The sequence below is a fragment of the Cervus elaphus genome, chromosome 33 (genome assembly GCF_910594005.1).
Source record: "Cervus elaphus chromosome 33, mCerEla1.1, whole genome shotgun sequence".
Lineage (NCBI taxonomy): Eukaryota > Metazoa > Chordata > Mammalia > Artiodactyla > Cervidae > Cervus > Cervus elaphus.
The window spans coordinates 71,231,884-71,303,517 of record NC_057847.1 but is presented as its reverse complement, the minus strand read 5'-3'; the positions used below and the strand labels follow the sequence as shown (position 1 = coordinate 71,303,517).

Sequence of the window (71,634 nt, the reverse complement as noted above, 5' to 3'; positions counted from 1 at the left end):
GTACATGAGATTAAGGTTCCTGCATGATCAGTCACTCAGTTGTGTCTGACTCTTTGTGACACCATGGACTATAGCCTGCCAGGCTCTTCTGTCTGTGGGATTTTCCCAGCAAGAATACTGGAGCCGGTTGCCAGTTCCTTTTTCAGGGGATCTTCCCAACCCAGGGATCAAACCGCACCTCCAGCATTGCAGGTGGATTCTTTACGGCTGAGCCATCCGGAAAGCACAGGTTCCTGAATTCCTTTATAGTAAACACAGCTGGGTGATCTCACAACCACATGTTCCTCTTTTCCTGTGAACAAAATGAGGTGGTCTTATGCTTCAGGGGAGAATGGGCCTGTCATCTGCTTCTGGGGAAGGAGTTAGTCCAGCAAATCAACATTGATTCCTTTCCCTCTTGAGAGTTTGGTGGACATCTGACACAGTTCTGGCCAAGGTGGCTTGAAGGAGACTCCAAACTCCACTGGGGGAAGGAGGAGAGTTTATAGAAAGGTTATTTGTTATTCAGTCGCTCAGTCATGTCTGACTCTTTGCAACCCCATGGACTGCAGCACGCCAGGCTTCCCTGTCCCTCATCATCTCCCAGAGTTTGCTCAAACTCATGTCCATCGAGTCAGTGATGCCATCCAACCACCTCATCCTCTGTAGTCCCATTCTCCTCCTACTTTCAATCTTCCCCAGCATCAAGGTCTTTTCCAATGAGTCAGTTCTTTGCATCAGGTGGCCAAAGTATTGGCACTTCGGCTTCAGCATCAGTCCTTCCAATGAATATTCAGGATTGACTTCTGTTAGGATTGACTGGTTTGATCTCCTTTCAGTTCAAGGGACTCTCAAGAGTCTTCTCCAACACCATAGTTCCTAAAAAGAATAGGCACCATTCCTAAAGGAACACAATTCCTAAAAAGAACAGGCAATAATCTATCAACATATCCCTCTGACTCTGTATATTTTTGTGTGAGAGTGTGATATCTAGAGCTGCTGACACTATGTAGCCCCACTGACAGGAGAAGTTAAAGTGCTGAGGGTGGCAGGTGGAAAAATACCTGGGTCCCTGAGGATATCACTGAATCTCAGAATTGCCCAAATTTGCACTACTCTATTTGCATACCTTGTGTTTCAGGAGATAATAAACGTACTTGTGATGAGCCATTTTCCAATGGATTTTCTTTTTCCTGAAGCTGAAAGTGTCTTAACTCTATAAGGATAAGTTAAATTATGCATAACAAACAACACCCACGTCACATCTTGATACAAGTTAACTTCTCACTCAGGCCATCTGCCCCTTGGGGTTGGCAGGGAAATCTGCTCATCATAGTCCCTTAGGGTCATAGCTATTGGAGGTTGGGAAACTAAAAGTTTCTGCCCTGAGGTGACGTCTATCACTTTCCCTCACATTAAAAGCAGATTATGTGAATATGATTTCCTTCAAACACTGTTGGGAAGTACAGTCCTGTCCTCTGCCCAGAAGGTGGAAGTGTGAAACTATTTGGGGACAGCACTAACATTGTTCAGTCGCTAAGCTGTGTCCAACTATTTGTGACCCCGTGGACTGCAGCATGCCAGGCTCCTCTGTCCTCCACTGTCTCCTGAAGTTTGCTCAAATTCATGTCCATTGAGTGAATGATGCTACCTAAACTATCTCATCCTCTGCTGCCCCCTTCTCCTTTTGCCCCCCATCTTTTCCAGCACCTCAGTTCCACCACATTCACTGATATAAACTCTAGGAACATCCAGTTGTATGACCTCGGATCAACAAGGTAACTTCTTTAAACCTTGGTTTCCTCATTTGTAAATTTAATTTTTTGAATGTTTTCTCCCTTTCCTTCTATTGAAAGGATACAATGAGTAATAAAGATGAAGTTATTTTTAAAAGCATAACAAAGCCTATTTGTGTGGGTCGTTGAGGATTATTCATGCTTTCTCAGCAAAGATCACAAGCTAGTTCCTGCAACTGCTTTATGTATGTAACTTACTCATCTCCACCGTGTGTCCGCAACCAGAACACCCTGAAGACATTGACTGTTTACTGTTTTCAGGATAAAATAGAGAAACAATGTTTGTTTTAGAGGTAGCCATGGAAGATGGTGGAGGAAACAGGATGAGTATGGGAGTAATTTTCCTTATGGCCCTTCTGGAAGGCTGTCTTATTAATGATAAGTGCAGGCTGCCATCACAAAGGGCTTCCCAGGTGGTGCTAGTGGTAAAGAACCTGCCTGCCAATGCAGAAGATGTAAGAGGTACAGGTTTGATCCCTGGGTTGGGAAGATCCCCTGTAGGAGGGCATGACAACCCACTTCAGTATTCTTGCCTGGAGAATCCCAAGGACAGAGGAGATTGGTGGGCTATGGTCCATAGGGTCGCAAAGAGTTGGACACAACTGAGTCAACTTAACACTCATGCCATAACAAAACTGCCACAGGCTGACTGGCATAAACAGTAGAAATTTATTTCCTCACAGTTCTGGAGGTTGAAAGTCCAAGATCAAGGTGTCATCAGGGCTGGTTTCTTTCAGGGTCTCTCTCCTCGGCTTATAGATGGCCATCTCCCCCTGTGTCTGCATGTGGTTGTCTCTCCGTATGTGTCAGGGTCCTTATTTCCTTTTCTTTTAAGGACAAGGATTTAGGGCCCACCCTACCAGTCTCATTTTAACTTAATTATCTCTTTAAAGACTCTTTATCCAAACACAGTCACACAGTTTTAGGGCTTCCACATATGAATTTTGAGGGGACAAAATTTGGCCCATAACAGAGGCCTTTATTTTCTTCCCAGTGTTTAGGGGAAAACCCCAGGAGAATCACATGCTAATTTCTTCTGCACGTGAGAGGGAAAGGAGAAGACAAAGGCGTAAGCTGGAGAAAGAAAAGGAAAAAGAAGAGGGACAGAGAGAACCTGAAAACCTCTCAAGCAAAGGCTGAAAAAGCTCTGGGAAGAGAGGGATGCAGGTGCAGAGATGTCTGCAGAGGGTCGGTGTGCAGACAGTACTCAGCTCTGAGCATCTACCCCCTGAGCAAGAGACAGAAGGAGCAGGGAGAGCCAGCTCAAGCCACTTCTAGCCAGTGAACTGTTGCCAACTTGCTGTGTGCAGAGGGATGGGTGGTCTAAATGAAGCCCAGCACTGCGGAGTTTACTCACAGACATAGTTGTATAACATATTCATAATTAATTGTGTAGGTTTAAATGCTTATGAGAGTTTATTTATCATCTTAACTGGAGTCTCTGCATTAAGTTCATTTTAAACAGAACCCTGATTGAGGGAACTCAGCAAGACATGAGTCATGGCTAACATATTGAAATCTGGGTGAATTCTGCTCTTCACCTGGACTCTTAACAACCAGGACCTAGTGGGCAAAGAAAAGAGGATATAGGAAAGGAATCATGCAAATATAAAACATGAATGTATTGATAGCATTTGCTCTGTAGTCTCTGTTATGGACTCAATTCCAAGACCTAAAAGAGAAGACAGTGGGCAGCAAAGAAATAGGAACAGTGTAGTGGGAGTGGCCAGCATTCCACATGACACTCAGGCCACTCCTGAAGGACCCCGTAAGAAGACAAAGAACAGGCTTAGGCAAAAACAAAGTAAATAAAAAAATTCTTTTGAAAGCATTTGATTTTCAATCTTTTTCCCCCACAAGTAATTCAAGTAGCCATGAAGGAGAAAGGAGGTTCACTGAACCTTCTTGCAGTTATTAAGTTTGGGGGCAGTGGTGGCTGAATCATCAGTAAAGCTTCCAAGAACAGCTCTCCTTCTAAATGAGACAGGTGAGTCGATACATAACTCGTGACGTGAAGAATCGGATGGGATGATTCAGTCAAAGTCAGGCCTCAAATATTCAATTGTGCAAATCATCCGAATGATATAGGTATAAATATTTCCTACCTGGCCCCAGCATTTCACTCTCTCTGAGTCACAAAGGGCAGCTTCAACCTGGCATTGTCTCACACAGTACTTTGTCCAACTGCAGACACAAAGTGAGGATGAAGCGATTTTTATTGTTATTGTCATCATTAATCCTTTAATTAAGGTCTCCTTTATTCATGTCAATATCCTGCCCCATCCCCCCTCCCTCTCTTCTAAACCTCATTCGTTGGGCTGGTTTCTCCAAGCTCTCCCAGCTCAAATTTTAATTAAAGTGAGTTACAAGCCTTGAATCTCTAATGAGCCCCTCTTCCAGATTCCACTAGAAATCAAAGTTGCCGCACTCTCTGTGGTCTTGCTCATTAGCACGGTATTATTTTTTGAATATAGAGAGCCCCTATACTGAGACTGCTTGCTTTATGTTGATATTCAGAAATATTTCTCACATTTTGCATCGGCATCAGCAGCATATGTCATTGAAGGTAAAATGAAATAAACAAATGATGTATCAGTGGAGACTACCTCATTCTCCACTTATCCTGCATCACTGGAGACTAGAGGCGTGGGAGGTTCCATACCGGGGGGCTTTTCAGATGACTGAAACCTCTTCTGGATATCAAAACTTTTCTGCTTTAGCCTATTAATGTAAGTTTTCTAAAATGCAGTCTCTGTGGCTCAGCAGGTGAAGAATCCACCAGCAATGTGGGAGACCTGGGTTTGATCCCTGGGTTTGATCCCTGGGTTGGGAAGAAACCCTGGAGAAGGGAAAGGCTTCTTCCAGGCCAGAATACTGGAGAAGTCCAGAGGCTGTATAGTTCATGGGGTCGCAAAGAGTCGGACACGACTGAGCGACTTTCACTTTCACTCTTAAACGGAGGTCATGCTTTCTTGATGCTTCAACCCATCATTATGATGAGCGGTCAGCCAAGGTTTGGTATAGAGCAGGCCGCAATCACACACAGGATACAGTCCTGCTCTGGAAAGTTGAAGTTTCTACAGGCTGGGCTTCTAAGAAAGTCTGAAAAGTGAAAGGGTCAGTTGCTCAGTCATGTCCGACTCTTTGTGACCCCATTAACTGTAGCCTGCCAAGCTCCTCTGCCCATGGGATTCTCCAGGCAAGAATACTGGAGTGGGTTGCTGTGCCCTCCTCCAGGGAATCTTCTCCACGCAGGGATCGAAACCGGGTCTCCTGTACTGCAGGCAGATTCGTTAGCATCTGGGCCACTGGGGAAGCCCAAGAAAGTCTGAAGGGGGAAGTATTAGCCAGGAGAGGGTGGGTTGCTGCATTTGCTAACTTGTCCTTTTTGGAATGTGAGAGCTAGAAATTCAGCAGTCATCTAGTCCAATGCCATAAGCTTACAGGTTAGCAAAGGCAAGAGGATGTTTGCCCAAGGTCACAATGCAGTGGTCAAGGTGAACACTGGCCTGGTTCTGACCCGGAGCCTGGGCTTTTCTCACCCAGAGCAGCTAGGACACTGCACCGCATCTGTCCACTGTGCGCAGCCTCCTCGCCAGTCCTTTTTTTTTTTTTTTTTGAAAAGGTGCCAGGAAATGGGTGATCATCTGGGGTCCACAACAAAGAGACAGGTGACTGGACCAGATGATCACGGTCCCTACAGGAGAGTCACATTCTTGTGACTTGTCTAAACTAGTTCTCTTGTCTAAATACATTTCCTCATCTCCAACTCCTCTCTACACACTCATCTCTAGGATTATTAGTTAATGTTTACATATTTGTTGTTCACAGAGCCCTTTAATCCAAGTTCATTTAAATTATTTTTAGCTTTTTATATTATAGATGATCAAGCTTGGAAATGAACAAAATGGCGTAATGAATTCCCTTGCACCAACACTCATGCTTTTTTTATGGCTAACCTTCTTCCATATACTTCCTGACCCATTTCCCGGCCCAGACATCCCATGACTTCATCTGAAAGTATTTCAGTAAGTATATCTAAAATTCTACTGTTGCCACTTTTGTTTTACTTGCTGACAATAATTTCTTTTTTAAGATAAATACAGTAATCTTTTCATCTGCTTTCCTTTGGTTTAGTTTTTCTCTTTTCTAGTTTTGTGAGTTGGTCTTCAATTTATTTTCATGGTTTCATTTTTATCAGTGGAGATAGGTACTGGCATAAATTTCCTTCTGATAACTGCTTTACCTGGTTCTATACAATCTGATATGTATATGGCATTTTCATTATCATTATTTTAAAGAAATTCTACAATTTTATATTTCTTCTTTGACTCAACAATTATTTAAGGACAAGTTGTTTTTCTTTTCTGATTTCCAAGTGTAAAGGCCTTTATGTGCTATCAGTTTCTAGTTTTATTGAATTATGATCAAAGAATATTGGTTTTATATAGTTTTCATTTACTGGAATATATTGAGGTTTTCTTTGAGTCCCAATACATGGTCAATTATTGTGAAGGTTAGATGTGTAGTTTCTATTACCAGGTTTCAGAGTTTGATATCGATCTTTAGATTCATCTCATTGGTTATGTTGTATAATTCTTCTATATCCTTACCAATCTTTTGTACACTTGATCTTTCTCATACTGAAAGTGATATATTAAAGTCCTTATGGTATTACATAATGTACATCTATACTTTTCCTTTTATCTCCAGGGGCTTCTGCTTTGTAAACATGGCTGAGGTATAATTGGGTACCAGCATTATGAACTTTGCGTTCCCTGGTGGTTCAGTGGTGAAGAATCCGCCTGCAATGCTGGAGTCTCAGATTCAATTCCTGGGTTGGGAAAGTCCCATGGAGAAGGAAACGGCAACACACTCAGGTATTCTTGCCTGGGAAACCCTGTGGACAGAGGAGCCTGGCGGGCTATAGTCCATGGTCACAAGAGTCATACAGGTACCTGATTAACAAAAACAACAATTATGAACTCTAACATAATAGAGTCCTCTGTTTCTTTTTAAAAATTTATTTATTTTTTAATTGATTTTGGATTTAATTGATTGATTTGTTGGATTTTTTTTCCTATAAAGTTCAGTCATTTTATTAGACTATGTTCCAGTGTGACATTCTGGGTCAGTTTTCCTAGGTATGTGATGTGTCCTTTCAACATGTTTCAAACTTTTGGTTTTTCTTTAAATTCAAGAATGTTCTTTATTTTATATAATAGATTACAATATTTGTTCTGTTCCATTGCTTTGGTCTCCTTTGTGAATGCCTCTTATACATAGATTGGATCTTCTTTCCATATCTTCTATAGCTATAATTTTTTCCCTGAATACTCTTTAAAAAATATTTCCTTGTTTCTCCTTTACATGTAAAATGTCTAAGTTCCATCTTCTATTTGTCTCAAGGCACTGTCCATTGTCATTGATCACGTCTGTGTTCATTTTGGTTCAGTTTTCATTTATAATGCTTTCCATTTTAGTTCTAATTATTTTCTGAATTTAATCTCTCTTTTCAAAACTTCCTTTTCTTTAGCAACCTCATTTCTGAGCTTTCTCAATTCATTTTTATGTGTTCCTTTATCACTTTAAAAATGACTTTAGGTCACTTGGAATACTAGGGTATAATTTCACACCGTTTATGAGCACGCCTTTTTGGCCTGCTTTTATCATTTGTGTAGGGACATTATTCTGTTCCTTTTTCCCCTCTTCTTATGTTGACTTTGTTTATTTTCTTTGGCAATTCAATTTTCTGTTGTTCACTTTTAGGGGAGGTAATATTTCTTGTACTTTCAGGAGTGTGAGTGGGCCAGCTTTCCACAATGTGAGCTTCCTTAAGAATGTAAGATGTTTTTGTGAAGCAGTCACAAATGTAGTTTCTACCATGTGACATCTGCCTCCTGCACTTCCTTCCCCTTGGATCTTTTCTTTCCCAGGCCTCCAGGGTCCCTGTCTCGCTCAGTTTCAACTCCACCCTCAGCAATTTCTTCTCAGGGTAGCGGTCTCTCCTGCAAGCCATTCTGCATTTACTTTTCATAAGCTCACAGGACCCACACTACGCCAGTACTTTCAGGCCTCATGACGTCTCTGTGCTTTTCCACATAATGGATTCTGCAGAACCCCTTCCAGTTAACGCTGCCATTCGCAGACTGGTCTGCTGTGTTTTCCAGTGAGCACCTGCGGTCCTTAGGGCATCTGTCCTTAGGGCCATCAGAGGCCCCTTTTCTTCATTTTGCATAGACGCTGATATCAGACAGATCTTATAGCTGTTGGTGACTTATCTCCCTCCCACTCGTATTTCCAAGCTTGTAAGCGTATCTTTTCACTCAGTTTTGTTACAGATATTGTTCACAGGTTTTTAATTTTGCTATCCTGGTGGCCATATATACCATAGTGAGGGACTTACATAAATTTTAAAACTATGCTTTTACAATTATCTTGCCAGAATCCATCCCAAGTCATTTTGATCATGGCTATGTGGCTGTTTTTTAATTTAGTTTTTAATTAGAGTATAGTTGATTTTCAGTGCTGTTTCAGCTGTACAACAACGCCAATCAGCTCTAAGTAAACATGTAACCAGGCTTTCCTGACGACTCAGCAGTAAAGAATCCTCCTGCCAACGCAGTAGACATGGGTTTGACCCCTGGGTCAGGAAGATCCCCTAGAGGAGGAAATGGCAACCCACTCCAGGATTCTTGCCTGAGAAACCAATGAACAGAGGAGCCTGGTGGGCTACAGTCCATGTGGTCACAAAAGAGTTGGACACAACTTAGCTACTAAACAACAACAGCAATACATACAAACCCTCCCTCTTGAGTCTCCCTCCCACTTCCTCCATCCCACCAGCCCTCGAGGTCATCACAGAGCTCCTAGCTGAGCTCCTGTGCTAAATAGCAGTTCTGTTCACTATCTATTTTACACATGAAAGTGAAAGTCGCTCAGCTGTGCCCGACTCTTTGGAACCCCATGGACTATATAGTCCATGGAATTCTCCAGGCCAGAATACTGGAGTGGGTAGCCTTCATCTTCTCCAGTGGCTCTTCCCATCTCAGGGTCGAACCCAGGTCTCCCATGTTGCAGGCAGATTCTTTACCAGCTGAGCCATGGTAGTGTATATATGTCAATGCTGTGGCTGATTTTTAAGCGTCGATTCCTTGAAGACAAAGAGACTGATAATCTGTGTCCTAGAGCAAGGACACAGAGCTCCGTATGTAGATAGGTTTACAGTTTTGTTAACAGATTATAACAGCAATACACACATTGCACATATTTGGAAACTACATAATAGCATGTAACAAGAAATGAATATTGCCAGTTATACCATCACCATAGAAATACCCACTGTTAACAGCCTGGGGTTTTCTCTTCTGGCCTTTAACGCAACTAAATTTTAAAAATATGTGTTTCAACTGAAGGGGCTTCCCTGGTAGCTCGGTGGTAAAGAATTCACCTGCCAATGCAGGAAACACAGGTTTGATCCTTAGTCCAGGAAGGTCCCACATGCCACGGAGCAACTATGCCTGCCTGCCACAACGATTGAGCCTGTGCCCTAGAGCCCACGAGCCGCAACTACTGAGCACATGTGCTGCAACTACTGACGCCTGCATGCCCACAACAAGCACGTGCTCCGCAACAAGAGAAGCCACTGCAGTGAGAAGCTCATGCACTGCCACTGGAGAGAAGCCCCTGCTGGCCACACCTAGACAAAAGCCCACACACAACGAAGACTCAGCACAGCCAAATAAATGCATTTTAAAAATATGTGTCTTAATTGAGATCACAGTATACATGAAATCTCTGTGTTAGAACTATCAGAGACTCACTCAGTTTACCCTAGGGAAGACGGAGATTATTGCTAAGTTATTTACAGAGTGAAAATAGAAACTTGGAGTGCTACCAGCAACTGTGGCGGCTGGGGAACGGGCAATTCCCCTAGTCTCCCTCCTGGGTCACATGCTCTTCTCAATGTCTCACATGTTTGCTTTACTATAGTTCAGATTGTGGTAGATCTTGAATTCTTTCTACATTACAGTTTTTCAGCCTTAGCACCTACTGATAATGAACTCATGTAAATTGATACGGCCACTGTCAAGAACACTATGGAGATTTCTTTAAAAACTAGGAATAAAACTACCATAAGACCCAGATATCCCACTATTGGGTATATACTCTGAGAAAATCACAATTCTAAAAGACATATGTACCCCAAAGTTCACTGCAGTAGTACTTATAATAGCAAGGACATGGAAGCAACCTAGATGTACATTCATAGGTGAATGGATAAAGAAGCTGCAGTGCATATATACAATGGAATATTACTCAGCCATAACAAGGAATGAATTTGAGTCAATTCTAGTGATGTGGGTGAACCTAGAGCCTGTTATACAGAGTGAAGTAAGTCAGAAAAAGAAAAACAAATATCATACATTAACACATGTATACGGACTATTTATCTAGATAAATGAACTGAAAGAGTGGCATTGAAATACATGTATTACCATATGTAAAAGAGATAGCCAGTGGGAATTTGATATATGATGCAGGGAGCTCAAATTGATGCTCTGACAACCTAGAGGGGAGAGATGGGGTGGGGGGTGGGAGGAAGGTTCAAGAGGGAAGGGACAAGTGTATACCTATGAGCTTATTCAGCTCAACATTGTAAAGCAATTATCCTCCAACTAAAAATAAACACATTTAAAAAAGAAAAGAACAAATCAAAAATTTGCATTTGAAAAAAGAAAAAACACAAAATAGTAATGGTTCCCCTATAAAAAAAAGCAATAGACAAAAATCAGTGAAACCGAGTTTGTTCTTTGAAAAGATTAACAAAATTGAGAAACTTTTAGCTAGACTAGCTAAGAAAAAGAGAGAAAATTGATCTCAATTGATGCAGAAAAAACATTTCACAATATTCAACACCTTTCCATGATAAGAAAAAAAAATGTTCAACAAACTAAGAATGGAAGAAAGTATCTCAGCATAATAATGACCATATACAAAAAGTCCACAACTCACATCAGACTCAGTGGCAAATGATTGAAAACTTTTCCTCTAAACATCAGCATTAAGACAAGAATGCCTGCTTCTGTCACTTCTATTTAACATAGGAATGAAAGTTCTAGCCAGAGCTATTAGACAAGGAGGAAAAAAAAAAGAAATAAAATACATCCAAATAGAAGAAGAAAAACTATCCCTGGTGGCAGATGATATGACTTTATATGAAGAAAATACTTAAAATTCCACACACAAAAAATCTGTTAGAACTAATAAATGAATTCAGCAAAGTTATAGAATACAAAATTAACATGCAGAAATCAGTTGCATTTCTGTACACTGACAATGGACAATCTTAAAAGGAAATAAAATAACTTCATTTACAATAGCATCAAGAAACAGAAAAATACTTAGGAGTAAACTTAATCATGGAGGTGAAAGATATATACACTGAACACTAAAAAATACTCATCAAAGAAACTGAAGAAGACACAAATAAACAGAAAGACTTTCTGTGTTCATGGATTTGAAGACTTAATATCATTAAAATGTCCAAAGTACTCAAAGCAATTCATTGAATCAATGCAATCCTTAAAAAAAAACCTAATGGCATTTTTGGCAGAAATACAAAAATTCATTCTAAAATTCATCTAGACTCTTAAAGGACCTCAAGTGGCTAAAACAACCTTGAAAACAAAAAGTAAATTTGGAGGTGTCATACTCCCTAATTTAAAAACTCTTTATAAAACTACAATAATCAAAACAGTATTATACCAGCAGAAAGAAGGGCATATAGACAATAGAATAGATGAGAGAGCCCAGAAATAAATTCTCACATATATGGTCAAATGATTTTCAACAAGGTGCCATGACTATTCAATAGGGAAAGGAGAGTCTTTTTAATAATTGGATCTGGGAATACTACATTCACATGCAGAAGAATGAAGCTGAACTTTTAGCTTATACTACATATTAATACAATAATTAACTCAAAATGGATCAAAGACCTAAGTAAGAGCTAAAGCTACAACATTCTGAGAAAAAAAACAGAGGAAAGACTTCATGACATTGAATTTAACAATGATTTCTTGGATATTACACCAAAAGTACAGGCAAATGGATGGGGATAAAATGGAAACAGTGGCAGACTTTATTTTCTTGGGCTCCAAAATCACTTTGGACGGTGACAGCAGCCATAAAATTAAAAGATGTCTGCTTCTTGGAAGAAAAGCTATGACAAACCTAGACAGCATATTAAAAAGCAGAGCCATCACTTTGCCAACAAAGGTCCATGTAGTCAAAGCTATGGTTTTTCCAGTAGTCATGTATGGATGTGAGAACTGGACCATAAAGAAGGTTGAGCACCAAAGAATTGATGCTTTTGAACTGTGGTGTTGGAGAAGACTCTTGAGAGTCCCTTGGACTGCAATGAGATCCAACCAGTCCATCCTAAAGGAGATCAGTCCTGGGTGTTCATTGGAAGGACTGATGCTGAAGCTGAAGCTCCAATCCTTTGGCCACCTGATGCGAAGAGCTGACTCACGGGAAAAGGCCCTGAAGCTGGGAAAGACTGAAGGCAGGAAGTGAAAGGGACGACAGAAGATGAGATGGGGATGGCATCACCGACTTGACGGACATGAGTTTGCGTAAACCCTGCGAGCTGGTGAAGGACAGGGAGGCCTGGCGGGCTGCCGTCCATGGGGCTGCACAGACTCGGACACGGCTGAGCGACTGGACAACAACAACATGACAACGTAAAGCTGCGCATTAAAGGACGCAACTACCCGAATGAAAAGGCAGCGTATAAGCTGGAAGAAAACATCTGCAAATAATACAGCTGGTAAGGATTTAATATCCAGAATACATAAAGAACAAAAACAAAAATAAACGAACAGCCTGATTTAAAAATGGGCAAACGGACTTGAACAGACATTTCTCCAGAGAAGCCATACAAATGGCCAACAAGCATCTGAAAAAATGTTGGCCATCACGAATCATTAGGAGAATGTAAATGAAAACCACGATGAGACACTATCTCACCCACATTAGGTTGGTTACTATCGGCACTGTGAATCAATGTTGTTAAGAAACATGTTTGAGTAGATCCAGATTTCTCAGCCTTGGCACTACTAACACTTTGGATCAGGTCATTCTTTGTTAGGGGGCTGTCCTGTGCATTTCGGGATATTTAGCAGCATCCTTGTCCTCTGCCCACTAAATTCCAGTACTATTCTCCGTCCCTAGTCATGACAATAAAAAATGTCTCCAGACATTGTTACACGTCCTTTGGGAAGCCAAGGTGCCCTGAGATGAAAACCACTGGATTCAGTCACACAAATAAATGAAGAGCCTGCTTACTGCATAAAGTTGATGAGAGATCTGACCTTAATAAAGGCATCCTTAAAATATGGTGGTTTAAAGAACTGTTTTACAGTTTACCAACAGCTAAAGGCAAACTTTGACTTCAGAATTCCCTTACCCTCCCCTTCAGTATCCCATTATATTTTTCTCCTATACATGACTGCCACCCCTCACTTCTACTCACAGGAATACAGTAGCTTGTCTTCCTATTGCCATCCAAACATAATTTCAAGAAAAGAACTAGTAGGGAATTTAAAAGATGGTACAGAAGCAGGCTATATTAGATAGATGAAATTTGTTGGACTAATTTATAGGGAACGGGCTTCCCAGGTGGCTCAGTGGTAAAGAATCCTCCTGCCAATGAAGGAGACACAGGAGATGTAGGTTTGATCCCTGGGTCAGGAAGATCCCTTGGAGAAGGAAATGGCAACCCACTCCAGTATTCTTGCCTGCGAAATCCCATGGACAGAGGAGCCTGGCGGGCTTCAGTCCATGGGGTCGCAAAGAGTCAGACATGACTTAGCGACTAAACAGGAGCAATATGATGCAAGGAACTGAACTGGAACCCAAGCAACCTGGGAGCTGGTCTTGGCTTTGTTACAACCAATTGTGGAGCCCTAAGAAAGTCAGTTAATCATCTGGACCTATATCATCTCCTCCACAAAGCTGAGGATTGGGTCAGATGATTTTTCTGCACTCATTCTCACTAATGGGTAAATAACAAAGTTTTGTTGGTTGCATATTTGTTGCAATAATGTGCAATAGGGCAACAGTGTACAACGAAGTGGCCACACCTTTATTGGAAATGATGCTTTCACTAGGCAAAGAAACATCTAGCCTTGAATGCCAGATTCTACATCTATGTAAGATAAGAAAGCATAGAAGATTCTGTAGCATGCGTTCAGTCATGGAATGTAAGACCCTCACAGCTGCATGGTATAGAAAACACCTTGTTCTACACTCTCAAGGAAATCCTGAAGCCTAGAGAGGCGGAGGGTAACTTCTCCACCTCTTAATGAAAAGTGGCATAATCAACATGGTGTTTTAAATACAGGGGACTTGAAAGCATAGGAAGAATTGATTTTTGGAGGTGCTACGCCTTATTCAGTTCTAGGCACTGTTAGTGTCCCTTATCTGAAACCACTCGGCACACTCACTCATGGTTCCTGTCCTTGGTGGAGTGAAATAATTCATTTCCTGTATTTTTACAAACAAGTCCACTGATAATCAGGACAAAGACACAAAAAATATCAAGAGCAGATAGATGCTGAAAGACAAAAAAACCATCACTGGCATAGACAGGAGACCCAAACTACACAGTATATTAAAAAGGGAATTCGTCAAGTAAAGAATTATTGACTAGTAACTGGGGGATGTAGTAACTGGCATCGACTACTAAGAGGAGAGCTATAAAGAATCCGGGACTGGCTGATACAGACAGGAAGCAGGTACTGCCCTAGGGCTGAGGCAGAGCACCCCAGAAAAAACTAACTAACCCCTAACACACTAGTCTGAGACTCAGATCTTGCTGGAGAGGGTGGGCGCTTGGCCTACTGGATGGTGAAGTTTGCCGAGGTGACAGGCAAGCAGGAAACTGTCCCCTGAGAGACAATAAAGCTTTGCAGAAGGGGCCTGGAAGGAAAGGGGTTGAATTGTTTGGAAAACCGACTGTGGCACTAGAGGGACTTGCCAGAAAGCTTCCGGGAAGCCACCCCACCACCCCAACGAAGTGCCCTTGAAGTCACTGGAAGTCGGATGAGTTGCCTGCAGAACTCACCAGAAAGTCATGCTCAGGAGGGTGAAGGAGGCTCCAGGGGCGCCCCGCACACCTACACCGCAGGAGCGAGAAACAAGCCCCGCGCCAGCGACCAGGAAGCCCTTCGCCCGGCAGCGCTCCTCCCGCGCCCTCTACTGGCGAAGCGCAGCATCGTGCCTGCTGGCGAAGGAGGGGCATTTGCAAGATTCGGTTCCAGCGTCACATTCTGGCCGAACCGATAAGCCAAACACTTTCACAATCAGCAGCACGATCACGGTTGTTATATACACACACGACACACACGTATCAAAGTAACACAGGTAAGAGCTGTCCAGGTAAGAGCTATCAAAACAAGACTCCTTTCCTTTAGCTCAGTCTCTCCTGCATGCGCCCAGTTTCTACCTGCCTGCTCTCACTGAGGAAGGCAACCTGTCCCACCTTGGCTGCAGGCAGAATCCCAAGGCCTGGGATTTCTGACCCACTTTCTTCCCTCAGCTTTCCCATTGGGGCTGCACTGTGTACTGAATGATCGCACAAATGTCATGAAAGCTTTAAAAACAAGAGTTCTGCTTGGACTCAGAAGCTCAGGGCATTAGAGAGGAAAGTAATTTAGCTACAGTGACCTCATGTCAGATTAGTGTCTGTGGTCCCAGCTACTGTCCATCTGCTGTCCGTTTTCACTCTCCAAAGTGTCCTGCTTTAGGCAGTGAATTACATGGTCCCCCACATGTAGTATGAAGGTTGTTAATCAGTCATGTCCGATTCTTTGTGACCAGCAGTCAATCCGCTTCCCTGGGTTACAGGTGAGGAACTCCCGCATGTTGATGGTAAACAAGAGACCCTTCTTGGGTGGTGGGGAGGATGGGACTCAGGTCAGCGATGTGACGTTGCCTGGTTACCGAGTCTCTCTCTAAAGGCCCCCAGCTTGGGGCGCTGAGATGATAAAAGGAGATAATGTGTGCAGGGTATCAGGCATGAGTTCCGGCAGCCCCATCAAGTAGCTCCTCCATCTGCACACCTCCCCATTTCCCATCACGTGTTCTCAGTCTTTAAGGATGCATTTTTCTAATGGTGGAGCGCAATAACCCTTCAGGATCATCACTGCTAACAGGGAGGCTGAATCTCAGTTTGTTTGAGAAGGATCAGGGCTGTAAGTGTCCTATACTTGCTAAGCAAGCAGTACATATTGAATCCTTTCTCCAATCCGTGCCTCCCTCCTCTAAATTCCTGCTTCCTGAAGGCTATAGGCACTTAGGGCAGTGGAACAAAAGCCACCCTCTGGGAAGACTGGTCCACCCAGGTACAAGTCCTCCTTGGGAAGTTCAGTTCAGTCGCTCAGTCGTGTCTGGCTCTTTGTGACCCCGTGGACTGCAGCACGCCAGGCTTCCCTGTCCTTCACCAGCTCCCAGAGCTTACTCAAACTCGTGTCCATTGAGTCAGTGACGCCATCCAACCATCTCATCCTCTGTCATCCCCTTCTCTTCCTGTCTTCAATCTTTCCCAGCACCGTCTTTTCAAATGAGTCAACTCTGCATCAGGTGGCCAAAGGATTGGAGTTTCCATTTCAGCGTCAGCATCGGTTCTTCCAATGAATATTCAGGACTGATTTCCTTTAGGATGGACTGGTTGGATCTCCTTGCAGTCCAAGGGGCTCTCAAGAGTCTTCTCCAACACCACAGTTCAAAAGCATTAATTCTTCGGTGCTCAGCTTTCTTTATAGTCCAACTCTCACATCCATACATGACTACTGGAAAAACCATAGCTTTGACTAGATGGACCTTTATTGGCAAAGTAATGTCTCTGTTTTTTAATATGTTGTTCAGGTTGATCATAACTTTTCTTCCAAGGAGCAAGCATCTTTTAATTTCATGGCTGCAGTCACCATCCACAGTGATTTTGGAGCCCCCCAAAATAAAGTCTTTTACTGGTTCCATTGTTTCCCCATCTATTTGTTAAGAAGTGATGGGACCAGATGCCATGATATTAGATTTCTGAATGTTAAGTTTTAAGCCAACTTTTTCACTCTCTTCTTTCATTTTCATCAAGAGGCTCTTTAGTCCTTCTCTTTCTGCCATAAGAGTGGTGTCATCTGCACATCTGAGGTTATTGATATTTCTCCTAGCAATCTTGATTCCAGCTTATGCTTCATTCTGTCCAGCATTTCTCATGATGTACTCTGTATGTAAATTAAATAAGCAAGGTGATAACATAAAGCCTTGACATACTCCTTTCCCAATTTGGAACCATTCTGTTGTTCCATGTCCAGTTCTAACTGTTGCTTCTTGACCTGCATACAGATTTCTCAGGAGGCAGGTCAGGTGGTCTGATATTCCCATCTCTTTCAGAATTTTCCACAGTTTGTTGTGATCCACACAGTCAAAGGCTTTAGCATAGTCAATAAAGCACAAGTAGATGTTTTTCTGGAACTCTCTTGCTGTTTCAATGATCCAACAGATTTTGGCCATTTGATCTCTGGTTCCTCTGACTTTTCTAAATCCAGCTTGAACATCTGGAATTCTCGGCTCACATTCTGTTGAAGCCTGGCTTGGAGAATTTTGAGCGTGGCTTTGCTAGTGTGTGAGATGAGTATAATTGCGTGGTAGTTTGAGCATTCTTTGGCATTGCCTTTCTTTGGGATTGGAATGAAAACTGATCTTTTCCGGTCCTGTGGCCATTATTGAGTTTCCTAAATTTGCTGTCATATTGAGTGCAGCACTTTCACATCATCATCTTTTAGGATTTGAAATAGCTTAACTGGAATTCCATCACCTCCACTAGCTTTGTTCATAGTGATGCTTCCTGAGGCCCACTTGACTTTGCATTCCAGCATGACTGATCACACCATCATGGTTATCTGGGTCATGAAGATTTTTTTTGTATAGTTCTTCTGTATATTCTTGCCACTTCTTCTTAATATCTACTGCTTCTGTTAGGTCCATACTGTTTCTGTCCTTTATCAAACTCATCTTTGCATGAAATGTTCCCTTGGTATCTCTAATTTTCTTGAAGACATCTCTAGTCTTTCCCATTCTATTGTTTTCCTCTATTTCTTTGCACTGGTCACTGAAGAAGGCTTTCTTATCTCTCCTTGCTATTCTTTGGAACTCTGCATTCAAATGGGAATATCTTTCCTTTTCTCCTTTGCCTTTCACTTCTCTTCTTTTCTCAGCTATTTGTAAGGCCTCCTCAGACAACATTTTGCCTTTTTGCATTTCTTTTTCTTGGGGATGGTCTTGACCACTGTTTCCTGTACAATGTCATGGACCTCCATCTATAGTTCTTCAGGCACTCTGTCTATCAGATCTAATTCTTTGAACCTATTTGTCACTTACACTGCGTAATTGTAAGGAATTTGATTTAGGTCATACCTGAATGGACTAGTGGTTTTCTCTACTTTCTTCAATTTCAGTCTGTATTTGGCAATAAGGAGTTCACGATCTGAGCCACCGTCAGCTCTGTCTTGTTTTTGCTGACTGTGTAAAGCTTCTCCATCTTTGGCTGCCAAGAATATAATCAGCCTGATTTCGGTGTTGACCATCTGATGATGTCCGTGTGTAGAGTCTTCTCTTGTGTTGTTGGAAGAGGGTGCTTGCTATGACCAGTGCATTTTCTTGGCAAAACTCTATTAGCCTTTGCCCTGCTTCATTCTGTACTCCAAGGCCAAATTTGCCTGTTACTCCAGGTATCTCTTGACTCCCTACTTTTGCATTCCAGCCCCCTATGATGAAAAGGACATCTTTTTTGGGTGTTAGTTCTAGAAGGTCTTGTAGGTCTTCACAGAACCCTTCAACTTCAGCTTCTTCAGCATTACTGGTTGGGGCATAGACTTGGATTACCATGATATTGAATGGTTTGCCTTGGAAACGAACAGAGATCATTCTGTTGTTTTTGAGATTGCATCCAAGTACTGCATTTTGGACTCTTTTGTTGACTATGATGTCTACTCCATTTCTGCTAAGGGATTCTTGCTCACAGTAGTAGATATAATGGTCATCTGAATTAAATTTACCCATTCCAGTCCATTTTAGTTCGCAGATTCCTAAAATGTCAATGTTCACTCTTGCCATCTCCTGTTTGACCACTTCCAATTTCCCTTGATTCGTGGACGTAACATTCCAGGTTCCTATGCACTATTGCTCTTTACAGCATCAGACTTAACTTCCATAACCAGTCACATCCACAACTGGGTATTGTTTTTGTTGTTTTGCTCTGTTTCTTCATTCTTTCTGGAATTATTTCTCTACTGATCTCCAGTAGCATATTGGACACCTACCAATCTGGGGAGTTCATCTTTCAGTGTCCTATCCTTTTGCCTTTTCATACTGTTCATGGAGTTCTCAAGGCAAGAATACTGAAGTGGTTTGCTATTCCCTTCTCCAGTGGACCACATTTTTTCAGAACTCTCCACCATGACCTGTCCATCTTGGGTGGCCCTACATGGCATGGCTCAGAGTTTCATTGAATTTTAGACAAGACTGTGGTCCATGTGATCAGTTTGGTTAGTTTTCTGTGATTGTGGTTTTCATTCTGTCTGCCCTCTGATGGAGAAGGATAAGAGGCTTATGGAAGCTTCCTGATGGCAGAGACTGACTGAGGGGGAAACTGGGTCTTGTTCTGATGGGTGGGGCCATGCTCAGTAAATCTTTAATACAATTTCCTGTTGATGGGCGGGGCTGTGTTCCCTCCCTGTTGTTTGACCTGAGACCAAACTATGGTGGAGGTGATGAAGATAATGAAGATAATATGTGCCACATTGTCATCTGTGCCACAACTAAGACCCAGCATAGTCAAATAAACAAATAACTAAAAAAACAAACAAAAAAACAGTCATTGTGTCCTGCTGGTCTTTGGAGACTCAACTCGTGGTTCTGTGGCTGCATGGTGCTGGAGCATCTTTGAGGAGATACCCCACATCCAAGGGCAAAGCAAAAGCCCCAGCAAGACAGTAGGAGGAGTGAAATCACATTTAGAATCAAACCCCATACCCGCCAGAGATGCTCAGAGGGCTCAAATAAACTTTGTGTGCACCAGGACCCAGAGACCCCACAGAGACTGAGACAGAACTGTGTTTGGGTGTCTCCTGAGGATGTACGGGTCAGCAGTGGCCTGCCGCAGGGGCAGGGTCCCTGGGTGCAGTCGACCTGGGCATGGCAGAAGCCCTCTTGGAGGAGGTCACCATTAACCCACCATAGAGCCGCCAGAACGTACACAGGACTGGTGAAGCAGACTCTGGGAGGGCACAGACAGAACCTTGTGAGCGCCAGCACCCAGAGGAAGAAGCAGTGACCCCACAAGAGACTGGCCCAGACTTGCCCGTGAGTGTCCAGGAGTCTCCGGCAGAGGTGTGGGTTGGCGGTGGCCTGCTGCTGGGATGGGGTCACTGCGTATAGCAGGGCGTGCATGGGGCCTTTTGAAGGAGATCGCCCTTGTCTTCATTATCTCCTTGGGAAAGATCATCCCAAGATCTCCATCTGGTGGCCACACTGTAGAACACACTCCTTGGACAATTTGATGACCAAACAGGTGGGCAGTTACCCTGAGGCCGTTTATGAGACAAAAACCTCAGGATGGGACCCCTCATGCAGGACCCCTGATGATCTTGCTGACAGAGGCTGCTTGGGGGCACTTTTCTGGGGGTGCGTTCCTCAGGCCACACTTAGACACATATTCAGAGACTTCTCTGCCAGGCTTGCTGCCCTGGATCCAGGACAAGTTACTCCAGTTTTTCAGCCTCGGCATTCTTGATGTTTGGAGCCAGATAAGTTTGTCATGAGAGACTGGGACTGTCCCGCACATTGTAGGCAGTCTAGCAGCATCCTTGGCCTCTACACACTGGATGCCCTAGGAACGCCTCCCAGTTCCCAGTTACAACAATCTTGGCCGTCTCTAAGAAGTTGCCGAATGTCCTCTGGGGAGTGCTGGGGAGGGGTTTCCCCTGGCTGAAAACTAGTGGTTGAAAACCTGGTTCAACAAATGAGCTGTTCAGTTAAACATTTCAGTTCTTAGCAAAGTGGCGAGGAGGGCAGGACTCCAGTTGGGTCAGCAGCAGGTCCTGGGACCCACAGTGTGTGGGGTCCAGGAAGCAGGGATTAAACCAGCCCTGGGCCCTGGTCATCCACAAGCTTCACCCATGGGGTCTCTCATTGCCCATATACATGTAGGGGTTTTTGAGACTGATCTCTTTTATATTTCAGTGGAAAACAAAGCCTGTTTCAGACAGGCCTGGATGATTTCATCTCAGAATCCTGAGATTCAGGAGGGCCTATAATTAAAAGAACAGCTATGGTTGTTTTTCTTTTCTTTTTTTTCAAGAAATAAGAACCAAGCCCCATGCTGCTGTTTTTCTGCCTTTGTTCCTCCTCACTCAGCACTGCAAGGTGGGTGTCATTTTGCTGATGAGAAATGGAGTTGCAGTGGTCAAGTAACTTGTCCAAGGCCTTGCAGCTGGGACTTGGTAGAACTGAGTTTTGAACTTGGGTTTCACACACTCTTCTGCCAGTCCCCACTGTCCCCAGTGAGCAGACTTCTCAGATGCCCTTTAGAATTTCTCATTTGTGTAGCTGCTGATGAAGTTCTCCTTTTCCTCTGCCCTGGGTATGCTAATTTTGTTCTCCTTGAACAAGCTGGAGACACCTCAAGGAAAAGCATCATGCCTCCTGCTTCTCTTGTGCCGCTTTCAGAGCCAGTACGGAGATTGGCACAGAGGTCTGAAAAGCAGCTAACAGATTCACCAAGGCAGCCTCCTTTCATTAGAGTCGAGTCTCTCAAAATTACGTTTGCCCTGCCTGGAAGCCTCCAGAATCCCATAGACCTTGCTGGCCCCTCTTTCCTTAGAACCATACCTAATGAAGAGATCCATTTCATCTCCACCTACATCTCCCTCCGGTGGCAATCTAATTAGGTTCTTCCTGCAATTAACTATTAGTAATTAAAGTGGAACAAAGCCCGTGTGTCATTCTTAAACTTCATCCATTAAACAACAATGTCCAATTTTGAAATCCCTCTTCAGACAAGGAGGCACGGTACATGTGTGGGATAAGAATTCTCCAGATATGCTAACCTAAATTTAATTATGCAAGGAGAACAGAGGTTTAACAGAGGTTTAACTTCATTCCCGGAACTGCTGTAATTAAAGCTCAATCAGGGGCCGTGCTGGCCAACATCACTATCCAAGTGTCACACTCTTGGAGGGACAAACAGCCCAGCACCGTTCAGTGGCTGCTGGCCTGAAGACTTTGTGAGGAAAGGGGCACTTTGGCCCATCCTCTGTCTTTCAATAGTCTTCTTCCCTTTACCTCTTCTTTAGATGCTTTCTCTTCATTTATAACTTTTGAAAATTGTTCTGTCCAGGTCAATGGAGGAAATGACCATTTCGACATCTTGTAATAATCTGTCAAGTGCTTATGACAGGCTGGGTGCTTCACATGCAGTGTCTTATTTAATCTCTACTTCAACTGTCGGAAGTAGATATCATCCTTTAAAGATGAGGGAATCACGGTTCAGAGAAGTTGCAGAACCTGCCAGTCACACCATTATGAAATGGTGGGACGAGGGTTTAACCAACCCAGCCCATCTCCAGAGTCTGTGCTCATCATATTACACTGGTGTTTTGCAATCGCTTCCCATATGTCGGATATTTGAATTAGAAACATTCTTACTCTGTGTTTGATTGTAGAACAGGATTCTGGACTCTTCCTCTGAGTCTCCCAGGTGTTTCAGTGGTAAAAGAAAAAATTGTCTGCCAATGCCAGAGATGCAGGAGACACAGGTTCAACCCCTGGGTTGGGAAGATCCCCTGGAGGAGGAAATGGCAACCCACTCTAGTATTTTCGCTTGGAGGATCTTACGGACAGAGGAGCCTGGCAGGCTACAGTACATATGGTTGCAGAGTTGGACATGACTGAGCATGCACACATGCATATGCATGAACTCTTCCTGCATGCATTGTGTTAGCAAGTAGGACAATGAACTGAGAGATTCCATGTTGGCCCTGTGCTGGGTTTGGAGAGCGACTGGTTCACTGAGTCATTCATTCATTCATTCATGTGAGCAGCAAGAGGCTCATCTGACTGGAGAAGGTACTATTTCTGGGAAACGCGCTCTTTCCAAATCTGGGCCACAGTGCTATGAAGTCACAAGGCCAGAGCCACTACAGTTATCAGAATTTCCAGAAACTCAGGGTTCACAAAGGGTTTTGGCAAATGTAAATTTATGGGACTTCCCTGGTGGTAAAATGGATAAGAATCTTCCTGCCAATGTAGAGGACATGGATGGATCCCTGGTCCAGGAAGATCCCACATGCCTCAAAGCAACTAAACCTGTGCACCATAACTACTGGGCCTGCACTCTGGAGCTCAAGAGCTGCAATAACGGAGCCCATACTGGCCACAGTGGGGTAGATCATGCATCGCTGTCAGAGAAACACATCCCCACCCCAGTCTATGTCTTTGGTGGGGCTGTCCACGTCAGTGGACAATCCTTGTGACTCTGTCTTGGGAGTGCTACCAAAAGTGCACATGTCAGTCAGGCCATGTCCCGCCCGGGGCCACCACTTCCAGTGGGAAAGTTGTGCCTTTCCCCGGGAGGAACCCCTGCAGGGGATGAGTTGCCCCAAGACCCATCTTACACTCTGGTGGTGGTTTAGTCACTCAGTCATGTCTGACTCTTGCAATCCCATGGACTGTAGCCCACCCGTCTCCTCTGTTCATGGGACTCTCCAGGGAAGAATACTGGAGTGGGTTGCCATTTTCTTCTCTGGGTGATCTTCCCGACACAGAGATTGAACCTGGGTCTACTGTATTGCAGGCCGTCTCCTGCATTGCAGGTGTATTTTACTCCAACCAAAGAAAAGATACCTTTCTAATTGGCCCAAAGGCACTGATGGGATAGCGGTGGTGTAGTCCTGCCGGTTTCAGAGTCTAGGCCCCCAGTGCACTGGATATGCTACCCCTGGATCTGCCCATACAGAAAACAGAGTGAATTCAAAATCTCTGGAGGCAAGCCTCTGGATCCACTCCAAAACAAGAGGCAGAAGCCATGAGGACCTGGAGGAAAGACCTCTCCTTTGTCTGGTGATTGAGGCCCTCTCCACTCATACTTTCTCTGTCTAATTATTTTGTTCTACCACACTCTACCCACTTCTCCACAGACAATGTGATTATGTAAAACAGAGTTCTCAAGGAATGGAGGTTTCAGGATGAGGACAGCAGGAGCTTGGTGTTGAGACAATCACTTCTTCCAGTAACAGAGAATCATGGTAAAGAGCTTCAAAAGTCTCCAGATACAGGAGAGGGAACCCTCCTGCATTGTTGCTGGGAATGTAAATTGGTGCAGCCACCACAGTTTGGAGACTCCTTTAAAAACTAAAACTAGAGCTACCACATGGTCTAGTAATCCCATTCCTGGGCGTATATCCAGAAAAGATGAAAACTCTAATTTGAAAAGAAACGTGCACCCCAGTGGTTATAGCTGACTATTTATAACAGTCAAGACACAGAAGCAACCTAAATGTCCAGCAACCTAAATGTACCAGATGTGGTACATATACATTAGGTGGGTGCAAACATAATTGCAGTTTCAGATGGTGAATTTTAAATCATTATAACTAGGCTCAAACACACCTTTATTAATCAAGATAGGAACCATTACAATCAACACATTTTTGCCAGGAGAAATAAGTTTGTTTATTCCTGTAGCATAAAAATCTGTGCTTTGGGATTCAATGAACTCTTGGAAAGTATTTTCTGCCTCCTGCTGGTTGTGGACATATTTTCCTTGTAAAAAGTTGTCGAGATGCTTGAAAAAGTGGTAGCCAATTGACAAGAGGTCAGGTGAATACGGCAGATGAAGCAAACCTTTGTAGCCCAAATTAGCTCAACTTTTGAAGTGCTGGTTGTGAAACTTGCAGTCAGGCATTGTTGTGGAGAAGAATTGGGCTCTTTCCGTTGACCAATATAGGCTGCAGGCAGTTTTGGGTACATCTTTTCAGTTTGCTGAGCATACTTCTCAGATGTAGTGGTTTTGCTGGTATTCAGAAAGCTGTAGTGGATCAGACTGGCAGCAGACCCCCAAACAGGGACCATGACCTTTTTTTTTTGGTGTAAGTTTGACTTTGGGAAGTGCTTGGAAGCTTCTTCTTGGTCCAGCCACTGAACTGGTCATTGCCAGTTGTCACATAAAACCACTTTTCACCACATATCACAATCTCATTGAGAAATGGTTTGTTGCTCTTGTGTAGAATAAGAGAAGATGACTTCTGAATGATGATTTTTTTAGTCAGTTCATGCAGCATCCACTTACTGAGGTTTTTCACCTTTCCAATTTGCTTCAAATGCCGAACCATCATAGAATAGTTGAGGTTGAGTTCCTTGGCAACTTCTCATGTAGTTTTAAGAAGATCAGCTTTGATGATGACTCTCAGTTGGTTGTTGTCAACTTCTGATGGTCAGACACTGCGCTTGTCATCTTCAAGGCTCTTGTCTCCGTTGCAAAATTTCTTGAACTACCACTGCACTGTACATTCTTTAGCAGTTCCTGGGCCAGATGCGTTGTGGATATTGTGAATTGTCTCCACTGCTTTACAACCCATTTTGAACTCAAATAAGATTGCTCAAATTTGCTTTTTGTCTAAGATATTTCCCTAGTCTAAAATAAATATAAAATAAACAGCAAATAATGTCATTAGCAAAAAAGTAAATAATAATAAAGTGAGAAATGTGCATTAAAATGATGTATAACATAACCACATTTATTTTATCTTTTTTAACCAGTAACAAATGGCAAAGTTCAACAATGCAAAACTACAGTTATTTTTGCACCAACCTAATACAATGGAAAAATTACTCAACCATAAAAAAGATTGAAATAATGCCCATTTGTAACAACATGGATGGACCTAGAGATGATCATATTAAGTGAAGTAAGTCAGAGAAAGACAATACCATATAATGTCATTTATATGTAGAATCTTAAAAAAACAAACAACTAATACCAGTGAATTTATTTACAAAACAGGAACAGATTCACAAACCCAGAAAACAAACTTATGGTTACCAAAGAGGAAAGTGTAAGGGGAGTTAAATTAAGAGTTTTGGAATTAGCAGATACAAACTACTATATATAAAATGGATAATCAATAAGGATTTACTGTATAGCACAGGGAACCATATTCAGTATCTTATAATGAATCTTATAATAATCTTATAACCTATAATGGAAAAGAATCTGAAAAAGAATATGTAGTTCAAAAACAAAAGTCTCCAGATACAGCTGCTGCTGCTGCTAAGTCGCTTCAGTCGTGTCCGACTCTGTGCGACCCCACAGACGGCAGCCCACCAGGCTCCCCCGTCCCTGGGATTCTCCAGGCAAGAGCACTGGAGTGGGTTGCCATTTCCTTCTCCAATGCATGAAAGTGAAAAGTGAAAGTGAAGTCGCTCAGTCGTGTCCGACTCTCCGCGACCCCATGGACTGCAGCCTGCCAGGCTCCTCCGTCCATGGGATTTTCCAGGCAAGAGTACTGGAGTGGAGTGCCATTGCCTTCTCTGCCAGATATAGCTGAGCTATCAAGAAAGGAGAAACACAAGGAGGTGTTAAGGGGAATCCTCAAGCTAATAGAGAAGCTGTGATTCAGATCATGAAGGGGGAAGAGGGTTTGAAAGCAGGATGGACCATGCAGCAGGAACCCATCCCAGAAAAGGGGGAGTCTCTCCTTCCTCCCCACCCCCCCAACCTTCCCTTCTCTCAGCCTCTCCCCAGTCCTTGCCTCCTGGCTCCTTGCCCTCAGAGAAAGCCGGTGGAGTCTCTCCTCCAGGCTCCGGCAGTTGTTTCTCTACAGAAAAGAGAGAAGGACAGTAGACAGTGGTCCAGCCCCACTGTGAGGGGAGGGCAGGTGGACTGCCCTTGAGCAGCAGCCCAGGACAGAAATGACTCAGACTTTGGAGCCAAGCTGGCTGGGAAGACCTTCAGAAAGGCTCCTGACCTCCATGTGCCTGAAGTTATCATCTGTAAATAGGGATACAAATTGCCCCTTCACGTGGTGTCATGAAGTCTGGACTAGACAGGGTCTGATACTCAGCAGGGCTCTGCATACAGTCAGTACTGCATTAAAGCGCCCACAGCTACAGCTGACCTCTGTCTGGACTGTCATCTGATGGGTTCAGCGAGCGCCACTTGCTTTCATTCATTCAGCTGTAAGCCGTGCTGCCCTTGAAGGCCAGGTTCTCTGCTCAGACACAGTGGGGATCAAAGGGACACGGTTCTGTCCTTCTGGGGCCCACTGGCACCTCTGCAGCCCCTGCTTCCTTCCTGGGACCCTCAGGAGAGACCACGGTCCTCCGCCTGCGCTTCTCAGCCTGCTTGATGTGCTACGGAGCAGGGTGGCTCAAGAGCGTCTACAGGTACCTGTGAGTTCTGGCTGAGGGCACCTCTGATGAAGGTGCCAGAGATAATCATGGTGATTCTGACAGCAGGGTGTTCACAGCTTCCCTGGCATCCTCCGGGGCCCTGCCTGGGGCTCAGAGCCACAGTACACCCTGTAAGCCTGTGGGCTGGGAAAGCGGGCACTGTGCTAGGGGCTCCTGCATGGGGGGCTCATCTGCTGGCGAGGATCTGCCCTGAGACGGAGCCGATGCAGCCGGTCACAGGCCATCAGAAGCTGCTGGCGATGGTGTCTGAAGACCAGCCGTTCCAGGAGAACTCTGTGGGGAGGAGACAGGTAAGGGGGTGGGGGTAGGTACAGGCCTCCAGTCCCAATACACCTCCACCCCTTCTGAATCTCCACAACAATATCAACTATGATTCTTTTTTTAATATTTATATATTTATTTAATACTTCGGGAAGGCAATGGCACCCCACTCCAGTACTCTTGCCTGGAAAATCCCATGGAGGGAGGAGCCTGGTAGGCTGCAGTCCATGGGGTCCCTAAGAGTTGGACATGACTGAGTGATTTCACTTTCACTTTTCACTTTCATGCATTGGAGAAGGAAATGGCAACCCACTCCAGTGTTCTTGCCTGGAGAATCCCAGGGACGGGGGAGCCTGGTGGGCTGCCGTCTATGGGGTCGCACAGAGTCGGACATGACTGAAGTGACTTAGCAGCAGCAGCAGCAGCATTTAATACTTATTAATTTATTTAGTTGCAGCTCGTAGAATCTTTAGCTGTGGCATGTGGGATCTAGTTCCCTGACAGGGATTGAACCTGGACCCCTCAGCATTGGGAGCATGGAGCCTTAGCCACTGGGCCACCGGGGTAGTCCCTCAACTATAATTCTTGTAATAAGGCCCACCAACCATTATCCAGGTGCATTCAGAAATTCAGAATTTGAGGGATTTTAGGAAAGTAATATGGCGTAAAGACTGTATGGTATCTGGCAGCCCTGCGGGGTCTGGGGCAGCACCCCATAATCAAGCACGCAAAACAGAGGAGAATTCACACCTAGCCAGGGACAGAAAGACTATAAATTGTTTCACATTCATTTAGGAAGGAGTTGACCACCAAACAAGTTGTGCAAAATTATGGTTTACTGAACCCTTTGGATTTATGATCACAAAGAAGGGCTCGTCAAAATGTGCTAGTTACAATAATAGTTAAAACAATAATAACACCCTCTCATATTTGCTGAATGGCTCAGGGAACTCAAACGAGGGCTCTGAAACAACCTAGAGGGGTGGGACGGGGTGGGAGCTGGGAGGGAGGTTTGAGAGGGAGGGGACACAGGAGCACCAATGGCTGACTCATGTTGGTGTACGGCAGAAACAAACACAGTATTGTAAAGCAATTATCCTTCAATTAAAAATAATTTTTTTCCAAAAAAAAGAAAAAAATAATATCCTCTCGTATCCATAATTGCTTTCTCGATCTTACTCAAGTGGGAAGGAAACACCTCTAGAAAACTGCATTTATATAACAGGCAGCTTAGGTGAAAAACAGTTGAGGTGCTAGGTCAAGGCCCAGCCCCCCCCAACTCTATTCCCCCCAGGTATAGACATTCTGGAGCTGCCCCTGCAAGAGTGACTGCCCAGGAGAAGGCCTGTGTGAGGAGGCACCTGGAAGGACTTTTTTTTTTAATTTTTGTTGGCCGTCCTGGGTCTTCGTTACTGTGGCAGGCTTTCTCTAGTTTCTGCGAGGTGGGGCTACTCTAGGTGTGATGCTCGAACTTCTTATTGCAGCAACTTCTCTTGTTTGGGAGCGTGGGCTCTAGGGAGCGGGCTCAGGAGTTGCGGCTCATGGACTCCAGAGCGCTGGATCAGGAGTCGTGGTGCATGGGTTTAGTTGCTCTGCGACATGTGGAATCTGCTCGGACCAGGAATTGAAACTGTGTCCTCTGCATTGGTGGGCAGATTCTTATCCACTGCGCCACCAGGGAAGTCTCTGGAAGGACTTCTTAGAGTTCCTGCCGCTGAGGTGGGCAAGGACCTTCCCCAGCCCAGTGGGGATGCTGCAGAGGTTGACGGCCAGCCTAACATTTCTGCTTAAAATAGAGAAAGAAGAAGTCTCTTCCTTCCTCCCCTAGAGTGTGAGAGATTAAGCTCTATGGCTTAAGGTGTTACCAGGTGTGTGTGCGTGAGATGGGTGGGGACATGGCCTCGGCCTTGATGGGGGCCTCTTGGCTCCAGGGGTAGGACCCATGGAGCAGATGACTGAACGGGCAAATTGCATGTTGCTCTGTCCGCATCAAGTCCTTTCCTTTATTCTTGATCTTGAATGAGGGAATCCAGGGGAGACGCAGAGTCCAAGCTCTCGCCAGCAGACAGTGCCCTGGAGGCCTCAACACTGGCCACCTGCCAAGGGGGACACCAGGAAAGGTGAGACTGTTACAGGTGTGTTTTCGTTGCCTGGGGACGAGTCCCAGAGAATGAATTTTTCATTGCGTTACCTGAGAGCATTTGCACATTGAAGTTTAGGGACTTGTGACAGAAGAGAAGGGGCATCTCTGAGACAGAGGGAGCTGAGAATGGCAGGTTCAGCCTCCTCTGCTCAGCATGGAGCCGAAAGACTGGAGCTTCCTTGGTGAGAACTGAGACTTAACGAACATACATACTTTGCTCACATGATTACTATATTGTGTCATTCAAACAACTCTTTGAATAAGATGCTATTGCTTCCATTACATATTTGCACTCAGGGTGGAGTGAGCCAGGGGTGGAGCTGGTGTCTGAGTCTGCAGGCTGGCTGTCCCTGTGGCCATCTATAATATAGTAACCACAGGAGCGCTCCACAGTGCTTGCAGAGAGTCTCCACAGTACTTGCTCTGTAGCAGAAAGAACAGAGTTTATGATACAAGAACCCTAAGAACCTGATCCTCCTTTGGCTTTCATCTCCTGTTTTTCAAAGTTAATCTAAGGACTGTTAACCCAAGAAACACTGCCAAGCATTTATAGATGGATTTCAATGAACAAAACCCTTCACCACATTGCATCTCATCTTGATACTCTCAATGAAAAGGTAATGCTTGTAGAGGAGGACTTTATGTCTCTATTTTATGAGTTTGGGGATGGAGGCTCACTGAGATGTGTGCCTTCCACAGCCAGCAGGCAGATGGCAAGGACTTGAACACCAGCTTCTTTTATGATAGGTGTGCTACCCCATCAACTCCCCTCATTCTACTCCAAACTTTATTTCCAATCTTCCTGACCCACTTTAGGCTGGCTTTACTACTTTGGGTTCCTAGAACCTAAAGGTTTATAGTCATAAATAATTGCCCTCTAAGAGTTAATGTCAGCAAATTGACTTGAAAGGGACCATCTAGCACAACAGTAATGTTTCCTGACTCCAGGTACAAGGAAACACTCGCTGAGGAATTGTGCCTTCATCGAATCAATCTCACCTCCATTATCTTAAAATTTAAAAAGAATCTTAGTAGGGAAAAACTAGGTTATGAGAAATCCAGAATTCAGGTGCTTTTCCATATGTTTTTATCTGCTTACTAGCTGATGAGTTTGAGGACTCAACTGTTAACCATTTTTTTCAGTTGAACCTCCCTGCTCCAAACTGTCAAGGAGCACAAATGCTGATTTAAATATATGCATGGAGATAGCTTCTCACTCGTCAAATGGAGGCAAGCTACAGTGGAGGACAGGGTACATTCACACACTATCAGTTCGTTCAGTTCAGTCAATCAGTCATGTCCAACTCTTTGTGACCCCACGAACTGCAGCACGCCAGGCCTCCCTGTCCATCACCAACTCCCGGAGTTTACTCAAACTCATGTCACACACTGTGGCAGTCTTTTATTCATATATGATCTACAACAGAAGTTTCATGAAACAACTCCTACCCTTATTTATAAATGCACTCCTGAGTTTTGTATTTTATGTTTTCTTTGTTTTCAATGCTGGAGATGTCCCACTGTATTGATTTCATAGTTCACTAATGGGGATTAAGATCTGCAGTTTCAAAAATACTGGCCTATGAGTTCTTACCCACTCTCTTGTGTCCAGTCATCACTTATATGTGAGTTGAGTTTTCAGTTTTAATCTCTCTCTTGAGCTACAGACTCTAATCCCCAACTATGGATTAGAGCTTCTCTATGGAGCTTCTCTGCTAAGAGGAACTCAAAGTGAATGTAACCCAAGCAGAACACAACACCTCTCCCCTCTTTCCTCCCAGTTGCCCTCCCTAGAGTTCCCCATCTTCTGAGGGGGTCACTCTTGGTCCAGGTGGTCATGCCAGACCCTTGTTTGGTGCCCTCTTCTTCCCCTCCTCACTTCCCATACCCAATCAATCATCGAGTCCTGTCCAATAGCCCTTCTAAATATCTCCTGGATTCATCTACTTCTTTCCAACAGACCATTATCATCTCTGAACTACTTCAACAGTCTCTAACTGGTCTACTTACTTTTATGATGCCTTTCAATCCACCCCACACACAATGGAGAGAAGACCTTCTAGGATGCAAAGGCTGATCACTTCACTCTTTAGCATAAAAGCTTTCGGTAATCTCCTGGAATTTGTAGTAACATGGCTTCTTTGGCTTGGAACCCTCTTCTATCTGCTCACCAACCCCACATCTATCTCTGCCTAGCCCTACTCATTCTTCACGTCTCTACTGAGATGTCACTCACTATGGGAGCTCTGACCCGACCTAGACAGCAAATTCAGGTCAAACTGGCCTAAGCATCCTTGTGTGTGGGCCTTTAGCCCCTTGCCATCACCTGTCCCAGCACTTACTGCCTTGCACTGTCTGAATAGTTCTCCATCATAGCCCATTGTCTGCAACAGATACTTGCTGAATGAAAAAATGAATTCTGGTATGTAACCTAGTCTTTTCCTTCAATACATCATAAAACAGTTTTCTACTACATAATTTTAAAGGAGGGCATCTTGTATAGTATTGCATGAGTGTACAGCAATTTATTTAACTATTTGTCAAGCATTTAGGTGGTTATAAGGTTCCTCCGACTATACATATTATTACAGTGAGCACCTTTGCACACAGTTCTCAACACGCAATTTTAATTATTTTCTTGGGCTAAAATTCCTAAAATTTGAATTGTGAGGCCAAAATGTATGCACGTTTTAACAAGTTTTGATTTATATTGCCAGGTTGCCCTGCAGGAAGTCTGGGCTAATTTGCACTATTACAAGCAGTATAAAAGAGTGCTCATTTTCCCTCATTCTTAGCAACACTGGGTTTCATTAAAAAAAAAAATTATCCAATTTGAAAGGTAGAAAATAATAATTCCTTGTTGATTCATAAGGGATATTAGCATTAATAATTGCATAAAATATTTTCATGTATTAATCATCAAATGAGGGTTTACAGACATATGCAAGATAGTAAGAATAGCTATTATTTAGAGGGTGTCTACTTGTAGGCAATGTTATATAGAGAAGATTGTGAGAACTTATTGCATGCAGAAACTGCTGAAAGTTCTATTTACAATATTTGTCACCAAATCCTCACAAAAACCTTACAAAATATGTAGTATTACATCTATTTTACAGAAAATTTAACTGAAATAATGATAAATTATAAATGATTATAAATTTGAAAATAATTATTGTTCAATTATTAGTTATTAATGCTTAGGGCTTTCAAAGTCCTAGTTAATTCTCACAACAACCCCATTGTATGGATGTGAATTTTTGACGAAGGTGCTAATGTTCTTCAGTGGAGAAAAGACAGACTTTTCAATAAAGCTGCTGGACCACCTGGAATTTCATATGAAAGAATATTCCTTGACCCTTATCTGATACTATACACCAGCTATAACCCATAGTCAATCATAGACCTAAATGTAATAGCTAAAACTACAAAAATTGTAGAAGAAAATATAAGGATAAACTTGGTCTTGGATTATGTAAGAATTTCTTAGGTAAAACCCCAAAATACATAAACTATAAAAGAAAAAGATAAGTAAAATGGACTTGACCAAAATAAAAAATCTACACTCTTCAAAAGACATTGTTAAGAAAATGAAAAGACAAATAACAGTCTGGGAAAACAGCATTCCCAAAATCTGATAAAAGACTTGTATATCTTGAATATATAGAGAATTCTTACAACTTAATGAGACTACAACTCAACTTTTAAAAGAGTAAAAGATTTGAACAGTCCTTAATCAAAGAATATATTCAAGCGGCCAATAGGTACAAAGCAAAATAAATAAAACCAAATGAGACACAATTACACATTTTTACAATTGACTACAATTAAAATACTGGCAATACTCAGAAATATTATATGATATCACTTATATGTGGAATCTAAAAGAAAATGATACAAATGAACTTATTTATGAAACAGACTCATAGAACTTAAGGTTACCAGGAAGGGTGGAGGGGAAGAGTTAGCGAGTTTGGGATAGACATGTGCGCCCTGCTATATTTAGAATGGATAACCAACACGGACCTACTGTATATTGCAGGGAACTCTGCTCAATATTCTGCAGCAACCTAGCTGAGACAGGAATTTGAAAAAGAATAGATACCTGTATATGTATAACTGAATCACTTTGTGGTGTACCCGAACACAACATTTATTAACACAACATTGTCAATAAACTATACTCCAGTATAAAGAAAATTTTAAAGAAAGACTACTAATATCAAGTATAGGTGAAGATATGGAGAAACTTAAACTCTCATACAATGCTGGTGGGAAAACAAAATGGTACAACCACTTTGGAAAGCAGTTTGGCATTTCCTTTAAGGAATTACCTATTTTAATGTTTTTTAAAATTTTTTATTGGAGGATAATTGCTTTACAATGTTGGTTTCTGCCATGCAACAATGTCAATCAGCCATCAGTATGTATATATGTCTCCTCCCTCTTGAACCCCCCTCCCACTTTCCAGCCCATCACACCCCTCTAGGTTGCCACAGAGCACCAGGCTGAGCTACCTGTGTTATATAGCAACTTCCCACTAGCTCTCTATTTTATAAAGTTGAATATATACTTACTCTGTAACTGAATAATCCTGCTTCTTGGTATTTATCCAAAAGAAATGAAAACACACTTCTATGCAAAGAACTATAGCAAACAATCATAGCAGCTTTACTAATAAGATCTTCCAAATTAAAAAAAAATCCCAAAAGTCCATTAATAAATAGGAAAATAAAATGCAGTATATCACAATGAAATATATATATATCACTCTACAATAAAAAGGATTGAGGGAGGTGGGAGGGGGGGTCAGGATGGGGAATACATGTAAATCTATGGCTGATTCATGTCAATGTATGACAAAAACCACTACAATATTGTAATTAGCCTCCAACTAATAAAAATAAATGGAAAAAAAAAAAGGATTGAATTGTGACATATGCAGTAACACAGATGAAACTCAAAATAATTATGCTGAGTGAAAGAGAGGAAGTACAAAGGACTATAGAAACTACAACTTAATTTTTATGAAATTCTAGAAAAGGTAAAACTATAAGGACAGAAATCAAGTGAGTGGTTGCCAGGGGCTGGGGATGGGGAAAAGTGATTGCAGAGGTACAGAAGACAGTTGGCTAACAAGACTATCTCCTGTCTTGATGATTGTGGTAGTTATACAACCATACGCATTTGTCATTATGCTGTACAATTAAAATTGGTGGATTTGATTATATGTAAATTATACACTGTAAATTTTATTGTAAAGATGATTTTGGAAAGAAAGAAGGAAGGAGGCGAAGGAGGTAGGAAGGAGAGAAGAAAAAAAGAAAAGTACTGTCAGGCCAGATAAAAGCTGGTTAATGTCCTACCAATATGACAATAAATATGGCAATAAAAGCATAATCATTAGGGCTACATTCTTTTGCCAGACATAAGTCTACAGCTAAACATGTGAAAGAAGGAAGGAAGAAAGAAAGAAAGAAAATTCAAGACCTATCATAATTCAGAAACTGGACTATTAAACTCCTAGGTTTATACCCGCTTAAAGGTGCACACAGGTGTACTAAAAGGCAAGTTCAGTGATGTTCACAGCAGTTTTATTTGCAATAGCTCCAAGCTGAAAACAACCAAAATGTCTACCAGTAGTAAAATGACTTGCAACAAATCAGACAATGGGTTTTTATACAGTAGTTGAAAAAAGCAAACGATGGTGACATGTGATATCCTGATGAATTTCAATGTTGAGCTCAAGAAGTCATACGCAAAAAATACATGTGATAGAATTCCATCCATAGGGATTTCAGAAACAGGGAAGACTAATCCGTGGTGATTGAAGTCAGAGTAGCAGCCTCCTGGGGGAAGACATGGCTGGGGCGGGGGTCTTGCACAGGGGACCCCTGGGGTCAGGAAATGTTGAATAGCCAGATCTGGGTAGTGGCTGCACGGGGTATACTTGAGTAAAAATTTAGTAAGCTGGACACTCCAGGTTTGTAACTTACTGAATTTAAGTTATGCCTCAGTGGAGAGACAATTATTTTAAAGACATACCAGAAGATCAAACCAGTTAATCTTAAAAGAAATCAACCCTGAATATTCATTTCAAGGACTGTTGAAGCTGAAGCTCCAATACTTTGGCTACCTGAGGCAAAGAGCTGACTCATTGGAAAAGACTCTAATGCTGAGAAAGACTGAGGGTAGAAGGAGAAGGGGGTGACAGAGGATGAGATAGTTGGATAACATCATCGACTCAATGGACATGAGTTTGAGGAAACTCCAGAAGATAGAGAAAGACAGGGAAGGCTGGTGTGCTGCAGTCCATGGGGTTGCAAAGAGTTGGACTCGACTTAACTACTGAAAAATAACAAAAACAACAAAAATACTCAGTGCCTATTCATTTCAGTTCCTTGATTTTAGACTTGGCAGATGTACAGACCATCTAGGTTGGGTTTTTATCTGTTTTTTATGAAAACAAGGAACTTGGTAGTATGAAGCGTGGGCATTCTGAGCCGCCCTGTGAGTGAAGGTTTGTCTGAGAACTCTCTTGATGGTTTGGAAAACTACTATAGAGGCAATCACATGTGTTCGCATAGACTATGTTAATTATAACTTTCCTATCTGTTCATGGGATCAGATTTCTCAACCACTCTCTCTGGGGCACCTGGAGCCTTGAGAAGACCTAATTGCCATCTCCCTGTCTGAGGACCTATTAAAAAGTGCTTTAAGCAAACAGCTTGAGCTGCAGGAGGAGTGGCAGTTGTTCATTTTACAACTCTCAGAGGGTCAGGGCCCCTTTCTGCTTCTATCGACTGAGTTCCCAGTTGGGTGAGCGAGCTTAGTATAGTCAGGAGCCCTCTTTGCTGTTTTTCTATTGAAGAAAATTTTTATTGAAGGTGGGTGAGCTCCCCTTCACCTGGGCAGAGGGGAAACTCAGAGCTCACAGGCTAACCTCAGCCTCACTGTACAGTCCCAGGGGCTGATCACTTAACCTTTTTAAACCTCATCCCAAAGATGTTAGGAGACATATTGTATGTTCAGAGACAGGAAGGTGCAACATTCTGAACATGTCAGTTCTCCCCACACCAGTCTATGGATTCAATGCAATCTCAGTAAGTTCCCAGAACTAATACCGTTTGTTTGTTTTTTCATAAAACTGGGGTTGCAAACAGTCAGACACGACTGGGCACACACACACACACACACAGAAAACCTGACAAGATAATTTTAAAGCATATATGACTGTCCAAAAGGCTAAAAATAGTCAAGACATTCCTGAAAAAGACTAGGTTGGGGGTAATTTGGTATCAGGAATTATCATGAAATTATGTGGCAAATGAAACAAACTAGACACCAGCTTTAGATGTCCTATGTGGACATGACGTGACATGGTGACGTTGCAGACAGCAGGGGAGGAAGGGCTGGACTGGGGCCACTGGCAATCCAAACAGAAAGAAATAAAATTGAATTCTCTCCTCCTCCATATATTCTGGACTTTGTGTAAATTCCAGAGGTACTGAGGACTTACAGGTGAAAGGCAAGAGGATTTCTTCAACAAGAGAGAAAAGAAAGTACTAACTATAAAAAGGAAAGATTAATAAACCTGGCTACATTAAAATTAAGAACTCTGTTCATCAAAAGATATTGATGAAAAGTGAAAAGACAAGCCATATCTTGGGAGAAGATATTTGGAACATTAATAACAAATAAAAGACTAATATCTGAAGTATATGTTAGTCTCTCAGCTGTGTCTGACTCTTTGGGACCCCATGGACTGTAGCCCACCAGGTTCCTCTGTCCATGGGATTTTCCAGGCAAGAATACTGGAGTGGGAAGCCATTCCCCTTTCCAGGGGATCTTCCCAACCCAGGAATCAAACCTGGGTCTCCCGCATTGCAGGCAGATTCTTTAACATCTAAGGCACCAGAGAAGCCCAGAATATATAAAGAGCTCCTGCTAACGCTTAAAAGAAAGACAACACAGCAGGGACTGAGCAAAAACCACGAACAGGCCTTTCTCCGAAGAGGGAGAAATTACAAGCCCGCTATAATCAGGGAAACGCAGCACAAGAACCCAGCAAAAAACCATTTTAGAAAAAAATCCTAAGTTCTGGGCAAGACATGAATCAAAAGCAGCTTCTATGTTAATACATTCCTTTCTTTTTTTTTTTTTTAACTTGATGCAGTCTCTTGGGAAAACCATTTGATGGTTTCCAAAATGGAGCGTTTGGATGTTTGTGGCCCAGAAATTCCGCTTCTAAGTACACAAGTTAGAGCAGGGTTGGCAAACCATGGCTCACAGGCCACTTTTTGTTTATTTGTTTTGTTCTTGCTAAATAAAATTTTATTGGAAATCAGCCATCTCGTCTGTGTGGCCTGTGCCTGCTTTTACCCTAAGACAGCCGAGCTGAGTGGCTGTCATAGAGACCATAAGGCCCAAAACCTAAAATATTTACTAACTAGCCTTTTACAAAGTTTGCCAACCCTTACCTAGAGACATTTTTACAGCCTCGTCTTGCTTTCGCCTATCACATTTTTTTTTTCTGCACTGGGTCTTTGTTGCTGCCCATGAGCTTTCTCTAGTTGTGGTGCATAAGCTTCTCATTGCAGCGGCTTCTCTTGCTGGGGAGCATGGGCTCTGGGGCACAGGCTCAATAGCTGTGGCACACGCGCTTAGCTGCTCCGAGGCATGTGGGATCTTCCCGGACTGGTACCTCTTGCATTCAAGCAGATTCTTCCCACCAGGGAAACCCCAACATTTTTTATAGACTTTATTTTTCAAAACAGTTTAAAACTTACAGGGAAGTTGAGAAAGTAGTACAGAGAGCTCTCACATGCTCCTGACCTTGTTTCCCCCCATTATCATCTTACATTAGTGTGCAGCTACATGTTCATACATGGACACGAACTGAAAGTTGCTCAGTCGTGTCCGACTCTTTCAACCCCATGGACTATACAGTCCATGGAATTTCTCCAGGCCAGAATACTGGAGTGGGTAGCCTTTCCCTTCTCCAGGGGATCTTCCCAACCCAGGGATCGCACCCAGATCTCCTGCATTGCAGGCGGATTCTTCACCAGCTGAGCCACAAGGGAAGCCCCCAAACGAACTAAGGTGTGTACTTTATTCACAGTTCCTTAGCTTTTATTCATTGTCTTTTTCTCTTCCAGGGTCCCTCTCAAGATGCCTCATTACATTAACTTGTCATGTCTCCTTAGGCTCCTCTTGGCTGTGATAGTTTCTCAGACTTTTCTAGTTTTTTTCTTTTTTCTTTTTTAAGCTTTTTATTTTGTATCGGAGTGTAGCCAATTAACAATGTTGTGACATTTTCAGGTAGACATCAAAGGGACTCGGTCATACATACATATGTATCCATTTTTCCCCAAACTCCCCTCCCATCCAGGCTGCCACATAACATTGAGCAGAGTTCCCTGGGCTATACAGTAGGTCCTTGTTGGTTACTGACTTCAAATATAGCAGTGTGTACTTGTCTATTCCAAATTCCCTGACTACCCCTTCTCCCCATCTTCTCCCCCACTCTGGCAACCATAAATTCATTCTCTAAGTCTGTGAGTCTCTCATACTCTCCTTGCTTTTGATCACTGTGACAGTTCTGAGGAATACTGCTCAAATATTTTGGAGGATGTCCCTGGGAATTTATTTGATGTATTTCTTATGACTCGATAAGGATTATGGGCTTTGGGGAGGAAGATCAGAGAGGTAAAGTATCGTTTTACCAGAAGTACCAGCTAACAAGAATTATTTCTGCTGATAATGACCTTGATCACCTGCCTAAGGAAGTGTTTGTCAGATTTTGCCTGTCAGGGATTCTTCCCCTCACCTTCTGCCTTTGCATACTGGACTCTCCGGAAGGTAGTCACTATGGGCTTCCCAGATGGCTCAGAATCTGCCTGCCAAGGCAGGAGATGCAGGAGACGCAGGTTTGATTCCTGGGTTGGGAAGATCCCATGGAGAAGGAAATGGCAACCCATTCCAGTGTTCTTGCCTGGAAAATACCATGGACAGAGGAGCCTGGAAGGCTGCAGTCCGCGAGGTCGCAAACAGCTGGACATGACTGAGCACCTAAACAACAGCCCTGTGCCCAGGCTACACTTCTGGGGGCGGGGGGGGATGCACTGTCTTAGTCCTTGGGGTGAAAGGTGTTATTTGGAAATTTTCTTCAAGGGAAATCTGCCCCTTCTCTCCCATTCATTTATATATTCAATCATTGATATCAGTATGGACCCATGAATACATATTCATTTTAAACTTTGAGTCAAATGTTACAATACTACTTTATTTTGCAGTTTGGTGTTCCAGTTTTATCATTGGGAATTCTTTCAGTTGACTCCTGTATGCCTCTATCAATGGAGGTTTTTAAAGTTGTGAGCACTTTCTTACATTCTAGCAGCACAAAATGCTCCAGGTTTACCATGTGCATTTCCTTTTCTGGTTCTAGAATTAGCCATTTCTCCAAGGACTCTTGGTTTCTTATTGGAGGATGGTATTAGAAACCAAGATCTGGGTGCTAAGATGCTTATTGCTATTGGGGTCTCATTGCTTCTAGGCCCTCTTAGCCTATAGGACAGGAACTATGTATGTGTATATTAACCTGTATATAATATATATATATGTATATACAAATACTTCTATATGTAATCATCTGTATAAGCTACACATGGGTTTATATTAATGTCTCGCACTGTAATCCATTACCACATGGGTCATTCCAGCTTCCTCTCCTTGACTATTTGTAAATTCCCACTCTAACTATAAGAAATTGGTTTCCCATCATCTGTCAACCATTTACTTGATTGTCCAATTCCTGTGTACATGCTTAATAATATCAGAATAATTATTGCATGCCCCCATGGGAAACAATTTTATTAACCAGAGCACAGTGCTTATGTGCACTTTTCCATGCCTCCATTCTCTCTTATTTCCAAAGTTGCTTAGATCAGCATCTTTCTCCACCCCTTTCAAATGCAAATGTTTCGTTCATTTGCAATACAGTTAGATTCTCTTGGAACAGTCTGCATTCCTCTATAGGGTCCCCTGGTCTCCTAGATGAATTTTTAAATTCGTGTATATTAAAAGTCTGCTTGTTATTTGTGTGCCCGACTCACGTCCGACTCTTTGTGACCCCATGGACTGTAGCCCACCAGGCTTCTCTGTCCATGGGATTCTCCAAGCAAGAATACTGGACTGGGTTGCCATGCCCTTCTCCAGAGGATCTTCCCAACCTAGGGATTGAACTCACGTCTCGCTCATTGTGGGCAGATTCTTTACCTTTTTGTGTTCATACCTAATTTGTGTGATGCTTGTCAGCATTAAATGAGATAGCATATGTTAAGTACTTAGTCTTCACCGATGACAACAATTGTGTTTGTATTATCGCCCCCTCAGAAATCATGGTCAGTTATCTCTGCTCTGTGTTAAGTCAGCTCCCTGAACTTCACATTAAGCTCTTTCTTACAGGTGACCACCTGTGAGGGGTCGAGTCCACTCTGCCAAAGAGGATTTGGGGAGCCAGAGGTGAGGTTAGAGGTCATCAGCTATATGACCTTTTTGCACATGAGGAAAAAGGGGCACAGAGAAGTAGAAAGACTTCCCTAAGACCACTCAACTTTTTGCAAGGTTTCCAGGTTGGAATATCTGTCTTCTAGAGAGAGGTTTCAGAGAAGGCAATGGCAGCCCACTCCAGTACTCTTGCCTGGAAAATCCCGTGGATGGAGGAGCCTTGTAGGCTGCAGTCCATGGGGTCGCAAAGAGTCGGACACGACTGAGCGACTTAACTTTCACTTTTCACTTTCATGCATTGGAGAAGGAAATGGCAATCCACTCCAGTGTTCTTGCCTGGAGAATCCCAGGGATGAGGGAGCCTGGTGGGCTGCCGTCTATGGGGCTGCACAGAGTCGGACACGACTGAGGCAACTTAGCAGCAGCAGCAGAGAGAGGTTTCTAGAATTGTTCTCTTGGGTAAAGAAAACCTCGAAGTGGGTTAATGTGGTTGACCCAATACTGCAGATGTAGCAGAGCTGAAAGGAGGCTGAGAGGATAACAGGACACATTCAGGGGGGGAAACATTCTTCTGCAAGTGTAGGATTTCTGATCTATTAGCCCAGCCAGTCTGGTAACTACAGCGAGCAGTGGGTAACACCAGGACTGGGAAATGGGGACTGCTCACAGCCTGTGGTTGGTGTAGTACTAAGAAATGACCACACGATGTCACCAGAAGCCATTACTTGGAAACAAGTCAATCTGGGCTGCGGGGCTACTTCTGATCTTTCAGTGCCTAACTAGCAGAAAGGAAATTTCCCTGGAGCTCTGAGTGGCCTCCATGCATGTGGCTAATGAAAGAAGGAAATTAATAAGCAAGTTCTCAAAAATAACTTCAAAAGGGAAGGATTTACTTAGACCAGCACTGTCCAATAGAAATATAATGTGACCCCTGAATACAAGCTGAAAATGTAAATTTAAATGCTCTACCAGCCACATCAAAGGAAAGTAAAAAGAAACAGAGGAAAATAATTTTAACAATTTATTTAACCCAACAAATTAAAAACTTGTCATGTCAATATATAATCAATACAATAATATTAATGAGATACTTTATTTTTGCCATGCTATCTTTGAAATCTGCTGTGTGTGTGTGTTTAGTTTTTATTGAAATATAATTGATTTACAATGCTGCGTTAATTTAGGGTGTACAACAAAGTGATTCAGTTATACATATACATATATATCCAAGATTTTTTCCCATTATAGGTTATTACAAGATATTGAGTAGAGCTCCCTGCACTATGCAGTAAGTCTTGCTGGTTATGCTGCACTTTAATTTACACTGACGGCCCACCTCCATTCAGACCAACCATACTCCAAGTGCTCATGGGGCCGGGGGCTGTCGTGCTGGCCAGAACTGAAACCAGGTCACGCGCCTCAGCTCTGAGAAGCAGCTTGCATACACTGGAGAGATACGGGGGCCCAGAAGCATCCCAAGTGCAAGGCTAATTTAGCAAATAGTATCAAGTCAGCTTGTATTCCCCCAAATTCCTCGCCACTTGTCAGATAATGCCTGATATTCTACTATCTGCTCCTTTGGGGCTTCATATCCTTTAAACCCTAAATGCGACACACTCTTCTCTTCTTCTACTCACAGGCCAGAGACCTGGGATCTGAGTTGATGGAAGGATGTGGGCCAGGAGGTCTTCTCTCCAGAGGAGCAGCTTTTCTGGCCCACCAGAGACTTGTCATAGCAAAGGGAATTCAAGGCCCTGTAACCCCCTGCGACTCTGCCATCCTTAGTTAGCTTTCCTAAACCCACACAGGAAATGCTCAAGATGGTCAAATTTGCCAGCCCTCCCATCAAACTAGCTTCCAAACCAGAAGTGCTAGAGGAAAGCCAGCCCGCTTGGCTCTCTGAGCCTAGTTCCTGCATCCCTTCTACCACCCTGGACCAACACAGCCCATCCATGCTGAAATGGGTGGTCTCATCCCCACATGCTCGGCAGTTTCCACTGGACAGAAAAGGGAATGATGTCCTCACACTTCCTCCCCATCCCCACCCCCGCCTTGGAGAAGCGTTTCAGTCTGGTGGTTCCTTAGGCTTTTGGCCCAGTCTACTGTAAGGACTCCTGTGGAGAGGGGAAAGGGGGACTCGATTTCCCAGACTATTGTGGGCCCTGGAAACATACTATTATCTGGAGGAAATGCTGAACATTTTGGCTCCCAGGGCCAAATAGCCGACAGTGTGGAAATATCTGAATTTCTGGAGAGACTGTTTCTCATTGCCTGGCACTGTGTTGACAGCACACGGAGGAGGAGAAGGGTTTCCCTGCCACATTGGAATGGAAGCCGCATTTCCTGAACAGACTGCTCACATCAGAGTGCTTTCAGAAGAATTAACGCACGTTATTAAACAAAATGCTTGGGTGCCCACAGCAAACACTGCAGCCAGTACAGGAATGCAGATGCTGAAAAGAGACTGGGAGTTCTGAGTAATGAGAAGGAGGATGGCAGTGAGTGAAAGGGATCCAATAAAGCTGGCGTGCTAGCATGATAGCTTGGGGCAGCCCCACAGAGCTGAGGCCCGTGTCCCACAGACAGTGCTGCTCTGCTCAGCCCCCGGACCCCATCCCTGGGGCTCAGCGGGTAAAGATTCCCCCTGCAATGCGGGAGACCTGGGTTCAATCCCTGGGTTGGGAAGATCCCCTGGAGAAGGGAAAGGCTACCCACTCCAGTATTCTGGCCTGGAGAATTCCATGGACTATATAGTCCATGGAGTCGCACACCCAGCTTCTCATTATAAGGAAGAAATAAAAAGTAAAGCCTATGTTTATCTAAGAAGGAGTGAAATGGCAAAGTCCAGAATTCCTTCTAACTGTGCATTTGTGTTATATGTGTGTGTGTGTTGTCAGTGTCTGATGTTGTCATTCTCCTCAAATTTGACCACGAAATATCACATAGCCTAAATGCCAAAGCCTAACACTGTCCCCGTTAATAGCATTCCTATTTGGATGCCTTAAAAAGATACTCAGGAAACCACCCGTTTCTGTTTAATCTGTAAAAAGTTTTAGTTTTAAAGGTAAGGTGTTTTTGAGTTACTGAAGCCGAGTTTAAACAATACAAAGCACTTCGTTTTTAAAGCTTAACTAGACAAGAATTTGTTTCCTTTGAATAACAACAACAAAAAAAAGTTAGCTATTTTCTTCTCCAACAAGGAGGGGTATGTCATCACATAGCAATAAAAACTGAAAATCCAACCAAATTAGGACTGACAAAAAATGGCAGCTGGAAAAGCCTGAAATTGTAACCTATTCTCCAAGTCACGGAGAAATAAAATTAGGGCAAGTTCAAGGACGAGAAGTATCAGTAAAGTATCTAGGTTTTGACTCTTCAAAACCCCTGAGAGGCCCAGCGATTTCTGGTGGAAATTCCCGAAACCCTCAATCATGAGTCACTGTAGTCTGCTGCCCCCTGAGCCTCCACTGGTTTTGGCAGACCTCAGCACCCCATATCTCCAGCCCAGCACTGGTGGGGAAGCTCTGATTGGGAGAGGATGGGGCTGAGGGACGGGTGGTGGTGAAATGACCTTATAAGGCAACTTTAAGTCCTGGGGAAGGCCTGGTGTTTCATCAAACTAGAAAAATGGTAAGACCTGAGACCTCCTGCCCCTCCCATTAAGAGTTCAGAGAAAGAGGGAGATATGTTTACCCTAACAGGACATTCTTCTATTTAAACATGAAGGGTAACTAGGTAACCCCCACCACCACCACCAATGGTTCTATCTTAAGCAAGCTCTGGAGGATGGAAGACGCCCAGCTCACAAAGGTCAGACCTTGAGGTGAGTGCATCGTGGAGCTGGTCAGAGCCTGGAAGAAGCAGAATCCAACATGGGGGTAGCCATACCTTGGGAATCACCAACTTCCCATTTTACAGGCCATGGACTTCAGGGTCAGAGAGTGAAGTAACTTAAGGACTCCCAGCCAGGATGAAGCCCAGTCTGCTTCCCAGGTGATGGGGGCAGGACCTGGAGTGGGAAGGAGTTCCCACCTCCCACCTGGCCACTCAAAGCTGGGGCTCTGCGGCAGAAAGAATGGGTGTTCCCTGGGACTCTCATAGACAAGCACACTGGGGCTCAGCGCTGGGCTGTCTGGGATGTGCTTCCTGGCACATAATTACCACCATCAAGATTATTATTAGCATTAGGCATTTACATGACACTTAATATTTCCAAAGCATTGTACTGTCGTTTAATTAGTTTTTCCTTGCAACATTCCTGTCAAGTCTGCACTTGATAGCTGGGAGACTGACAGGGGCAGGCAGGAAAGGTGAGGGGTTAAATGCTAAAGGTTGATGGAGAAAAGGGGATGGCAGCACTGTCTCTTGGCTTTCCTTCTCTGATGACCTAGGGAAGATAAATAATCTCCCATACTCCCTGCAAATTCTGCACTCCCAACCCCTTGATCCCCACAGTCAAAGTACCTGTAACTTCCAGGAGGTAGAGGATGTGAGGAGAATCTCTTCTTTGGTGTATTTTGGCTCAAGGTTCAGATAACTTCCAAAAAAAAAAAGAAAAGAGAGAGACCCATGTCAAGTTCAAGTTCACATTCATTCAGAATTGTTGACACCTTCAGTTTCTTGCCAAATCTCAACTATACTGCAAATTTACAAAGTTGTGATTTCCAGACCTAAGACAGCCTCCAATAGGAAGACTTTTAGCATTTGACAAGTCCTAATTAGGTTTGTCAAAATTGGAAAGTGGTGCCGGCCAGTGGGCACTGTCTCTTGCTGGCCAGTGGGCCTCAGCGTTGGGCTGTGAAAGGGGCGGCTTCTCCGCTCACACTTCATCTGAGAGCCTGCTGGGGTCTGGAGAAACCACAGGTGCCACCTCAGAGACGAGACCTTGCAGCAAAGCCTCTAGATCTGCTCCTTGGGTTCAAGGACAAAGCTGTGGGAAACGGAAATAGGAGGGAACCAAGGCTGAAAGACTAACACTCCTGGCGGTTAGCTGAGGGAGATAGCACTCTGGGGTCCAGCCCCCTCTTCTCAGCCCACCTGCACGTTTCTGAAGCAAGCTGAGAGGCCACCTCCTGTTCCTCGGCCTGGAAAGTTCTTTCACCAGGGCCTGGGTGAGTGGAAGCCAACCGTCAGCACAACCCCTTCCAAGTAGCACCAGCTGAAGGTTCTCACTGGCCTGCAGGTGACGTGGAGCCAAGGTAGAGGGGAGTGGACCCCTATCTCCTATCAATTCTGACCCTAGGCCCCCTCCTTCCCTCTCCATCCTCACCCTCATCCTAGTCAGGGGCACTCCAGGTCAGGAAGAAGGGCTGCTGGAGCCTGGGAGGGGAGCGATCCCGAGGGATGGGGGGTGATGACTAGGAAAGGCTGGATAACCGGGTTTTGCCACTGTCCTCAACTGGCCCTGGGACATCCGAAGGCGGCGGTGGGACACTTGAGGCTCAGGTCTGGGGGAAGCCTGGGGACTCGAGCTCCCTGCGCGCCCCAGCCGGGGTCCCCGCCTGCTGCCGGAAAGCAAGTCTGGAAAAGACTGGGCTTTGGCCGTCACTCGGCAGCCGCAGCCGCAGAGACCAGACACTGACAATGGAGGTGCGGGTTGGGCTGGTGGTGGGGGATTCCCAGCAGCTTCGACCTGCCAGGACCAGCGTCTTTGCCCCCGCCGCCCGCTGCAGCCAGCCAAGAACGAGTCCACGCGGGGCCCCTTCCAAGGTCAGTGAGCTCACAAGCGCGAAGAGCACCAACAGCCGCGGTGAGTGGCTGCCCGACCGCGCTGCACCCGGAGGGGCTGTCTGAGTGACAGAAACGGAAGGTCATCTCCCTGGACAGGATTCCAGTTCCTGCCAAGGACGAGAGATCTGCCTACCCCCGGAGAGGACTCGGACGGCCGGGCCGACGTTCACCCGAAGGAGCTCCGCAGCCGACACGAGCCCGCCTGTCTGGAGCGTCTGGGAGCACCGACCGAGGCCGCCTCGGTGCGGAGAAAACGATAACACCCCGGTCCTCCCTGGGTGCCCAGAACAGACTTTCCCCGGCTCCTCCAAGAGCTGGGGATCGATTCTGCTCTTCGTTTTCCGCTTGCTAGGAGCATGCCCTCGGGCTACGTTATGACTGTCCGTGCCTCAGTTTCCTCCTTTGTAAGTTGGAGAGGCGGCGCCACACTTCTCAAAGTTACTGTAAGCATTAAATGAACGAACCCCGATGAAGAGCTTAGAGCTGCTCCCAAAGCACACCGCCGTTTGCAGGATACCCTTCTCAGCATCCTCACCTCCTCTTAAGGGGACCGCCCCTCTGTGTGTGTCTCTGTCTCTCTCCCTTGCCCCGCTCCTTCCCTCTCTCCCCCATCTCGATCCCTCATCCGCATTCTCCCCTTCCCTAGTCTCTCTCCTTGTCTGTCTGTCTCTTCGGATGGCTTTGTAGACCCGCAACATCTGAATGAAATGTGCAGAATGAATCCATGCTTTTTTTTCTGTCGGTCCCGCCACAGAGGCGAATCTGAGCTGTGCACTTCGGAGCCAGCCTTTTCTGCGCCAGCGCCGCCCAAGTTCCCGCGTCTCGGTCAGCTCCCCGCGGCGCACGCTTGTCGGGCACCTCGCGATTCCCGAAATCTGGGTTTCTTGGCCCACCTGGGAGAGCCAAGGAGGCGGTGGGTTGGACACGCGGTCCCTGCAGCCCCTCGGGCCGGCTGGGCGACAGCGATCACGCGGCCACCGTGCTGAACCCTCAGCTGCAGCCGCGGCGCCGCGGGCCCCAGGGCGCGGCCGTGGTAGGCCCAGGCTTGGAGCTCGCGTTTCCTGGGCCGACAGGGCTTAACGGGGTGGCCACCGACTCCGGGGCCTCAGCACCCAGGCCAGAGAGCACAAAGTTCCACTGGTCAGATCTGAGGGGCTGGGGAAGCGCCCGAGTCACAAGCAATGTGAGTTCCGCGCTGCCGAGAACCCGGACTGCGAACTTTTCGCCGGCCTCTGAGTGCAGGTCGATCTCCCGGACTCGGGAGAAAAATTCGGAGCCGTCCAGACCGCCAGGACGTCAGGGCCCGGTCATCAAGTACACCAAGGGCTCGGTTCGCTTCACGAGGACAAGGGACCACACCCTTGATTTTTCCATCCGCAACTCAGAACTTTTAACCACTGGCCCTGATTCTCAATGTGCGCCGGTTGTCAAGACGCTGAAATTCACCACTTCCACTTCTGAGGAGCCGGCGGCCCAGAACGATTCTTGGACACGCAGACTGGAAGACGAGAAACGTCCCCTCCATCCGGAATGAAAAGGGTCCCAGGTTCAAAGTGGCAGCCCCTCTGGGTGTCCCAGGGGGAGTTTCAATTCCCAGGGGAGGGGAAACGCGGCCTCCGAGCAACCACCATAGGTCGCAGCCGATCCAGCCTCGCGCTGCCCCTGGCCGTTGGGAAGCTGAAGAGGTTAGCGGGCCCTGCCTGCTGCTCGGTCAGGTGCAGACCTTTCCGGGCCGCCCCAGTCGGCACGTCTAATTTGGGCGCAGGCAGACTGCCCCAAGCTTGAGCTCCGGGCCTTCCAAAAAGCACCCACAGCGGGAAACCCTCGCTTCCCTCCAGCTTCACAAACCCGAAATTCCAAGCAGAAGTCAGGCTTTCTCAGGATAACCAGAGGAAAATACTGTCCCCCACCCCCTTCTTTCCGTTCTTTATTAATTTCATGGTGAGTTTCAGGGGAAGTGGCTTAAGGTCTGAGCGATCCTCCTTTGGTCTCAACGCCCTGCCTTTTTTGCTCCATCTATCCAGGAGCCTCCAGTCAGGAGCTCCTCCGACCCCACCCCAGGAGTCTCAGAGTGTCCATGGCTTTGCCCGTTTTTCTAGCGGGTCTAGCTTCTGTTCTTCTGCCTTGACCCCTCTGACAATGACTGCAATCCAGGGTCCCGCAAGAACATCCATTATGTTCTCCCTCGCTCCGTGACACCCGTCCTCCCCGACCATGTCCACACTGTAAACTGACTGAAGTTTTCCTGTTTGTTTCTTTTAAAAAAAATAGGTTTAAGTAAACGGGCATTTGGGATTCCTTGTCTGCCTGCAGTGCAGGAGACCCGAGTTTGATCCCTGAGTCGGGAAGATTCCCCAGAGAAGGAAATGGCAACCCATTCCAGTATTCTTGCCTGGAAAATTCCATGGAAGGAGGAGCCTGGCAGGCTATGTCCATAGGTCACAAAGTGTCAGACATGACTGAGTGACTTCATTTCAAACAGGCATTTATCAGGATTATTTGGGCCACCAAGAAGCATCCTGACCCCATGCAAATGAAATCCCCAGACAACTGAGAAAACAGCAATATTAATTGAAGCAGCTACACATTAAATACATATAAGAGATTAGGATATAAATGGCATATAAAAGTCCAGAACCTATTAAGAGCTGGAAAAAGAAACACAGGACACAGATGTCTAGACATGCTTCTTAGACTCAATGTTAGATTCAAGGTCAGAGTCGAGAAGGGATCAATCTAATCCAATTTCCTCAGTTTATGAATAAGGAAACAGGCCCAGAGAAAGCCAGGCACCCCCTCAAGGTCGCATAGCAGAGGAGTCGAAAGAATCCAATCCTGACTCCCAGCGCACTGCCCATCCTACTCCGACTCAGGTGCTTGCTGCTTTAGGAATCACTGAGCAAACAGCTTTAGCTCTCACAAGGCGAGGGGATTCCGTGAAGGATCCCCTTCCTTGTTGTCTCTCCCTCGTCAGGTGTGGACTGTCCGGAAAGGGTCTGGATCTCCCGGCCTTGGAAGTTCAGATCAAACCTCCCCCTTACAGCCTCCTCTACTCGAGAGCAACACAGGTGCAGTTCTCCGAGAGCACCGATAGGTGGCGTGTTCCTCACAGGAAAACCAGCCGGGAATCCTCCCGCGCTCCTAGGACCCTGCTCTCTGCCCTAACCACCCGCCTAGGGTCCCTCTCGAAAGAAAGCGGATAGAAAGGGGTGCAGCAGAGGGGTTCAGGCTCTTGCCGGAGGTTTGAAAAGACCCTAGAAACCTTGATTCTAGCCCTTCAGCTCAGAGTGACCTCACTCTTTTAAGAGGCCAAAGAGCTTCGAGCTCAGAGGGCAAGGCTCTGCTCACTGGCCCAGAGACAACACCAGGGTCACCCCTAGGGGGCGTTATCTCCCCTCAACAAGCGTGTCCACGAACCCGCTCATTCACGCAAGCTGGGCTGCTGCCTTTTTCTACCACTATCCCCAGACCCCATTCTTCCGCCTACTTTTTTCCTTTTTTTTCAAATATTGGGAATGGGGTGGGGGGGAGTAAGCGAAGCCGGGAGCTTTTTTCAATTGCGACGATAATTGTCCTCGAGATGGGTTTCTTAGTCTGCTCATCCATTATTGACTTCTCTTCTAATATTTGGTTTTGCCGCTTTGATCGCCAGAAGATCACAGACTTGACTCCTTTGCATAACAATTTTGGGGCGGGCGTACTCGGTGCGGGAGGGGAGGGACGTGCCTGGAATGGCTTTGGGGTTGGTATTCCATCCCTCCCCCGTAGTTCATTCCCGGCACTGAGGCCAGCCTGCCTCTCAGTGACTTCCCATCCCTAACAGCATCATTCATGCCTGGAGAGTTTCGAAGGCGAGTGGGGGGTGGAGAGGAAGCAGCGAACCCCCACCTCTTCTCCCTCCCCGAAAGGCAGTAGGAACCTTAAGGCCCTCCAGTGGGACAGAAGAGAGGAGGGACTGTGTCTCCCGCTCGCCTCCCATTGCTTTCCCAACCCCAGGAGATGCTGCCTCGCCCACCGCACAGACAGACTGGGGAGAGAATATACCTCACTTGAGGTGAATTGAATGGAGTTGGCAGACCCAGGGAAGGAGACCACGGTCCCCTGTGCTCTCTCTCATTTGGCACTTAGGCCTCGGGACAAAACTCAGATGTCCAAGATTCCCAATACCAGCGGCAGCCTCTGGGGGACACTGATCTAGTCCCTTCCTGCTCTGAGTCTCAGTTGCCTCATCTGTGGAGTGGGCTTATAGACTATTCTCTCTCTGAGGCCCAGTGATGTTGACCTTGCCACATGTTGCCACTGTTTCCCCCAGTGAGGACTTCGGTTTGGGGATGGCATAGGTGGGTTTTGGCGGGGAACAGAAAACCAGTGGCTATTTTAATCAGGATTTATCAACTGCTTCCTCTGCCTTCCCCTAATTCAATGATGGGGGTGGGGGAGTGGTGATGGGGTGGGAGGTGAGCTGTGGGCTTGGGGTTAGAGCCCTCTGGCCCTTGCTCCATCACACACCTCACTTCCAGCCTCGGTGGGAGGGAGTTGCTCTCAGGTTCCCAGCGGGCACGCAAACGCACCCCTGGAGACCTGCACACCGACAGGCACAAGAGCCAGGGCACAGAGCCCATGCAAACCCTTGCACTTGCAAACCCGGACACAGCGCAACCGCGCGAGGGTCCCAGGGGCACAGAAAATGCACACAATCCTTTCGTGCACTTGGCACACACTACACACGCACTCACCTGGAGTCTCTCACACACACAGTCACGTACACACACGCAGGCGCCCCCAACTCTGTTCCTGCAGGAGCAGGGGGAGAGGGAAGGTGGCCCCGGAAGGCCGAGAGCTGGCAGTGACCCCTCCCCCGCACCTCCCCGGCAGACGAGCCAGTCTGAGCGAGGAGGTGGGGGCGGTGGGGGGAGGCACCCGGGGTCTCGCCCCTCTTTCCCAGTCTTCTCCCAGGCTCGGCGGACCTCCTTTCCCCACCTGCCCCCCTTGCGGACCAAACTTTTCCCTCTCTCACCTCCCCGCCAGCTGCCAGCAGCGCGGATCTCGGGTCGAACCCGGAGTATCCCCGCACCCTCCCCGGGAAGGGGTCGGGGAAGTTGCACCCCAGGGGACGAAAGCAGGGCGCGGCCTGGCTCGTGCCCGGGGGCCGGTGGGGAGGGCGGCGAGAAGGCGCTGGCCGGGAGCCCGAGCGCCGAGAGCCTGGTGCGCCGACTTCTGCTTGCTTTCCGCGGGCCAGCGGCAGAAGAGCCGTGGGACCAGGGCTCAGCCCTGTAGGAGTCAAGGGAAGAAGGATGACTGCTGGGGCGAGCCGGAGACCGCGGTTTTGGAGCCGTAGGGGCACTTCTATGCAAAGGACTCGGATGTCGTCTGTGTATTTTTTTTCTTGAGTTATTCTTTTTTTGTTCCCAACTTTAGAGTTGGGTCTGACCTGCCGGGGAGCAGGACTGAGCCGAGGGTGGGGGGGGCAGAACCCGGAAGCCGCCCCGGCCCTCCCTCGCGCGCACTCTCACATCCGTATCCACCGGTGTGCACGCGCTGGAGGCCAGTCCGTGTGGACCCCGACCCGCGCCGAGCCGGATGGAGGCGGGAGCCGCCACTCGGACAGGTGGGGACCTGGGTGGGCAGCAGGCCCCCTCGGCCTGGGGACCCAAGCTCTGGGAACCTCCTGGGCAGGAGGAGGGAGTGAGAGAGGGCGAAAAGCAAAATAAAGGAGTGAAGAAAATTCGAGAGTAGCCGCTGAATTGACTCCGGGCTTTCTTTTTAGGCGGGGGTGGTGGTGTAGAGGGCTGTGAGGATGAACATTAGGGTTTCATTAGGGTTCTGGCGTTTGGGTGGAATTCTTTGTAAGGAGAAAGGCGGGATGTCTGATTAAAGTGAAGAGAAATAGAGAGAAGGATATGTAGTTGCCTTGCTTTCGGAAGCCTGAGCTCTAAAATCCCCGGCTCCGGGGGGCGTGTGGTACAGCTTTAGGGCGGTTTGGGCATACAGAGGAGAAGGTAAAGGCTCGTTTCTGTAATCTGTGCCAAGGGGCCTTTTATCTCTCGCCCCAAGTCCTTGATCCAGCCCTACCCGCCCGCAACGACGGTCTGGTGTCTGCACCCCGGTGCCCGGGAATCAGGCGCCGACCGCGTCTGCAGTTTTCGGGAGTCGCCAGAGCTGTTTCCCCCGTTTCCCATAGTCAAGCAGAGAAGGGGCTTCATTTTCTCTCTTGCCCAGCTTTAAAGGGGGTAAAAGCACTCCGAAACCAAAACTGTTTCTAGAACAAAAAAGTCCGTGCTGTGAACCGCCTCTCCCTGCGATAAAAGGGAGAAAACCCTGAGGGAAGGCAGGATGATGGGTGCATAAATTCAAATATTGAAATCCTCAAAGGTGACCACCTCCAACAGCGGGCTTTTAGGGGGCTTTTTAGGAACCTGGACATCTGTGGGTATACTTCTTGCACACAGAAATAAAGAAATATCCCCTGCCCACCTCCAGTCTTCTAGGGTCTCTATAAACAAAGCAGCCGCCCCAATTTTTAGAGTCAACAGAGCATTTTATTTCTGTGGTTTGTTTCCCACATACCCCTACCTCAGCTTTATCCCTTCCCCTGCCTCCTCTAGTCCCACTTCAAACTTTGGGTACAATCGCTTAGGATCCCTAACCAATACCCATTGAATCCCCCTGCACCCACTCACCCCCTACATTATTATCGCTTCCAAATGAAGACCAAAACCCCAGAGCGCTAATTGAATTAGTCTATTGAAAGGACTGTCAGGTATGACGTGGCTCGAGGCCCCACATTTCCCAAGGTCTATAGGCTTTGGGGACCTGCGATGTATAGTCTGACCTTCCGGCTCATAATAATACCGAGGCACTTGTAGCAGAAATCTCCTCGCATTCACTCCCAACAAAACCGCTGGTCACCCAGTCCCCGTAGGAAGGCTGTGCGCTATTGTGTTGCGACAACTCATTCATGTCCCGCGCCACGAGGCCCCACCGCCATCTGATCTACACTCGAAATGCGATTACCACCGTGTGCATGCAACACGCTCATCCTCTCGGCCCAATGCATGCTCGCCTGGCCAGGCTGCAAGGTTTTCTTTCAGGATTCTCCTCCTCACACCCATCCACGAAAGACAGGTGGAAGCAGGCAGGACCATGACATTTGTCTCTGCCTAAACGAAATCTAAAGTTCTGTGGAATGCGGGATGGTGGGAGACTTCTCTTTTCTGAAGAGCATACACCAAAACCCTCCCCAAATACATTTCACTGTACCCAGATGGTGGGGCAGACTCAGGTGTACACACTGACGTGTACATACCCTAGCCTCCAGCCATGCACACAAATACACAGACATACAAACAAAGCTTCTATGGACTCATTTCTGTCTCTGGTTCTCAGATACACAAGCAATAGACACAAATATAGGCTCATTCCCCCATAGCCATGGGCCACTCTCCAAATCCGTAAGTGGTTTTTGCAAGATTGGAAAACAAAGGTACAGTACCCCAGCCTCTACTCCTCATCAGTTCCTACTTATGGTCCCCAAACTTCTCTATCTCCCCCCAAACGTACAAACACTTCCCCTCTGGCCAGGTGCCTTTTGCTCAGCGGCAGGCCCCGGTTAGTTAGCTTCAGTGGAGGAAATCTGGGAGCGGGAGAGAGGCAGGAGGGTTGAGAGGGGTCCCCGTCTTGCTTACCCCACCCCCCACCATTGAAAGCCTCTTTCGGCTCCCTTCGCCCTTCAATGAAGTGAGGAAAGAAATGCTCCTTTTGGCATTTAAAATCCTTTTCTTTCTCATCATTCTCCACTTGTATGTGGGCTGGCAGAACTCGGGGACAGTCAATTTATTGCAGAGATATAGCTATGTCAGTGGCCTTCTGTGAGCCCTCTGGCCCCAGCAGAGCGGTACAGCTCAGAACTAAACTTCCAAATCTTTGGCCCTGGAGCAGAGGGCATTTGAAGAAAAGGATTCCATTGGATTTGTGAAAATTCTCCCAATCTGCTTCCTGACTGCCCACCCCTTCCTGGACATCTATCATGTTGGTAGAAATCCTCAAAGGCACAAACCAGTACCCCTTAAAAGACCGCCACAGAAACACACTCACGCCTGCACACACATTGCTCCACACACACCTAACCCCTCTACCTACAGGCGTTTACACAGAGTCATCCTGCCCGTATTTCCTCACCCGCATGTCCAGTCTTGGGCGCCCTCCGAGTCCTCTGGACCCTCACACACCCACCTGGATCAACATTTGCTCACTGTGACACCCTACTATTAGGCTTGCCAGGACACCGACCCGCTAACACCAAGTTTCCAATAATATGTTCATTTTCAGGAAGAAGAGAGGAGGGCGCGGGCCCTGGTAGGGGTCTCGGAGAGCAGGCGGCTCTGGATGCGGAGCGTCGGCGGAGGCCTGGCCTGGGGGGAGGATGCTGTTGCGGGGTGGAGGGGGCGAACCAGTGCGAGGAGCACCGCCTAATCCAGCCCGGAGCTCGTGGGCCGCGGGTGCATTTATCATCCCATTACTGTAACAAATCCGGGCTCCACTACATGAAAGGTAAAATGAATTACCGACGTTAAGCCGTCAATAAAGTCATTTCTGTAAATGGTGTCTCCAAAGGGCCGCCGCATTATTCAGCTGGCTTTATCAGCTGGCTGGAAATTACGTGGAGGAGCCGGGCCGCGCGGCGCGCGGGGCCGCTCACTTTGATTAAGCGTCTTGCCAGCGCGATGTGACAGAGCTTTTGACCAGGGTTTTATTCACAGGCCTGTGATGAACGCCAAGCTGATCAGGCGGAATGAAGAGTAATTAAAACCTATAAATTATCTTCCGCAGCCCTTCTCGAGGCGTCTCCTGCAGGCGAGATAAGGCGTCGAGACCCTATTTACGGCGCTGAAAGGGACCGCGGCGCACAAAAGCTACGCGGCTAAATAGGATATTGATAGTGTCCTAATTAGAATTTAATTAAGTACCCACGCTCGCTTGCGGGATAAAGATTTCAATTTTGCGAACTTAAATATAAATAAAATCCCACCCCCATTTCGGGGAGAATGGGTGGGGGTACCGAGAGATTTCGGGGAGCCCTTGGGTGCAGAACTGAGGAGGACCCGGGAGACCCTCAGGTGGGGCTGGGGGGCGACTTGGGAGGTTTGAGGAGATCACGTCGGGCCTGCTTTAGCGCTGCGCTTCGGGAAAATGGTTCTCGCCGCCCCGGAACCGGCGGGAAAGTCCAGCTAGGAATTCCGAAAGCCCCGAGCATCGGAAGACCCTTGGCTGACCCGGAGATGCAGCTAGCAATACCAACCCCCGCTCTCCACTAGCCCCTTGTGAGAAACTTCGGTTAGTGCGGGGGTTCCGGTTATTGTCATTTTCGTTTTATTCTCTTCCTAACCCTCTGTGACTTTTCTGGGCACAGGGGGATTATTTTGCATGCTTCCGTTAGACAACATCCTCAAAAAGATCCTTTCTCCGTCGCCCCAGTTAAGGATGGCGGTCCCGACTAGATGCTCGCTGGAGCTCCGTGATAACACCCTCTCGGAGGCCTCAGTTGCCTGAGCTTTTCTACGCTTTACCACATAGTTGGATCCCGGCCCTCCAAAAAGGCTCGGTAGACAAACCAAACCCCGCCGATGTTCAGCGCCTCACCTTCCCCTACCCTGTCCCTGGCAGTGGGAAAACTTCGGGGTGCCTCAACAAGGAAACAGCGAAAAAGAGCCCAGCGACTGAAGAAAGATCTCCATGAGCGTGGGAACGGCGGGAGCCCCTGCCGTTCCCTCCTCCCCTAAAAAAACTTGATAAGAAAACGCAGGGCTGCAGTGAGAGGCCTTCAAGGACTGAGGAACAATCCCAAGAAAATCTGGGCCACTGGGGGAAATTCGCTGTCCAGCTGGCTAGGGCAAATACTGAGAGTGCAGTACTTTTATCCGCTAGATTTCACTTCTCATGCAAATTTAAAACGGAGGTTGCCCTGAGCTCAAAAGCCAGGGCCTCGCGGGTATCCGCACCCTGACTTACTTGGCTCAGGACAACTATAAGATGCATGGACCGCTCGACTCCGGCGGCCAGGAAAGGACTCTCTCGCGCCCTCTGGACCTGGCTTAATGGCGGCGGGACAGCTCCTAGGGGTTGTCAAAGGTCCCGCAAGGGAAGGACATGGGTGCTGAAACCCCGGGAAGGGCTTGCAGTGCAGCCGGCCAACACGCACTACAAACCTACAAACCTAGCGAGGCGCAGCTGGCCTCTGGCGTTTGCTACTTGTGAAAAATAAACCGCTCCACTGAAAGTAGCCAAATCTAGTCTGTTTCACATCTCTGACCATCCTCGGTTCACCTCTCCCCACCCCACTCCCCCCACTCCCCAAACACACACCATATACACACAGACTCCGACAGTGATAGCACTCTTTCACCCTTAATAACAAGTAAGAAAAAGCCAGAGCGAGAAAATAAAAGGCTGTCTCTTAGGCATGGGGGTTGCCAAAAGAGCCGATGCCCCTGCCTCCTGATCCTGCGCCTGCACGGACGCACCCATAATCCTGCATTTCTCCAACAAGTTGTTTATGGAGTTGTCTATTTGCCTACACCCCGCAATCCACCCCTTCTCGGTCTCCTGTGCCCCTTCCTCGGTCCTGGCCTGAAAGAGGGGGAGGGGCTCGGGTGCGGGTAGGGGAGGGCGGGCCGGACACACGGGGCCCGCGCCGCGGCTCCCCCTCTCCGCCCGCGGCCGCCGCCCCCGGATTATTTATCCGCAAAGTCCCGCGCGCGCCTATTGGGCCGAGGCCCGGGTGTCAGCGCGAGTCCTGGCTCGCCATTGGCCCCGCACACGTGCGGCCCTGACTCACGTGCTTCCGGTTTGAAGGCAAAAAGTGTGCCTGGGTGATTTTTTTTTTAAGCGAGAGAGTTTGAGCAAAGATCCGAGCTGTCAGAGATTTGAAAAAAAAAAAAAAAAAAAAAGCAGCCCCGGCGCTGGCGGAGACGCGCTCTCCCTGCAAAAAAAGCAAAGGCGATTAAAGGCGCTGCCAGCCTCGCGCTCTGGGCACAGCTGAGCGTGACACTCGGGGAAGTCAAACCCCTCACTACTGCCTAGGAAGATGGCTAGACTTTAAAGACTATTTTTTTTTTTTTTATCTTTAAGAAAAAAAATTCTTGGAGATTTTTTCTTGCTTTCTTTTTTCTTTTTTTTTTTCCTTTCTTTTTAGCCGTGGCTTACTCCCCATTTAAAACAAATCATTGATTCTGGTCGCAGAAAGAAAAAAGAAATAGCCAAGTGTCTCCATATCTGGATGTCTACAAATTAGAGAGAGGGAGAGACAGCGAGATCTGCTCGATAAGAGCGAGCTGGTCCAGGCCAGGCGCCTGGGCTTTTTTTTCTGCACCCGCCCCGTGCCTTCGCTGGGGCTTTGCCGGCCTCCTTCCTCCGCGCACCCCCACGGGCCGCTGGCAAAGCGGGGTGGGGAGCGAGGCGGGGGGGGCGGGGGCCGGCGCGGCGGCCGAGGCGGCGGGGCGGCCGAGCATGGAAGAACAGCAGCCGGAACCTAAAAGTCAGCGCGACTTGGGCCTCGGCGCGGCGGCGGCGGTGGCGGCGGCCCCTGGCAGCCTCACCCTGAGTCTCAGCCCCGGTGCAAGCGGCAGCAGCGGCAGCGATGGAGACAGCGTGCCGGTGTCCCCGCAGCCCGCGCCCCCCTCGCCGCCCGCGGCGCCCTGCCTGCCGCCCCTGGCCCACCACCCGCATCTCCCCCCGCACCCCCCGCCCCCGCCGCCGCCGCCGCCGCCGCCGCCGCAGCAGCATCTCGCGGCGCCTGCTCACCAGCCGCAGCCCGCGGCCCAGCTGCACCGCACCACCAACTTTTTCATCGACAACATCCTGAGGCCGGACTTCGGCTGCAAAAAGGAACAGCCGCCGCCGCAGCTCCTGGTGGCTGCGGCGGCGGCCGGAGGAGGCACAGGCGGAGGCCGGGTCGAGCGTGACAGAGGCCAGACCGGCTCAGGTAGAGACCCCGTCCACCCGCTGGGTACGAGGGCGCCGGGCGCCGCCTCACTCCTGTGCACCCCGGACGGGAACTGTGGCCCACCCGACGGCTCCCCGCCAGCCACCGCCGGCGGCGCGGGCGCGTCCAAAGCTGGGAACCCGGCGGTGGCGGCGGCGGCGGCGGCAGCAGCGGCTGTGGCGGCGGCGGCGGCGGCGGCGGCAGCGGCCAAGCCTTCGGACAGCGGCGGTGGCAGCGGAGGCGGCGTGGGGAGTCCAGGTGCGCAGGGTGCGAAGTACCCGGAGCACAGCAACCCGGCCATCCTGCTCATGGGCTCAGCCAACGGCGGGCCCGTAGTGAAAACTGACTCGCAGCAACCCCTCGTGTGGCCCGCCTGGGTCTACTGCACGCGCTACTCCGACCGCCCGTCCTCCGGTGAGTACCCAGCCCCAGGCGGCGCGGTGAACCCGGCGGACGCCGGTAGAACTCTCAGCCGCCGGGCTGGGGAGAGCGTGCGTGCCGGATCCCGAGGGTTCTCTTTTCTCACGCCTGCTTTCTCCTTTTCACCTTCGATTCCAGTCACTACCGAGTGTTAGACCCAGTTTTTCCGCTCCTGGGCTCTGCGACTCCCGCCTGGGAGGTTACGGCTCAGGGTTCAGGGAGTGGGAACCTTCGATTTTTAACTCAGAGCCCTTCTGGCCTGCTTCGTGTTTTATTTTTAAAACACTTCTTTATTATTCTTAGTAAAGAGCCAATCAGTCATTGCTTTTTCTTCCAGGGAAAGGGGTTTTTAGAATCAGCTGGAAGGTGGGCCTAGCGATCTGGGTCTGAAATCCTGCGGAGGCCGAAGCTGAGCAAGGCTTTCATTAGAGAAACTATCTTCGCTTTGTGTCCTTGCAGACATAGACACCGTATCGATACTTTCTGCGGAGAGATCACTTGCACAGAGATAGATGTAAGGAGAAACAGGAAGGGAAAAGTGCCTATCGCTGTCCTCCTTCCCCAAGCCGGGCAGCCAAAAGGGCCTGACCCGCCTGGTAGAATCCAGGGAAAGGCAGTTTCGGAAACAGTGGGTGCCGAGAGCCCCTGGCTCCCGATTCTCTGGAACTGACTGATAAACGGGGGAGAGGACAGAAGATACCTTAGGCTCAGGCCAGAGATCTGGGCCGAGGGCAAGAGAGCCAGCCCCCACCTCAGCTTCTCCGCGGCCCGCCTAGCACATCCTCCCGGCCCTGCCCCTTCCTTTTTTCACTCCTTCCTTCCGTACATCTGCCAGTTAGCAAATTTCTGCCAGCCATAGGCCCATTTTTCTCGATTTTTCTTTGGCCCTTTCCCCACATACCTCTTTGAGCTTGGAGAACCCCAGGCCGAGAGGTACTCAGGGGCAGCCATGAGGCCCCTGGAGAGGAGGCTGTGGCCTGCCTGCCTCCAGGGACCGCAGCTCCCAGGAGGCTGATGGGCGCCTCGAGAAGGGCGGCAGGGGTTCTGGCCTACGACTGGGGTTCAGCGGCCGGGTCTGGCAGGAGGCCGGGCTGGCGTCGCGGTGCGGCGCTCCACTCCGACTGGTCTCTGACTTCCCACCGCTGCTGGCCGGGCGCGGATCGATGAGCGCTATCAGCCCCCGCCATCTCGAGCCCCGTTATTGACACATCGGGCTCCCTGAACCTCCGAAAAGCTGCTTTGATTGACTCGCCTGATGGATAGAGTGATTGAGCTGTCAGGCTGTGCGGCTCAGGCTGGCCAGGAGGCTACGATTTTATTACAAGTGTTCATGCCTCTGCGAGGGCACCCATATATATAGTAACAACAACAACACAACTGCGACAAGGCTCTAACAACCTAAGGGATGCCCATCTCGCAATGGGGCCTTTCTGAGGTTGCACACATTTCCTGGGCCACCTCTACTGGACCAGCTAATTACTAAGCTAAGCCAAGGCCTTCCTGGCCCCTCACCCCACCTCCCAGTGCTTTCTGCATCGGGCTCAGGAGTGGGCCTTGTCTTTGTTCTTGGCTGCTTTCCTTCTCACAAGCCTGGAGAGGCAGGGTGCTGGTTTCTAATCCTGCAGAGGCAGTTCAAGGAGAGGAACGTCAACCCAGTCTTGAGTTGTGGTGCTCGGCCAGGCCTGGACTCTTTTGTCACAGGACAGCTGGTGACCCCTGGCGCTGGTCTGCCCCAGAGGCCAGCTGCCTGGTTTACCCCTCTGTCGCTAGGTTTGGAGATGCCGGTGCAGGCCCTTCTTTCCAGACAATTTTAGAGGTTAACAGGCCTGACAGGGACTTCACTCAGCTCAGGAAGCTCCCATAAACATGACAGGGCCCAGCAAGTAAATGCTAGAGAAGACTTGCGTGTGGAGGCCTCTCTTTTTCCTCCTGTCTTCAGCGCTGGGCTTCATAGCCAGCCCACTTCCCGGGCTAGTTTTTGAGGGACACTTCACTTTCCTAGGAAGGTTTCCTGTGGCCTCTTCCTATAACCGTCTTAGGGCATAGCACAGATTTTTGTCGGGATTGTCCCACCCTTTCTGTCCCTCTGCCCCTGTTTTGCTCCTGGATGTGGGGAGGGGGATGCAGTTTTCTTGCAGATCACCATAGGTGGGCAGGAAAGACAGCTCTGACTTGCTTTTGTTGTTCAGTTTTCAATCCTGTGATTGCAGCTTCTGTATCCTAAGGACTAGGGAGAGAGACCTGCCTGTGCCACTGGGTGTAGGATGGGGAGGGTCCTCTCTTTCTTACTGGTACCATCCAAGGGACAAAGCAGAGAACCCAGGGGCCTGGGCACGTGAGTAAGGCATACAACTGGGGGAAGGCTTCTTCGCTTTCCAGGAAGCAGGTGGACAGTGTCTTCCTGGGACTCTATAAGGGGCTTCGTTTTAGGCCAGAGGGAAAGAAGAGCAGGTAGAGAGAACAGATGCTGAATCTTTTAGAGCTAGGCAAGCCTCTCAGATTGCCCTCCTCATCCCCTTGTTTTCTGGAGTCAGTAGCTACAAGCAGATGTGGTCTTATTGTAGGTGTGTGGGTGTAGATGCTTCTTGAGGAGGGGAAGAAAAATAGTTTGCAGGCTGGCAATTCCCTCAGGGCAGTCCTAGCCCAGTCTTCATGACTCCAGTGTTGAGCCTCTTTTTATTCCAAGGCTGTGAAGACAGCAGGCCCCTGACCTCCAACTCTGGGTTGGGCCAGATAGGTCTCCAAATATCTTTCCATCTTGGACTCTATGATTTAAGCCTATCATGGCTGGGTCTGTTCTGAATTGGGATGTGAGCTGTATACACAACTTCGGCCGGCCAGTTTTCCTCTGTGACCCTTCTGGCATCCCAGAGGATTCCCAGAGGGGAACCCAGCGACCCCAGTAGCCAGCAGATTGATCTAGGGGCTCGTGGGCGGGAGGGGCTGCACAGACTCTGCTATCGCCCCAGAAGCGCTGGGCAAGATCCCCCAGCTCCGCTCCGCAATTCTCACGGCTTCCTCTGCCCTCTGCCCCCTCCCCTCTGCCCCTTGTCCCCACCTCCGACGCTGCAGGTCCCCGCACCAGGAAGCTGAAGAAGAAGAAGAACGAGAAGGAGGACAAGCGGCCGAGGACGGCGTTCACGGCCGAGCAGCTGCAGAGACTCAAGGCGGAGTTCCAGGCGAACCGCTACATCACCGAGCAGCGGCGGCAGACGCTGGCCCAGGAGCTCAGCCTCAACGAGTCCCAGATCAAGATCTGGTTCCAGAACAAGCGCGCCAAGATCAAGAAAGCCACGGGCATCAAGAACGGCCTGGCGCTGCACCTCATGGCGCAGGGACTGTACAACCATTCAACCACCACGGTCCAGGACAAAGACGAGAGCGAGTAGCCGCCGCCGGCAGAGGCCGCGCGGTCCGGCCGCCGCGCCCGCGCCCCCTCCTGGCACCGCGGCCGCCGCCGTGTGGGCCCCACGCCCCGGGGAGAAAGAATCAGCGTAAAGGAGGAAGAAAGCAACAGGGAAAAGAGAGAGAAAGAGGTTCCCAGAATGGAGAGTCACATTGCAACGAGACATTTCTTTTTTTCAAAAGGGAGAAAGACTCAGACAGGTGCTATCGAAAAATAAGATCAGTTCTCTCTTCACAGTATAAGGGACGAAAACTACGAACTCCTTAAAGCTCTATTTAGCCAAACCGCTTACGACCTTGTATATATTTAATTTCAGGTAAGGAAAAGAATTATGTGTAGCGATCTCTATTTGCTGGACTTTTTATTAATCTCCTTTATTATTATTGTTATAATTATTATAATTATTATAATTATTTTATCCCCTGCCTCCGCCTCGCTGCCCCCGGCCCAGTTTCGTTTTCTTTTGAATGTTATTGCTTCTCCGGTGCCTCCCGTCCCGCATCGCTGGCCCTCCGTTTCTCTGGGACTTTTCTTTGTGTGCGTGAGAGTGTGTTTCCTCGCGTGTCTGCCCTTCGCCTCTTCCCCTCCCCCCATCTCCCCGGCCCCTTCTGTCCGTTTGTCTGTCCTGCCCCCCGACCCTTTCGTTTTCCGGAGACTTGTTGAGAAATACGACCCCACAGACTGCGAGACTGAACCGCCGCTACAAGCCAAAGATTTTATTATGTTCAGAAACCTGTAGTCTGAAATAAAGTGTACACTGTGCTCACGAGCGCCTGACGGCCCTCCTCTTTGCGGGCTGGGGAAGGGCGAAGACGCGGGGCGGCCCTGCGCAAGGCGGGCGCACACCGGGCGCCGAGCCCCGAGGCTCAGCCAGGCCTTAAGATCCATCACCGCACAACGAATACAGGGGATAAGGAGCGCGCGGCGCTAGGGATGGCTCGGACCCGGGGATGGCCCGGGTTTGGAGGGTCTGGCGGGACACGTCTGGTCTCTGATCGCATTCAAAGGAGACCAAAGGCTGGAAACCCCAGTCCTGACTTCGGAAACACCGCGGAGCTGCTGGTCTGCTTCCCGCGGAGCCAGGACCAGCCCGGCTGCAGCATGCTCTGGTTCAACCTGCTCCTTGCTCCAGCTTGCTTCTTTTTCTTTTTTTTCTTTTCTTTTTTTTTCTGATGCCAGTCTTGCTGGAGGTTTTCTCCTTTAGAAGCAGAAGGACTTCCCAGGGCATGGCAGAGGTGAGGGGCTGCCTGGAATCCTAAGCTAGGGCCACCTCGGCCTGCCTGGACTTCACTGCTCTTCCAATGGAGGTGATTCGGTTGTCTAGAGGGCTGGTCCAGGGCAGCACCCGAGCTTGGCAGGACTCATGGTGGGCAAAGTCCGGAGTGGAGGCCCGGATGCGGAGAAGCTCTGTGGAGCCGCAGCCCCTCAGTCAGCTATGGGGATTGCTCTGGGGCCAAGATCTCGGACATGCACACAGGCCTGCCTTGACCCTGCCCAAAGCCTAATAAGCAAGGTTCTTTTCACAATCCCAACAAAGCCTGGCTTGCTTTCTGACAGAGAGGGGCACAAACACCAGCCCCCTGGGCCCTCAGAACCCCCAGATTTCCAAGAGAGAAATGTCTGGACACTTGCCCCAGACACCCTGGGGCCTATCCTTCCTGGGTAGCCACTGGGCCCCGCTATTCAGGGACTAGGAAGAGAAAGGGGAGGTCCCTTCTAATCTCCCTTTGGTCCAGGATTTTTTTTTTAATGGTAAATTCTGTTCTCCCCGTTTTTCCTTCTCTTCTGTAGTACATATGTATGCAGCTATACTCATATGGCCAGATATTTAGGTGTCCCAAAAAACTCGGGTGCATATGTGATCATGTGTAGATGGATACTGGTACATGTGGGTGCCCACTGGGCTTTGTGTATTTCTGCATTATGTGAACATTATGCGATTGGATATTCATGTCTCTGTAATTAGATGCACACTTGGATGTTTCTGAGTTCACAGTGTGTGCACGTGTGCTTATTTGTGTTTGCAGGTGTGTTTGTGTATATAGGGGAACCCTGCTTCTGTGCTCTTTCCTTGGGTTTCTTTCCTGTTGTTTTTGCAGGATTGATTATTGTGAGAGTGGGAATGACCGATCAGTCTGCCTTTCTTGAAAAATCCACCTTGGTTTGGGCCTGTGCTGGATGTGAAATGACAGTGCCAGGTGTCAGGGCTTGGAAACCAAGGGGGTGTTGAAGTCCCTGTTGAAGGGCTTGGGGGGTTGGGGTTCAGGGGCCTGGAGTTGCAGAGCACATTTGACATTGCCATGGGTTGCCAGCTTTATTGCATTCCTTTCACATCTTTTTGGGGTGTGTGGAGTAACCTCTGCACATAATAGATGCTCTCCCAATCCTTGAGTGAAGACTTAACAGCAGTGAGGTGGGCCCTTCCCTGGGGCCAGTTGTTTTCTCGTAACTGGAAGTATATCCTTTGGTTTTCTTGGGGTGGGGATGCAGGGGAGGAGCCTGGAATCTTCAAGCTCTCCAGGGCTTTGGGTTAGGGGGCTGAGACCTGAGGCTGAGGGTACCCCTTCTGGAATCTGGCCACAGGCAGATAGGATGTTGGGGTGCTCAGTTCTACAGAGAATCTTTCTGTTCCAAATGTATGGAAACTGGGCTACTCCTCCTTCTCCCTTCCTTAGTGTGGCCCCTTAGGGTACCTGTGCCCCTCAAGATCACAGATGCAGAGTCAGGGGCCAACTTGAGTAGTAACTCCAAGAAATATCCTGTTCCTTCAGGCTCCTTTTTATCTGTACCAGGAGATCAAAGCCAAGCCCTCTGGGGGAGAGAGAGGTGGTCACCTCTTTACAGGATTATATTGGTAAATTGCATGGATGTGTCATTATTATGTAATTTGATTTCTGGCCCCTTATCTCCTTTTATCTTCCAGTCACTAGAGGTAAATAGAATTTTCTTCTTTACTCAGAGGAGGAAACTAAAGCTTGGAGGACTTAAGCATTTGGTCCATGGCACCTCTGTCCCCCTGTGTCTTCCTCTTTGTCACATCTACTCATTACAACTGCCTTTATCTCTGAAATCTGGCTGCGGTCCTCAAGTAATGGTCCAGTATGACTCTCCTATCTTCTCTCTTTATTCCCCATCCCCATTTTCCTTCCTCCTGATTGGGGCAGAGACTAGGTAAGGAGGACTCCAGTCAGACTTCTTTCATGCACCCCTTCTAAAAAAAGAAAGTAATAATAATCATAAACAGGCATTGATTTCTCTGATTTATGGGTCTGGCTTAGCCAGCTGCCTGTATTAAAGTCTGGGGCTGCATCGAAATAAATACTAGAGTGTGCTATCCCAACTTCCTTATATTCTACCTATTTTTTTTTTTTTAAGATTGGATTGAACCATAAACTTAAATCTTCCTCAGCCCAGGAGGAAACACACACTAGCCAAGCCTAAACAGTATTGATCCTTGGCTCTTTCTGAGGGCAAAGGTCTCTGTTTTCTTGCCAGAAACTCCCATTCCTTCAGTAGGGTCAGGAGGAGGAGGTGTGGATGGGGGTGGACTACAGAAGAGGTATTTGGGTGTATGGTGGTGCATTGTAGGTCTGTGTTAGCTTGTATGTTTGTGGGTTGTATTGCGTGTGGGCATTTGTATAGAGGTGCTATTGATTGATAAATAAATATACTTATTTAGGCTTGGGAGGTGTAAGTATGTGTTTTGAGTGTACGGGCACCAATAGCGATTGGTGTTTGTGTGTGTGTGTGTGTGTGTGTGTGTCCAGGCTGCTGAGGGCACAGAGAAAGAGTCTCTACTAACCTGCCCCCTACCTGGCCCCCACACCTGTCACCTGTGACAGGGCTTCCAGATGCCCCAATGCCCTCAGTGAAAAAGCCTAACTGCAGGGGTAGGGGTGACCTTGGTTGACACCAAGAAGCTGAGGCCAAGGCCAGGGTCAGGGAGACTGACCTCCCCAAACTCCTTGCCCCATGAAGGTGTCTGCTGTGGCTTTTCTGGGGGTGGCCATCTGTTTCTCCAAAGGTCAGCCTTGCTTTTCCTCTTCATGAAAGCCATTCCTCTGGCAATACAGGCAAACTTCATTCCCCATCTTCCAACAGGCACAGGCTGGGAAGGGGGTGGGGAGCCTGAAGACCCCCTCCTCTCTTTGCCTCACAGCCTGGGGCCCATTTAATCTCTATGTCACTATGGCTTAAATTGGAAATCATGTTCACTCCGTCTGGAGGGAGGTGGCCAAGCACCGCTCCATCCCTCATCACCCCCACCTGAGACCTCTTCTCTCTAACTCAACCCAGGTGAAAGGATTGTGGCAACTTGTGGAAAGGGGCAAGACTGGGGACTCCACCGGCCCCCCCTCCTCCCTAAATGATTTGGGCCAGTCATTTAATTGCTGCAGGGGATCCACAGGGATTCTCGAATAAAAAAAAAAACTGGGGATGGGGGATGGGAGGGAAAGTGCCTGGCAGGGTGTGAGAGCATACTGGAAGGAGAGGCAAAGTCTTCAGATTTCCTCTAAGTCCAGCAACGGCCTCGAGAGTGTCACTGAGTGGGCGGTACCCATGCACACACAGACACACAGCACATGTGCACACACTTCTGCACATCCAAATGCACAAAAAATGTACTCATATAATACGTGTACCCCTATGTAAAGTATGTGCACATATACAAACAAGTATCTAGATATCTAGAACTGACATGCAGAGATGGGTTCCGAGCAAGCACATGGCCATGGTCCATGTAGAAATTTCTGGCACATTTTTTTACATGACCCAGGAGTACACCTGCTGGTGTCCACTACACACCTTCATGCCCCAGCTAGTGGGCTTCGCTCCTATCCAGTTAGGGACAGGGCATTGTTTCCAGGGCTGGGGACACACCAGACTGCCCTCGGCTTTTCGTGAAGGCCACCAGGGAGAACTGGGACTGAGGTGAGTGGATTGATTGTGTGGGGGTGGAAAGACTGGAGTCAAGGCAGCCCCTTCTCTCTCCCCAGAGACTCTGGGCTCAGACACAAATATGCTGCTGCTACCCCTGTCTCCATCCCTCCCTCCCACCTACCCTGCGCCTTCCCAGGGGTACCTCCTGGAGGTGAAGCAGATCCAGGGAAGGTAAGGGCAGACTTCTGAAACTGATTTCTCAGGGAGTTGGGTAAGTCTTGGGCTATTATAACTTGCTCTTTGAGTTTGCTTCTAAATACAGCCTTTCCCAGAGATGCCATTCTGGAGATGGAGCAGGCCCCTCCACTCTGGAATTCTTCCCAAAGATATGGGGTAGGTTGCTGTGAGCACATTTGGGAAGATTTCAGGTTGCAATAATGGATTGCAGAAAAGCAGAGATCGGAGCAGTGTGCATGCTCAAACACACCCAGCTTATCCTGAGGAGAGGATTGGATCCATGCTCCAGACTCGCCTTTCAGATGTGGGAATGGGGTGAGGGGTGGCGGTGGGAGGATGCAGGAGGAGCCCTGTGCTGGGGGAAGCTGTGAGCACAAGCCTCCCTACTCCTCAATTCTGCCAGGGGATGGGGTATACATGCAAGCAACCTCTCAGGGACTAGCAGCTGCCAGAAGATTCCTCCCAGACCCAGCTGCCACACAAGCGCAAGTGCAGGGGTGGTCAGAAACGCCATCCTGGGTGCACTCCGTACCCCACTCTGTTTCCCTCCCTCCCCCATCCACCCTGGAGGGGGGGCAGACCTGGACTCCTGGCACCCCAGGAGCAGCAATGACATCGCAGAGAGGAGGGAGACCCCTGTAGGTGAGATGGAAGGAATCCAAGGAAGAGAAGGACCTACTAAAATTTAACATTCCGCAAGGACAGGCCACTGCAAGAGGGGGTAGGGCCCTCACTGAGAGGCCAGCAGACTCAGGCAGGAAGGCCCACAGTGGTGCCTGCTGGTGAAGGAAATGCAGTGGGAAATGACCAATAAAGCCCTGCTGCTGCCCCACACCCCCATCCAGCTGCAGTGAGGCAGCCATTAAAAGTCCTTCATCCAAGATGAAATTCATCATTACAAGAAGAAATTAATCATTACATCGAGAAATTAAAAAATAATAACAGACTCACTACCCAGTGTCCCACGTTGCTAGCCATTTGACGCAATTTATTCAACCTCACACACTTCTTTGAGTTGGATATTATCATCCCCATTTTACAGATAAGAAAAGTGAGGTCCAGGGACGTTCTTGCCAAGGTCACACCAAACCACGTTAAAGCTTACACCGTAATTATATGTCATAAAATACCAGGACGATTCTGCCGGCGCGCTGTGATGTTTCCGCAGTAAGAGAACTTCTGCGTAAGGTAGGGATAGGGGTGGATTTGGGTTAAAGGCTATTCTTTCTCTTCCGGACTCTTAAACTCTTCAGTAGGAGTAGTCTTCAGCCGCCACCTCCAACCTCCCACTCTTCCCTCAAGTTAGTAACTCACGCTCGAATTCTTGCTCTCAAATCCCACTCCACCCAGGTTGGTCTCAGATTAGGTTCCCCGGAGGTCTTCAAGATGACCCCTTCCCACCACAATCAGCAGTGTCTACCCTCATAATCTCCTCTCCCCTCTGAGCCCAGTCTGGCCCGGCTGACTCAGCCCGCCCCTGGCGTCTCGGACTTGGGCTTCTCCCGCCTGGCTGGAGCTGCCTGCGCGCCCAGCGCGGTCTGCGGAGGGCGCTTCGCAGATGCACTTCCGGTCAGCGCAGCGAAGGCCGTAGGCCTGGACCGCGCTGACCTGTCGAGTCAGGCTGGAGATCGGAGAGCATCTGGGGCTCGTCCTCTCTCGGGGAACCTCGAAACCCCAATTCTGCTGGCCCAGGGCGGGATCCTGCCCACCGGCTCGGTGGAGACGCCAAAGGGAGGGCTGCCCCGGCGGCTTGCTCGCGCCGGGCTCCGGGCCGATGGACAGGGACCCGCCGCCCTCCACCCGCAGGCTCCAATGCTCCCGCATCTCCCACCCGGGTTCCCCCAAGCGACTGTCTCTGTACAGTTTCGATTTGTGTCTAGGCCGGGTTCGCTCTCCTTTCAGTCATTTTCTATGGGCTTCCCGGCCTCTGGGTTCCTCCTCGGTCCTCTGCGCCAACGTTTCCGTTTTCGTTCAGAAGACTGCCCTCCTGCGGTCAACCTCTCCGACCGCTCGGACTCTGCCTTTGCGGAGGGTGTGCCTGGGCGTCTCTTTGGCTTCCTGCCCTCCGTCTCCTCTGGTCCGCGGCCCGGCTCCCAAGTTTGCTGCCGGGATTGGGAGGCTATGAGGGAGGCCGGGGAGTTCCGACCTCTCGCTTCCCTCCCTGGGCCGGCGCGTGGGGACCGGGGCTGACCACGGAGGCGGCCACGCTCCCCCCCTCCCACCATGATCCCCAGTCACCCCGGCCCCCTTGACTCCCGGCTACAAAGTCGTGGCCACTGGGGAAGCGCCCTTCCCTTGGCGGTGAGCCCTTGCCCTGGCGGTATCGCGCAGCGGCTGGCAATCTGAGCTGCGCAAACCGTGTTTCTGAGCGGCCTGGCCTGGGGTCAAACCAGGAAGGAGGAGGGGTGGACCTCTCAGGCTGTGGAGACCCGACTTTATTTGTTTCAACTTGTCCTGAAGGGTTAGACGAGGCGCGCGCTCGCGCACACTTGTCACCGGGAGCCGAAACCCTCGCTGGCTCGGCTGCCCGGCTCGGCCCGCCCGCTCGGCGCCCTGCGCGGCCCCGGCTGGCCCGGAGGCCCTGGCGTCCGAGAGCTTGGGCGCCCGCCTGCTCGGTGCCTGGCTGGGGCGAACCTGGCCCGCGAAGGGCCGCCACCTGCATTTTCCTGGACTAGGTGAGCGCCTTCCGAAATCCCCGATGCGGGATCCTTTTTTGGGGGCGAGAGAAAAAGTTGTTGCAGCAGCCCTGCCCCCTGCCGCCTCTTCCCACAATAAAGCGCCCACTTTCAGGTGGCAGACTTTTTTCCACCTTCCCTTTCCTTCTTTTCTGGAGGTATTTGGCCAATTCGCTTTATTAGGCACAGCTGTGGTTTCCCGCTCAGATTAACAATTTGCACGAAATTTCTTTAAAACTAGAGCAGTCCACTTGCCCTCGGTCAGCATCTTTTCTGAGCGGCGCCCACCCAGGCCCTATAGAGTTTCCAGGAAGGCGCGGCCGGCTAGGCGGGCGTGAGAAGGACGGAGGCCGGGCGAGGATCTTCGGTCCTTTGGTGCAACTCCCCGGCCTCCTCCCCTTGCGGACTGAGCTCTGGCCATCAACGCTAGCCTCACGACTTCAGGGTCGGTTCAAGTGCGCTATCCTCAGCGGGCGGAAACAGAGAGCTCCGTCGGAATCGCTAGGTACCTACCGGGGGAGGACGGCCAAACCCCCGTTCCATGTTCCTTGGGCCTCAGTTTCTTATCTGTTCTCCAAAATGCCCTAACAGTGTCGAGCTGTTTGGAGGTGCAGAGGGAGAAGTCTAGGGTTGTGGGTTTGCCGACCGGCAAGGGAGTGAGGGGACCCGGGGTGTCGGGGGAGGAGAGAATTGGAAGGACAAAGCCTCCCCACGCCACTTTCATTCAGCTGAAGTGAACAAAGTTCCCTTTGGGGATAGAACTATTGGGGCTCTCGGACTAGGCAGGATCAGGGGATTCCAGGTGGGCGAGATTCTGTGTTCCATGCCGCCCACGTGCAAACTTAGGCCCCAAACCGAAGCTGCCACTGGTGAAAGTAACCAGAGATGTCCCGGGTTTTGCGGAGGCGCCCCCACAGCGCCGGGCACAACTCAAGTGCGGACTGCTGACTTGGGTGGAAGACGCCTCTGCCCCCAGTCCTGGCCTGGCCTCGGTGGAGAGGGCTTGCTCTCCTTTCTCTCGGACAACCTGATAGGATATTTCTCCCTCTTGGGGCTTTTCTCCTTCCTCGGTTACTCCAGGAGAG

The 71,634-nt window shown here is 47.9% G+C and overlaps 1 protein-coding gene and 1 long non-coding RNA gene across 2 annotated transcripts; one reads left to right on the top strand and one right to left on the bottom strand.

Moving 5' to 3' along the window:
• Window positions 1-26,361: 26,361 nt before the first annotated feature.
• Window positions 26,362-60,708, bottom strand: LOC122688594. The gene is made up of 3 exons (XR_006339516.1): window positions 60,252-60,708; window positions 45,685-45,757; window positions 26,362-27,581 (listed from the first exon to the last, which is right to left on the bottom strand). It is a non-coding gene; the product is annotated as an uncharacterized LOC122688594 (long non-coding RNA).
• EN1 (engrailed homeobox 1) lies at window positions 57,850-63,528 on the top strand. The gene is made up of 2 exons (XM_043894687.1): window positions 57,850-59,344; window positions 62,423-63,528. Exons 1-2 carry the CDS (start codon window positions 58,456-58,458, stop codon window positions 62,737-62,739), a joined length of 1,206 nt encoding a protein of 401 aa, XP_043750622.1. The 5' UTR covers window positions 57,850-58,455; the 3' UTR covers window positions 62,740-63,528.
• Window positions 63,529-71,634: the final 8,106 nt, after the last annotated feature.

Coding starts and splice junctions, on each gene's coding strand:
- EN1 (XM_043894687.1), top strand. CDS start 58,456: ATGGAAGAACAGCAGCCGGAACCTAAAAGTCAGCGCGACTTGGGCCTC. Junction 59,345..62,422: donor CTCCGACCGCCCGTCCTCCG/GTGAGTACCCAG, acceptor CCGACGCTGCAG/GTCCCCGCACCAGGAAGCTG.